Source organism: Chenopodium quinoa, unplaced genomic scaffold, assembly GCF_001683475.1.
Source record: "Chenopodium quinoa cultivar QQ74 unplaced genomic scaffold, ASM168347v1, whole genome shotgun sequence".
Taxonomy (NCBI): Eukaryota; Viridiplantae; Streptophyta; class Magnoliopsida; order Caryophyllales; family Amaranthaceae; genus Chenopodium; species Chenopodium quinoa.
Genome location: NW_018744367.1, coordinates 4,747,934 through 4,820,022, shown reverse-complemented (window position 1 = coordinate 4,820,022; position 72,089 = coordinate 4,747,934). Strand labels below are relative to the sequence as shown.

Below are 72,089 nucleotides of genomic sequence, written 5' to 3'. Positions count from 1 at the left end.
TCAGACTTATAGTCTTTGCATATCCCGTTTGTCTCTGTGATTCCTTGTTGCTTAGTTACCAATGGTTAGGCGGATTCCCGTTCTCCCTAGTGTCTTAGTTTATTGATTTATTCCATCTTATTAGTAGTATTTTAGAACACCATTTTCCATTGATTTCGAACTAGCTTAGGTTTAAGATTGATTTGCAATTACTCTCGTTCCTCGTGGACCGAACCTTTATTTGCCATTGTACTTGGTTATAGGGTGTTCGTATAAGTATTGTTTGATTGAGAGTTAGATTGTAGCGACCGATTTAACCCTCGTCAATACCCCCTCTCAAAACCCTCCTAACTTAACTTTCCATTTTTACCCTTAATGATTCCCACTCCTATTCAAAATGGTCATCTGACTTTCTTTAAAATTCTATGACTTAAAAATTCTTTTATAAATTAAATATGCACCAAAGTTTCTAAATAATAAAATAAAATATTTTCAAAACCAAATAAATAAATAGAAATGGCTTTTTAATTAAAATAAACTTTTTAAATTACTAAAATACCATAAATAATTCATTTCAAATTATTTAAATACGTCATATAACAATATTTTAAATTAATATACGTATAAATATACGGGGTATTACAATACAGTTTTAGGCGACATTTTATATCTTTGTAATTTCTTTAGGTCTGTTGCTTGGTCACATGTTAAATGTGACGGGAATTGTGTTGCTCATTCCCTAGCTAAGCTTATCCCTTTCGGAGTGGAACAAATACGAGAAAATCATTGTCCTCAAAATATTACTCCGTATGTACTCATGAATTGCGTCTCTTCTATTTAATGATATGCTTAGCTTGTTTATAAAAAAAATAAAATTTTTTTTTTATAAAAGTTACACATTTGGAAACTTAGGGCATAAATGTTCAACAATAGCTTTTGAGTAGCAAATCACTGGTTAATAAAAATTTTGAGTGTTTGGCAATATAGTGGTGGAAATAGTGTTTAATGGTGGAGGTAATTTATGTCAAAAGCTAAAATTATTAACTTTTTGAAAGTTAGAGGTAGATGTTGGTTTTTTTCCCCTATATACTTAAAAGTAACAGCTAGTCAACTGATGGTTTACCAAACCCTCATAATTAATTATTTATCTTCATAACTAACATTTTCTCCCACGGCTAACAACAATAACAACAACTAACAGCTACCTCTACAGTTACATTTTGCCGAAAGTGGCCTTAAACTTAAGACAAATCTAATAAGATCTCCCATAACTATGTTTTAAAGTATGGCATAACAATTAAAATATTACATATTATTCTATTAGAAATCTTTTAGGAAAATTTGCCAACTCCAACAATTTAAAGTTCGTATTTTGCAAATTGCAGTCATTTAAAGAAAAAATTGCAAATTGCCGCCCAAAAGTACTAATAAATTGTAAATTGCAACCTATTTTAATTTTTTTTTATCGATTTACGTGCCGAAAAATATTCCGTTAAGGTTTTAGGGGCCATTTTAGTCCTTATAGATCCAAATTGAGCTCAGAATTGGCAAAAAATTAATGTAAGAGTCTCGTTTTAACGACAAAAAATAGTTGCACAAAAATCGATACATTTTTTATACGCAAAACAACGCACTTACGTTATTTTTTTGTCAATTCCGAGCTCAATTTAGATCCTTAAGCAATAAAATGACCCATAAAACCTTACCATAACATTTTTCGGCACACAAATCGATAAAAAATTGAACTGGGTTGTAATTTACAATTTATTAGTACTTTTGGGCTGTAATTTGCAATTTTTTTTAAGTGGCTGCAATTTACAAAGTACAAATTTTAAATGATTGTTGTTTCGGGGTTTTCTGATGTCCTGCGGGAGAGTTACAATTCCGAGACTGGAACCGGACGCCTGTACCTGCAAAATAACGGAGACTCCTGGTGGTGGGAGCTCCGCCTCCAACGGTCAAGTTAGTACTTGATTAAGGAGTAATTAATGCGGAAATTAAAGTGATTGGTCTCTCTAGGTGAGAGTGTTTAATGTAGGTAATCTGCTTTGTTAGCGAGATCAGCCGGTTATTACTGTGTGTAATTAATGTGTTTTTTCGTTTTTTTCCTTAATGAGGATTAAGGGAGGTATTTATAACCTTGGGAAACGTGCCCATCCTAGGTTTAGGTTAACCTAGGGCCGATTGGGCTTCCCTCGGAAGTTGGGCCTGGGTGGCCGGTTTCTCCATTAGGCATGGAGTATGCCACATGTCATGACGTAATAGGTCCAAGGTGGACGAATAAGCGCGTGCCACGTGGCAAGCCCTGACAGTTCCAACTGGGGGACACTTGGCAGGACCTGATTGGCCCACGTGGCGCATTCCGATTGGTGGGAGCGAAATCCCCTAATCATTTGCCCCTCACAGGTGGCACGTGATTGGTCACGTGTTACTTGTGACAGGTGTCGCACTGTAACAGGCGGCGAAAGGCCGAGAGATTTTCCCGCCCAAATTTTGAATTATGAAAGTGACCCTTCGCCTTTTCACTTCGCCTATATAAGGGAGAGTTGTCTTGAGTCATTTTCACACTTGAGAACTTTTTGAGAACATTCGGACCCCTGAACTTGCTCTGACATTTCGGACCTTTTCTGCCTACCGCCTGTTCTGACAAGCCGACTGCACAGGATTTTCAGAACTTCATCAACCGTCACTCGTTCAGGTAACTGTCAGTTCTCTTACTCTTAATTTTCTGTTTATTTTTTGAAATGGCACCACGGAAGCACACGACACGACCTAGGTTAGTGATCAGCCGGTCATCGGGGACGGCTGAATCTAGGACTAGGAGTGCCGCCTGCCCTTTTCCGGACCCATCTTTGCCCTTTATACAAAGTCCGACTGTATCTGTGTCTATGCAAAGCAGGATGGCCAGAACGAAAAAGACTGCTAGGATCTCAAATTCAGACGGCTCCTCCCACAGGGTGCCGCTTAGTGAAACATCTGACCAGGCGCCAGATGTGGAAGTGAAACAAGGCGGCCTGAAAGCCGGCAATTCTGAGGGAGGAGTCATAGTGACCCCTTCCCATTTAACAGTTAACAAATCTGCTCCTTTTCAAAGAGAGGAGGCGGGCCCCTCTGGGAGAGGGGAGGAGTCGTCCTCTTCGGACTCGTTAGAGGACGATTCTGAGTCAAGCTCTTCTGGCCATGCTTCTTTGGACACAGAAGAGAAAAACAGCCGCCTGCAAGAGGCGAGACTTTCTCACGCAGTTGAGAAGGGGGACAATTGGGCGGAGCCATCCGCCTCTCACCGAGAGCTAAATACCCCCTATTACTGCACGGTACCTCGGGGCCGGATCACAGCCATGCAAGAGAAAGTGGAGAGCTTTATTGCAAACCACACCATGGGCCCCGACTTTCTAGTGTTTGTGCCGGATCCAGAAGACACAGTCGTCTGGCCGGTTGGTTCCAGTTATGATAGCGCCTTCTTTGGCTGCTACGAGGCGGCCATCAAGGCAGGGCTTCGCTTCCCATTACATCCGGCTGTTCAGCGGATCTTGGATGGGTATGAGTTGGGGTTATGGCAGTTAGCCCCAAACTCCTGGGTCAACGTACTCGGCTATGTGGCCGGGTGCGAACTGCACGGGGTGGAGCCGAGCTTCGAGGCTTTCGCCCATGTGAACTATCTCAGCCGGACCCCTAAGACAGGCGGTACCGGCTGGTATCAATTGATAAGCCACAGGGGCTACCTCATGATGAGAGGTAAAGCAAACAAGTGGAAGGACTGGCGGAGCACCTTCCTCATCATTGAGAGTTCAGACATTGAGCTGAACAAGCGTTTCAATAGGTGGAACAGGAATCCGCCCCTTCTTGCAGGCGGCCGTAGCATGTCGCCTGTTCCCCCCAAGGCTAGGAAAGAGATCCTTGATAAAGGACTCTTTAAAGTAGAGTCGAGGGTCGACTCTACTTCAGGGGTACGAGAGCAAGTACCCCTGCACTGCGTCCCGAGCTTCAAATGGCTCTACGACGAGTACTTTTTGGCCGCCTGTGGCCTCAGCAGTCGGTGCTCAAGAGGTAGTCGGCCTGTCGAATACTCTGTTGTTCCATACATTTCTTGTTATGACTTTTATTAACTTTGCCGTTTGTTTTTGCAGCTGACGCCATGAGCAAAATCACCGCCTCCAAGACTGCGGCGGCCATGTTGCGGGCCTCTATTGTTTCGGGGTTTTCTGATGTCCTGCGGGAGAGTTACAATTCCGAGACTAGAACCGGACGCCTGTACCTGCAAAATAACGGAGACTCCTGAGAGCTCCGCCTCCAACGGTCAAGTTAGTACCTGATTAAGGAGTAATTAATACGGAAATTAAAGTAACAAGACCTCTCTAGGTGAGAGTGTTTAATGTTGGTAATCTGCTTTGTTAGCGAGATTAGCCGGTTATTAGTTTCCGTAATGTTTCTGTTCTTCTCTGTTCTTCAGGTGAGATTAATTGCTTGATCAATTGCCTCTCAATTGCTTCTCCCTTTTAATGAGGATTAATTAAGTATTTATAGTCTTGAGAAGCGTGCCACTCTCTAGGTTTAGGGTAAACCTAGGGCTGACCGGGCCTCTAGACAGGATTGGGCCTTGTTGGCCGGTTTTCCCATTTGGCATGGGTGGACACGTGGCGTGCCTCGATTGGTCCGTAGAGGACGTACCTGTGATTGACACGTGGCAGGCTCCTATTGGCCTTCGTGAAGGACACGTGGCGGAACCTGGTTGGTCCACTTGTCAGACGGTGATTGGTGGATAAAAATCCCCTAATCATTTGCCCCTCACAGGTGGCACGTGACTGGTCACGTGTCGCCTGTGACAGGTGTCGCACGGTGACAGGCGACGGCCTGCTACAGGTGTCACCTTGCAAACGGCCGAGAGATTTTCCCGCCCAAATTTTGAATTTGGAAGCGACCCTTCGCCTTCTCACTTTGCCTATATAAGGAAGTGCTGACTTCGGTCATTTTCACATTTGAGAACTTTGCGAGAACATTCGGACCCTTGAACTTGCTCTGACATTTCGGACCTTTTCTGCCTACCGCCTGTTCTGACAAGCCGACTGCACCGGATTTCCAGAACTTCATCAACCGTCACTCGTTCAGGTAACTCTGTTCTCTTACTCTTAATTTTCTTTTTATTTTTTGAAATGGCACCACGGAAGCACACGACACGACCTAAGTTAGTGATCAGCCGGTCACCGGGGACGGCTGAATCTAGGACTAGGAGTGCCGCCTGCCCTTTTCTGGACCCATCTTTGCCCTTTATACAAAGTCCGACTGTATCTGTGTCTATGCAGAACGTGATGGCCAGAACAAAAAAGACTGCTATGATATCAAACTCAGACGGCTCCTCCCAAAGGGTGCTCATTAGTGAAACATCTGACCAGGCGCCAGATGTAGAATTGAAACGAGGCGGCTGCCAAGCCGACAGTTCTGAGAGAGGGGCCAAGGTGGTCCCTTCCCATCTTACCGTTGATATGTCTAATTTTCCTCCTGCTCCTTCTAAGGGAGAGGAGGCGGGCCCCTCTGGGAGAGGGGAGGAGTCGTCCTCTTCGGACTCGTCAGAGGACGAGTCCGAGTCCAGCTCTTCTGGCCACAGTTCTCCAGGCTCAGAAGAAAGACATAGCCGCCTACAAGAGGCGAGACTTTCTCATGCAGTTGAGAAGGGGGACAATTGGGCGGAGCCGTCCGCCTCTTACAGAGAGAAAAACGCCCCTTACTACTGCATGGTACCCCGGGGCCGGATCGCAACCATGCAAGACAAAGTGGAGAGCTTTATTGCTAACCACAGAATGGGCCCGGAATTTTTACTGTTCGTGCCGGATCCAGAAGACACTGTCGTCTGGCCGGCTGGTACCAGCTATGATGACGGCTGCTTTGGCTGCTATGTGGCGGCCATCAAAGCTGGACTGCGCTTCCCATTACATCCGGCTGTTCAGCGGATTTTAGATGGGTATGATTTGGGGTTATGGCAGTTAGCCCCCAACTCTTGGGTAAACGTACTCGGCTATGTGGCCGGGTGCGAAATGTACGGGGTGGAGCCAAGCTTTGAGGCTTTCGCCCACATGAACTATCTCAGCCGGACCCCTAAGTCGGGAGGTACCGGCTGGTATCAATTAACAAGCCATAGGGGTTACCTCATGACGAGAGGTAAGGCGAACAAATGGAAGGATTGGCGGAACACCTTCCTTATCATTGAGGGTTCAGACACGGAGCTGAACCAACGTTTTAACAAGTGGAATAGGGATCCGCCTCTTCTCGCAGGCGGCCGCAGCATGCCGCCTGTTCCCCCAAAGGCTAAAAGAGAGATCCTAGACAAAGGACTCTTCAAAGTAGAGACTAGGGTGAACTCTACTTCAGGGGTACGAGAGCAAGTACCCCTAAACTGCGTCCCGAGCTTCAAGTGGCTCTATGACGAGTACTTTTTGGCCGCCTGTGGCCTCAGCAGTCGGTGCTCTAGAGGTAGCCGGCCTGACAAATACTCTGTTTTTTTTTTTTTTTCACGCCTTGTTTACTTGGGATCTTTACTAACTTTGCTGTTTATTTTTTGCAGCTGACGCCATGAGTAAAATAACAGCATCCAAGACTGCGGCGGCCATGTTGCGGGCCTCTCTCATGCAACAGTCTTGTGCCGACTCCCCCAACAAGGGGGCACCCTTGGTAGGCTTCGAAAACTCTTCCTCTTTTGGGAGTTGTCTTATGCATATACTAACTCTTTTTGTTTTCAGTCTGGCACTCCAAGAGCTTCTTCCTCGCAACAGCCGGACCCCAAGGCCCGGAGGACGACTGTTGCAAGCTCTCCTGGGTCTTCCAGGAAAACAGTGGCGGCTGAGAAGCAGCCGGCCACTTCTTCTAAAACCCCGGCGGGGCCGCCTAGAAGTATGGACAATCACTTGTAAAAACTTTCACACTTGCTTCCTTCTTGACTAGGTCTAACTTGCTTTTTTTACGCTTGATGCAGCCGGTCCTCAGGGGCTTGACTTGGTTGAGGTAGCCAAGTCCATGATCAAAGCAGTTCCTCCATCTGAAAGGGAGGCGGTCAGGGGTGCCGGCACCCTTGACCTTGATGGGATTGCAGGGGTCCTTGCTGAGGTATACTTTTTGAGTATTTGAATTCCAGGACGCCTGTTATCTTTTTTGTTTGGAAACTGAGGCCTGTTTTTTTTTTATTGTACTTAGGCCCTGCTCCGAGTTAACAGCCTTCGCAAGCCGATTGATCGGAAAAACAAAGAGGTAAAGGCCGCAAAAGCTATGGCCGCCTCCAACTGTGATAAGGCAATGTTTCAAATTGCCCAAAATGAAGTACTGACCATTGATATTCTTTATTATCAGGCGCAGGCTACCGCCGCTGTTCGGGCTCAGTTAGAGGCGGCCCAGAAGAAGAATGACGAGCTGGAGGCGACCGTCACAAATCTTAAGGCCGAGCTGAAACCTCTTCGCCAAAAAATGCACTCTTACGAAGCCATGGAGAAATCTTTGGCCAACGTAAAAGAACGCCTGGTGAGCCAAGAGAAGAGTTTTACCCAAGAGCTCTCGGAAAAGGCCGAGCAAGAGAAGAAAGAGCTCGTCCGGGAGATGGTGGAAGACTCCGCTCAAATCCAGCGCATGACCTGGGGCCGCCTGTTCCCCAATGCCAACTTTGCCTCATGGGAAAGAACGTACCGCCAGTGTTCGGAAACATATAATCAAGAGATCCTGGCGGCTGCTGAAGAAGAGGCGTTGGGAGATACGTTGGAGGAGGAGGAAGAGCCGGTTGTGGCGCTTGTGCCACTTGGGGGTAAGGCATCAAAAGAGGGTGCAGCTGAAGCCGAGTCCAGCAAGAAGAGTGCTGACCAGGCGGCAGCTGCTAATACTGAACTGCCCCCTTCTTAAGCTTAAAGTATTTTTTTTTTCACGACCTGCGTGCCGTTTGCTTTGTATTTACCCGGCCAGGGGGCCGGGGCTTTGAATATTCTGCTGGTCTTTAATGACCGGCTTATTTTTAATCAAATTTTTGTTTTGATTCAAATTTGTCTAAGTATTCCATATCTAATATCCCATTGTTCACTAGACCGACTGTTGTACATGGCCGAACGTTGCAGACAGGTACAAATAGTAAGTACGCCGCCTATGCCCCTGGACGACTGGTTGTCTGTTTCCAGGATAGACGATCAGTCGGCCATTTATTCAATCGGTATTCGAACTATTTATTCAATCGGTCTGACCAAGTAAATAGTATTACCTAGTCGCCAAGGAATTAAGTAGGATAACAAGCGGCGGGTACCGGTTGTTTCCCTTTATTGCCAATGTTGGCTTTTAACTCGTAATTTGTTAACCTAGCAAGAGTAGTGGTTGAGAGCCCCTGTTTATTAAAAACAGGCGGACGACTCATACCTTTTAGGCTCCATACTAAGTTTGAGTGACTATTAAGTTAACATAGGAGTTACTTAGTCTTCGTCACAATCTAGATTGAGTAGTAGAGGTACCAGGCGGCGTAGGCCGGCTAGACCCCTTGATTCGCCAATGTTTGTTGGCTATTAACTCAATAGGTACCCCCTGCATTTATCCCAAGTAATACAGGCGGTCATCTGACGCAGATGTCAACTGCTACCACTGGTTTGGTTAGTGATAGAGTTATCCTTGTCTCAAAAACGGCTACGTGGTTGCCCTTGGGGACAGTCGTATAGGTGCCGTGTAATTAGTTTATAGAACAATGTTCCACCCAAAAGGGAGCTGCTCTCTGCGACGAATTTCATCCGGAGGGATGCCGTCGGACGCCTGCTATGATGTTGGGACAGGTCGTATTAGTTTTGTAGATTTGATCAGGTGGCTTGGCGCCTGGTCTGATCATTCGGCCGGTGGCCTTGGTAAGTTCTTGGTGAACGTAGGTGCTAAGTAAAAGAAGGGTAGTCGCCTGTTAGACACAAGGTCGGCCAGGCCCTAATCTTTTTAGCTAAGTATTGTGAGTAAAATACTCAATGGAGAGTAGCCGACTGTAAAGGTACAGACGGCATGCCCCTCTGAAGTTAGAGTGAAAAACTCAATGGAGAGTAGCCGACTGTAAAGGTACAGACGGCATGCCCCTCGTAATACAAATTTGAATAGTAAGTGCAAACTTTATTAAGTAGCTCTTTACTTTACATCATTCAGAAGAAATATTTTTTAAGGTTATCTACATTCCAAGTTCGAGGCAACGGTTGTCCGTCTGGTATTTCCAGACGGTAGGTACCGTCCCTGACTTCCTCATAGATTCGGTAGGGTCCTTCCCAGTTGGGAGTTAGTTTGCCAGACTCATTAGCCCTACCAACTGCTTCCATTTTTCTAAGTACAAAGTCCCCTACTTTGAGTGGACGCCTGTGTACTTTTTTGTTGTATGATCTAGTCATTCTCAGGCAATAGATTTCATGGCGCAAGACAACATTGCCCCTTTTTTCAGGAAGTGAGTCTAATGCCAGGCGCATGGCTTCCCAGTTTGCCTCTTCGTCATATAGAATTACTCGAAGAGTCGGCTCGTAGTGTTCTATTGGAAGAACAGCTTCCGCACCGTAAGTTAGGAGGAATGGAGTTTCTCCAGTCGCCCCTTTTTCAGTCGTCCTAATGGCCCAGAGAACATGTGGTAATTCATCCGCCCATAGGCCGCCTGCTCGTTCAATCTTTTTCTTGAGACCGTCTGAGATGATTTTATTAAAGGCTTCTACCTGGCCGTTTGCTTGTGGACGGCCGACAGATGCAAAGTAGTGTGCAATTCCTTGGTCTCCCAACCAGCTTTTGAGAACAGGCGTCTCAAATTGGGGACCATTATCAAAAACCATAGACATGGGAACCCCGAACCGAGTGATGACGTTTTTCCAAATGAATGAAATTACATCTTTCGTCTTGATTCCCTTTACAGCCTCCGCCTCTACCCATTTAGTGAAGTAGTCAACGGCAACAAGTATATACCTTCTGCCGCCTGTAGCAGGCGTATATGGACCCAGAATGTCCATGCCCCACTTAGCAAACGGTAGTGGGCTGTGAATGGTAGTGAGGTCAATAGCCGGACGGTGAATTAATTTGCCAAACCTTTGGCACTTGTCACATTTTTTCACCATCTCCATTGCATCTGCTTCCAAAGTAGGCCAAAAGTAGCCCTGCCGCCTTGCTCTTTGAGCAAGCATCCTACCACCTATATGAGAAGCACAGTAACCAGAGTGAAGATCATCTAGTATCTCTCGTCCCTTTTCTGGAGTAACACACTTTAAGAAGGGTTGAAGGTACCCCCTCTTGTGAAGTTCTCCCTGTATCATTTCAAAACAGGAGGCTCGTTTTTTCAGTGCTGCCACCTGTTGAGGATCATCCGGCAGTGTACCGTTTGTCAGATATGCCTTGATTGAATCCATCCAGGTTGAGCTTCTGTCTAGGATTCCAATAGGGTTTTCCTCGATGCTTCTCTTCTCCATTACTTCCCAAAAAACAGTTCGAGGAGTATCGGAGGAGGCGGATGATGCTAATTTTGACAGTGCATCTGCCTGGTTGTTTTCTGATCTCGGCACTTGGATCAGATGGAAATCCTCAAGGGAGCCGACTGCTTGTCGGACCGCCTGTAAATACTTGATCATGGCCGGATGGGTTGCTTCGTATTCGCCATTGTACTGACTCACTATCAATTGTGAATCTGAACAGGCGTCTATTTTTCTTGCCCCTGCCGCCTTGCACATGCGGATCCCGGCTAGTAAAGCTTCATATTCTGCCTCATTGTTTGAAGCCTGAAAACTGAAGCGTAGAGCATACTCGAACCTGTCGCCCTCTGGAGATTGACATACGACGCCTGCTCCACAACCATTTGAAGTAGAGCTTCCGTCCACATATACCTTCCAGACTTGGTCTGGAACTTAAGAGTCAGGAGGACGAGTCATCTCTACAATAAAGTCAGCAAAGGCTTGCCCCTTCACTGCTTTTCTAGGCTCGAAAGTAACTTCGAGGCTCTGTATTTCTATGGCCCATTTGATCATTCGTCCTGACGACTCCATGATGGTAAGGGGCCGCTTGATTGGTTGGTCGGTATACACGACGACTGCATGTGCCAAAAAGTAGGGCTTCAATTTTTTAACAGCCATGAAGAGTGCAAGACCAAATTTCTCCACTAGGGGATACCTCAACTCGGCATTTTTCAGTACGTGACTGACAAAGTAGACCGGGAGCTGACAGCCGTCCCTTTCAGCAAGGAGCACAGCGCTTAACGCATGATCAGAGACGGCCAGGTACATGTAGAGATCCTCTTTTGGCAAAGGGCTGACCAGCCTCGGCAAGGAATGCAAGTGAACTTTTAATTTCTGGAAGGCGGCCTCAGCATCCGGCCCCCATTCAAACCTTGCCTTTTTCTTAATTTCCTGGAAAAAGTATAGGCTTTTGTCGCCTGATCGGCTTAGGAATCTCCCCAAGGCCGCCAGACAACCTGTTAACTTCTGAACCTCTCGGATGGTACGAGGCGACTGCATGTCAATGACCGCCTGCACCTTCTCAGGGTTCGCCTCTATTCCTCTCTGATTGATAAGGAATCCGAGAAATTTCCCAGACTCAACTCCAAATACACATTTCTTGGGATTGAGCATGACATGGTGCCGCCTGAGTGTGGCGAAAGTTTCTCGGAGGTCCGTCAGATGATCTTTCTGAAGTTTAGTCTTGACAATCATATCATCAATATATGCCTCGACGTTTCTCCCAATCTGATCAAAGAACACTGTGTTTATCATTCGTTGGAAGGTAGCCGGGGCATTCTTAAGACCAAACGGCATGACCGTGTAACAGTATAACCCCTGATCAGTGACGAAGGCCGTCTTCTCCTGATCTTTCTTCCATAAGGGAATTTGATGGAAACCAGAATAGGCGTCCATAAAACTCATCAAGGCATGACCCGCTGTTGAGTCGACCAGGTTATCAATTTTAGGCAGAGGGTAACTGTCTTTGGGGCACGCCTTGTTTAAGTCTGTGTAGTCTACACACATTCGCCAGGTGCCATTCGGCTTTTTAACAAGCACCACATTTGCAACCCAGTCTGGGAAGTAACATTGCCGAATGAACCCTGCATCAAGTAATTTTTTAACTTCGGCGGCTGCCGCCTGACTTCTTTCTTCGCCATGGTTCCGCTTCTTTTGCCGTACCGGCTTCTTTTTTGGATCCACAACGAGTTTATGTACTGCCAGATCAGGGCTAATGGCTGGCATTTCATGGACTTCAAATGCAAAGATGTCCTTGTATTCTTTCAATAGGTTGTGAAAGTCGTCACCAAGGTTTCTCAGAGCAGTCGTCCCAACTTTGACTGTTCGGTCAGGACGTGAGTCGTCTAAGATCAGGTCCGCATGCTCACCAGCCGGCTGAGGGCGGAACTCATCCGGCCGCTCCTCTGCCAATGATTGCTATTTTCTTGCTTTTCTTGCGGACTCTGTCTGGGACGCCTTTCTCTTTTTGTCGCCTGTTTCTTGAACAGGCGCACTCTCCTTGACATTGTCAAGGTCTGTTTTTTCTCCACTTGACCCAGTGGTCATAACAGTGGGCTTGACATCCGAGAGATAGCACTCTCAGGCCATCCTCTGATCTCCCCTTAGGGAGCCGACTGTTCCATTATCCCTCTCAAACTTAAGCAGCATAAGAGACGGGATTATAACAGCCTTGGAACTATTCAGGGTTGGTCGACCCAGAATCATGTTGTAGGCCGAGAGTTCCTCTACTACTAGGAACCGGACTACCATGTGTCGTCCTTCCCCTTTTTCGCCCAGGCGAATGGGTAAATCTACTCGTCCCAGTGGGTGGACGACTCCTCCTCCAAACCCTATTAAAGGGTGGGAGGCCGGATGTATGCAGTCCGTCTGATATTTCAGTTTTGACAGACATTTGCTGCTGATGAGATCTGAGGAGCTCCCGGTATCTATGAGGATTCGGCCAACTCTTTGGTTGGCCACTTTACATTCAATAACGAGAGGGTCGTCATGCGGCTTCCTTACCCCTCCTAGATCCTCTTCAGTGATGACAATCTCAGGAAATGTATATTTGGACGGCCGTTCTTGGTGAACGGAATTTACATCTAACCGCCTTATATTATCTTTGTTGCCCCTAATAGTGGGGCCGCCTCCTGAGAAGCCGCCTGCAATGGTGTAGACGACTGCATCATCTGTATCGGAACTGTCGGCCTGTTGATTCTTTTTGGCCGACTGCTTTTTTGAGGAAGTGTTCCCCGTAGATTTCTTGACATAAGTGTCAAGATCACCTTGCTCAGCCAAGCGATCTAGGTACCGCATGAGACTGATGCAGTCATTGGTGTGATGACCAACGTCATCATGATAAGCACAGATTTTGTCTTGGTTCCGGTTGTTTGCAGAACCATTCATGGGGACCGGCTTCTCAATTGAGAACCGTCCCTTTATTTCTTTTAGGATAAATTGGTTATCCTTGTTAAACACATACTTTGGGGAGTATGGTTTGAATTCTTTTTTCTTTTTCTGGGCCGACTGTTTAGAGGAATCAACCGCCCAGACCTCTTTTCTTTTCTCATCTTTGTTAGACGACTGTTTCTGTCGTCTTTCTCTTTTGTCGAACCTTTTCCCATCCGACTGTTTTATCGTACACAGATCAGTCGCCTGTATATAGGCTTCTGCTTCAATCAAGGCCTCTTGAAGAGTCGCCACCCTTTTTCGAACTAAATCAAATTTGAAGGTAGACCCGTCTTTGAGACCTCTAAAAAAGTCAGTATAAGCTACCTCATCCGGTAACCCTTGAATCTGTATTCTCATCAGGTTGAACCGCCTGATGTAAGAACGAAGCCCCTCCTTCTCGCCCTGCTGAATTGTTCCCAAATCAAGGGTCGTTTTCTTCGCAGGGATGTTCATGGCGAAGTTGGAGGCAAATAAGTAAGCAAGCGTCCTGACGCTGTTTACACAACCAGTCGGCAGGTTGCCGAACCATTGTTGTGCGATTCCTTTGAGAGTCGCTGGGAAACACTTGCACCAAGTGGGATCATCCAACCCTTGAAGGTACATCAGGTTGGTGAATGCCATCAGATGGTCTTCTGGGTTAGTAGTGCCGTCATAGGCGCCTACTAGTACATTTTTCACTTTGGCCGGCTGAGCGGCTTCAGTAATTTTCTTGGAGAAGGCCGACGGCTGTTCACCAAGTCTAAGCAACCGTAGCTGCCAGTCCATAGGTTGGACGGTTTTTGCTGCAGGTCCACCAAACGGAGGTGGCTGCAAAAAATACTGTTGTTGCGGCACAAATGGTAAGTTTGGTACCGCCTGGTCGCTATGAAAGCCGGACTGACGGGAGGTGCCGCCTGACTGACTCTCATGATACGACTGAGTATGCCTCATCGAGGCATTTCGCAGACTGTCTTGAAAGTTTGAAGTAGAGGCCGACTCTGACAATCGGTCACTCTTCTTCTGCTCTAGCAGTAGCCGAGCGTCTGTGAATGTTTGCTTCGACCCGTCCGCCTGAATATGACGAACAGGTTTCCTATTTCCTGTAGGAAAACGGAATTTTGTGAAATCAAGGGCAGGTGGCTCCCGCTTCCTAGATTTAGGATGAGGAGTCGCCTCTCGCCCTTGAACTGGCTTCCTCTTCAGTGAAGTGGAGGGTTTCTTAGCCGAATGCTCCTTGACTGGAGCAGGCGGCTTCTTGTTGATCAACTCTTGAATCTCTCCCTTGAAGTCCCTCATGAAGGTCATGAGTTCGTTCCTTGTGATGGGAGCAGACCCATCAGTCGGCTGTTGCCGAACTGGCGGTGCGCCTGCTGGCTCACTTCCAGTTTGAAGAGGTTCCCGTTCCCTCCTTTCGGTATGACGGGTACGTCGGGCCCTTAGGGTCCCGTCTGAAGCTGTGTGAGCTTCAACTTCAAATTCACTCTCGGTATCATGGTCCGACTGAACTTGAGGGTCGTCTAGGGGACGCCTCTCTTCAGGAGTCGGTACAGACTTGGATGCCATCTCAGAAGTACTCTCCCCACAGACGGCGCCAAATGTTTTGGGGTTTTCTGATGTCCTGCGGGAGAGTTACAATTCCGAGACTGGAACCGGACGCCTGTACCTGCAAAATAACGGAGACTCCTGGTGGTGGGAGCTCCGCCTCCAACGGTCAAGTTAGTACTTGATTAAGGAGTAATTAATGCGGAAATTAAAGTGATTGGGTCTCTCTAGGTGAGAGTGTTTAATGTAGGTAATCTGCTTTGTTAGCGAGATCAGCCGGTTATTACTGTGTGTAATTAATGTGCCCATCCTAGGTTTAGGTTAACCTAGGGCCGATTGGGCTTCCCTCGGAAGTTGGGTCTGGGTGGCCGGTTTCTCCATTAGGCATGGAGTATGCCACATGTCATGACATAATAGGTCCAAGGTGGACGAATAAGCGCGTGCCACGTGGCAAGCCCTGACAGTTCCAACTGGGGGACACTTGGCAGGACCTGATTGGCCCACGTGGCGCATTCCGATTGGTGGGAGCAAAATCCCCTAATCAATTGCAATCGACAAATTTTCCAATCTTTTAAGATTAAATAGGACTAAAAAAAATAGCAAGCGTAATTATAATAATAGTAAAAAAAAATTAAAAAGATAAATTATGGAGGATCAACAGTGACACACACATTTTTTTTTTTTTAATTGATAAAAAAGCACTAACTCTTCACTAATGGCAAAATCACATAAATAGAATATTAAGGTAACAAAAATAGAAGGGGTCTAAAGGTGGCTACCAAAATTAGGGTTTATATATGTGCACACAAAAAGGGTGTTCACCGCAAATGTTGGTTGTTTTATAATCCAAAGATCGAACATGAATAAATCTAATCAAAGCCTGCCATTTTATAAATATCTGCCATACATCTATCTTAACATACATACATATACCATGCATCATCACTCATCCATTAGCACGTGAATTACTTAACTCATGACGGGACTATGAAATTTATCCTTAAAAGTATACTTACAGTTACACCCCCATTTTTGTGTCAGTTTCTTTCTTTTCACATTTACCAAATCTACCGTCTCATCTTAATACGGAAAACTAAAGGTTTACATGTTATGAACTGCCCAGCCTAGAGTATAAATAAAAGTACAATCATTTCTCAAGTGATTGCAATAGGATAAGTGTATTATACACTTGATTATACCTGTAATTGGACTTGACAAAAATTGACTCAATATAGTAAAAAATTGACCTGTACCGACAATGGCCTTAATAACTCAATTTGTAACCGAACAATGAGTGAAGCAAGTGACATGTGATTCGGCCCAGACCAACTTGATATTAACCGACAACCGATTTAACTCGATACTTTATGACCCAAACTCGAACCCGCACTCAACTTGGTATTAACCAACATTTAACTTAACTTGGCCTAACAATGATCCAAACTCAAATTGACACTTGCTCAATAAAGACCCGAAACCGTTAATAATTCGACACAACTTATTACTGGCCAAACTCATAGTGACTCGTAACTTAATCTTAATTGAATTCTCTGTTTATTTGCTTTTTCTTTGATGGTGGATTATTGTATGTTAAGTTGACTTTGACAGGGGATTGTCTGTTAACTTGACTAGCCATTGACCAAACCTAAAAATAACATGAAATCAGATGTCAACTTAACCTATTTTTTACCCAACCCAAACAAAATTTAAACAAAATTAGTCTTGAGTTTGATTTGATTACCATGATAGAGTTGTAGAATTTAACAGCATATTGATACATTTGAGTTACTTGTTGTCGCGTGAGGTTTGGTTTTTTTTTTTTTTTTTTTTTTTTTTTTTTTTTTTTACCAATTGTCGCTTGGGGTTTGCTTTTTCTTACCAAATTGTCACTAGGGGGTCTTTTTTTATTTTCCAATCTGGTCAATTAGCCCTTTTTGTATGCAATTATATAGGTTCAATAGCATACTCATAATGGTTAATCAGATTTTTTAAAACCTAATTACAAAAGTTCAACTTGACAGAGCAAAATTGATTCGCTTGTAGTTGACCCAAAACCAAGAATGAAATAACTAAAAGATTATCCAACCCGAACTCAAAAATGCCAACCATAAACCCACCCTAAACATGACTTGATAAAACTTGAACCTGAAAGTGAACCTGACTTGAATTTAACTCGAATTGAACCCGATTTACAGCTAAAAAGGGTAAACGACTTGACATAATTCAAATCGAACTAAATCTAACCTGAACTCGAACCTGATCTATTTGACTCGAAACCTGATTTGACTCGTTCTGACTTCAAGATCTGAATTAAAACCTCTACTCATGGCTGTGTATGATATAACGTAAACTGCTATTTTGTCCATTTGTTCATTACACAATAGTAACAAACATTTGGGGAACAAAAATTACATTGACTGTATTTCATCATATTTAACAGGTTGTATAGTAAATATACATCCAAACAAAATGTTAAATAATTTCTATATACAATCTCTCCCTTTTTTTTCTATTTTTTTTTATTATTTTTTTTATCGAGTTCTTAGTTTTCACATTGTTCTTGTTTTAGCTTATTATAGTCATCAAGATTCATTTTTGGCTCATTAGTATGTAACAAAAACTCGCCTTAACAGAGAAAGGGGAGACTACAAGTAAATTTCGATCCCCTAAAATAAGCTTGGTAGAAATCAGCTTCATAAAAGGTAAGGAGATAGTCGATATCAAAAATTTATAAGAAAAGTTTAAAACACATAAATGTATTTTAATATTTGTGTACCAAGAGAACTTTTTAAGTGCTCCGTTATAAAAAAAATTAAATGGAGTAACAGAAACTGTAATCGACAATTCTCTATGTATAAACACAAGTTACCATTGATAATACTACAAAATAATTAAGTAAAGAAAAAAAAAAAACCTATCTATAACCTAATTTAGTCCTTCATACAGCTGGTATTGAACTCCGAACTATATTCATTTATAGATAATTTACCCAAAGTGTAACATATATATCGTTGCACACTCACCCCATCCATTCCAAAACTACTTCACTCAAATCAAATTACATGCAATTAGATCCATTACTAAAAATAAACCTACATAGCTTACTAAATTTTAGACCACATCATTTGTATGCTTAAACAGTTAAACATATATAGTAATGACCAAAATTTACACCATCATTTGAACAAGTCAACCTAATTAAGTAATTTTACAATCAATGCTATATACTACATTAGATTTAAGTTCCAAATAAAAATATAAAAAAAATATAATAAAATAAAAAAAAATAAAAAATAAAAAATAAAAAAAAACCAAGGGAGTAGCAACGACCAGCAGTAGTAAGAATAACAAATTGACAAATTGACAAATTGACAAAATGGTGTGTTTCTCTCTCTATCTCTAAAAGTCTCTAATTCTGCTAAGTGCTAGCTGCTCTCTTTCAACGCTCCACACCGTACAATTGACGGCACAGATCAGTCTGCAGCCAAATCCAATCCAACGGCTACGACAGTGACCGCGTTTTTTACAGAGTGAGGGCAAATCCAATTCCCCATATTTTATTTTTTTTATTAAAATTTAAAAAAAAAAAAAAACAAACAGAAAACAAAACTCATCTCTATCTATCTAAATAAACCCATCTTCCCTTACCACCCCAGCAGCCTCCCTTTCTTCAAAACCCTTTTTTTTTCTTTTTCTCTCTCCTCCTCCTCTTCCTTATTTCATAATTTGAGAAAAATCATATCATATAACAAAAGCAAGATAGATTGGAAGTAAGAGGATGCAGCAATCCAGTGTTAACAACAACAGTGGCGGTGCCGGTGGAGGTAATGGTGGTAATTCATCATCTGATCAAAACAGCAACAGCGGAACGAACCCGCAGTCAGGAACAGGAGCAGGAGCAGGAGCAGGAGCTGTGGCTACACCCCCACCAGCAGGTGCTGTATGGATGCAATACCCGGCTGCGGCTATGGTAATGCAACATCAGATGATGGCGGCTCCGCAGCATTACCCACCGCCGCCACACTATATGGCGGCGTATCATCCGCATCATGCTGCTTATATGCAGCCGCCACCACCGCCGCATCACCATCACCACCACCAAAGAAATAACCACCATCATAATAACAATAATAATCATAATAACAGTAACAGTAATAGTCATAGTAATACTGGAAATAATAATAGTGGTAGTAATAATAATGGGATTAATAATAATAATGATGGGTCAAGTGGTGAGAATAAGACTATCTGGGTTGGTGATTTGCACCATTGGATGGATGAGATTTATTTGAGCAGCTGTTTTGCTTCTGCTGGCGAGGTCTTCTTCTTTCTTCTTTGTTTTTATTATTTTTATTTTTTATTTTATTTTAATTTGTAGATTTCTTTATTTTTTGATGCTTTTTATTGTATTTTGTGACGTTAAATGTTGATTGAGATGTGTTTCTATAATGGATTTATATTTTTTTTTTTTGTTGTTTAAAGAATTTATTGTATTGGGTTTTTATGCTATATTTTGTTAAGTAATAAATTTTTTGTGGGTTTTAATTTTTGTTCATGTTTGTTGAATTGATTTAGATCTTGGGTTTTTCTAGTAATATTTAGTTTGCGTTTAGTAAGTCGGATATTTGTGGCAAATTAGGATGCATATTGAATATTGTATTGTATGTAAAAGGAAAGCAATTACCTTGGAAGAATTGCTTACCATTTTAAGTAATATATAGCTAGCTTCTTGGGATGTATTATTAATGAATCAGTATCATTCTAATTGAATTAAGGAATTTGTTTGTTTTGTGAATGAGATATGATACTGTGAAAGAATAGTTATTGCTTTCGAAAGTAATGGTTCGATTTTAGGCACTATAAACTTGAGGAACTAGGTAGGTTGTGTGACCTATAGCTTGATTTTGGTATGCTATCTGTGTGGTAATTGCGTTAGGGCTTTCATATAATCGTATGAAGCAGTTGTTGCGGAATAGTGCTAAAAAATTATTAATTTCAGATTAATCAGATATATATGTTTTATCGTTTCTATTAGGCTTACTATTGAATCAGCTGGCTCTTATTGTTCATATTGTTCTGTTCTAAGTATCATGTGTTGGCTCTTATATTTGAAATATATTCGTATGTTTTTTTGAACAGAATCATGAGTTTGAGATGTATTTTGATGTGATTTGATGATTGATTAGCTGCTGTTCAAGGACTCAAAGTCCATGAATATTCTCATGTTTAGGTGATTTAGGTTGTAAAAATTTGTTATCCTATATTGGCAAATTGAAGACTTGTACTAAATTTGGTTTGATTGCTGATGCAGATAGCATCTGTTAAGGTTATCCGCAACAAGCAGACTGGTGCATCAGAAGGATACGGTTTTGTTGAATTCTTTACTCATGCTATTGCCGATAAGGTTCTGCAGAGTTACCCAGGCCTCATGATGCCTAACGCAGAGCAGCCTTTCCGCCTGAACTGGGCAACTTTTAGCATGGGTGATAAGCGTACAGACAATGGATCTGACCTTTCTATCTTTGTGGGAGACTTAGCTGCAGATGTGACTGATACTATGTTGCATGAATTATTTGCAACTAAATACCCCTCTGTTAAGGCTGCAAAAGTTGTCATCGATGCCAATACTGGTCGGTCTAAAGGCTATGGTTTTGTGAGATTTGGGGATGATAGCGAAAGGACTCAAGCTATGACTGACATGAATGGTGTCTATTGTTCAACCAGGCCAATGCGGATTGGCCCTGCAACTCCTCGAAAATCTCTTGGATATCAACAAGGTAATTGCATTGGCTTTTGGTTGAGTGTCATGGAATTACAACATATATGCCCAAATACTAGTCTTAAAGTGAATGTCTTTTCTCCGTTATTTCTAGCAATCATTGCATAGGTACAGACCCACAAAATTAGAGAGCAATTCAAGCAAGTTTTGCTTTAAATTTGGCAGCTCCATCCATAAACAACTAAAAATCAAACCTTAACTAAAGTCATGCTTCTCTTCCAAGTAGAAACAATATCAATCTTTGATCTTATTCTTTTTATGAGTTAACCTCTCATGGTTGACCTTTGTTTGCATACTTCTTTCACATTATCTACATCTCTATAGATCTTCAGTCATCCCAATATATGAAATTATCCAATAGTCTGTTTTGGATTAACACTAAGCTGAGGTAGCACTTGTTTACTGTGCTTTAATTTTCTATCTTCTGTAGTCTATTATTGGATATTTATACTTATTTGAAGCTCCGGAATTTCCCTTCTTTGCTAACCTTTTTAATGATAGGGTAAAACATGCCTTTTGTGCATAAATCGTTGAATAAGTGGCTTCAGATCGTTGCTGCTAGTTTATAAGTTTGTTAGGAAGAGATATTCTCGTGAAAGACCAATTTGCAACTACATGCTAATAACCAAATATTAAGCTCATCAGAGATACTGTCTTTGCAGACAAAAACACCAAATTTGAATAAGGTTCCATTTTTTCAATCCTTTGATGTTATGTATGTGTATATGATATGTGGGCAGCATGAAGCTGTCATTCTCAAGTGTATATTGCATATCATGATTCATTGACCATGATTGGTTATGAAGAAAGGAAAAACAAAAATCAGGAGGGGGCTTGATGATAAAGATTTGGCTATTCTCGAAAATCTATTTCCTCAAAAGATAGATGCTTGACATTAATGAACTCTTATGTCTGTGTTTACAAATAATCTTTTGCTGCTAGGTGGATACGGATCAAATAACAATGCTGGACAAGGCTCTCAATCTGAAGGAGATTCGTCAAACACAACTGTAATAGACTTTCCAGAGTAATTTATTGTGTGGATACAGTTAGGAGATGAATTTGTTTTGTTTTGTCTTTCACTTAAGAATCTATCTTTTTATAACTGTAGATTTTTGTTGGAGGGCTTGATCCTAGTGTCACAGATGAGGATCTTAGGCAACCTTTCTCCCAATATGGGGAGATAGTTTCTGTTAAAATTCCAGTAGGGAAAGGATGTGGATTCGTGCAATTTGCTAACAGGTGAGGCTTATACCATGCTCTGAAAAAAATTTTGTGATCTGAACTGTCAGTAGATTGCTTACATTATAACGGTCGATTGTATCACCTGCAGAGGTCATGCTGAAGAGGCTTTGAATAAGCTGAACGGGTCAGTGATAGGAAAGCAAACTGTCCGTCTTTCATGGGGCCGCAACCCTGCAAACAAACAGGTACATTTTCTCTCATGCCCCTGTTTGTTTCTTGTTTATATTTCAGGTTTTTGTAATTCTATACTCTGCCTTCAACTGTAATCATTCCTTAATTACACTTCACTTATGGATGGCAGTCAAGAGGTGATTATGGAAATCAGTGGAACGGAGGCTACTACGGAGGACACATATATGATGGTGGTTACGGATACGTGCCACACCCTCATGACCCAAGCATGTATGCTGCAGCAGCTGCAGCTTACGGAGCCTACCCTGTGTACGGCAATCAGCAACAAGTAAGCTGATGACAAAAACACGAAAAGAAGAAGTAGCGCGCATGAGGAAAAGCCTCAAGATTATCGATAAGCGATACGTATCGCACTACCTAGGCATATTGTTTCATTCTTTGTAGTGTGAGCCTGTTGTGTAGAAATATTAATGAACCCCTCCCCCTCCTAATGTGGAGTGGAACTGAATTTTGATAACTCCCAAGGTAGTTTTTCTTACTAAGTTGCTTTTTCCTATTATATTAGACATTCATTGAGGACAAGTTGAGAATGATATGGGGAACTTGCTCCTTAGAATATATGATGCTTGCATATCTTTATATGTTTGCTGGCTACTATACTGCTGGTCTGCTGCGATCGATTTCATATTTTAGACATTTATTCAGCAGGAAAATTGCTGTTGCAATTTTGCAATAATGTTAGTGTTTACATTCTTTGGTGATGATGCATAGATTTCAGCTGTATTTTTGTTGGGAAAAAATGATCAAATTTTTGTGGTGATGATTATGATTTATGAACGATGAAATATTGTAGTGTCAAGAATATTTGTTCTATGGCCTAAATATGTTTGTAGTACAAATAGGAATCTTTGATAAATTTCCACGCCTAAAAGGGAAATGGTGACATCATATAGTATATTTTGTATAGAAAGAATCTATTTCAACAAGATATCTGACTCTTTCCTATAATAACAACCTACTACTATTTAGGGAAATTTCTTACTTTTTGTTTTGATTAGGAAATATGTAACTATATATGTATTGTGAATGTTGTTTAGATTCGATTGATGATGAAAGAAAATTCATCACCTCTGACCCCTAAATTGATCTTTTTGAATCAGCACTATTTTAGCAACTTTGTACTGGAATATAGCAGCTAGGGAACTATTTGTGGAATTTAAGTACGCGTAGTTGTATAGATCAACGCAAATTCTTGCAAAAGACCGTCTAACAGTTATTATACTGTTAAAAATATTGAACTACCCAATCATGGATTGTGGCTCCTCCTTTTGATCTTCTCTACCATTCTAGCATATTTCATCACTTTCTCTATCATTAGTTCAAGATGATCCTTCTTTTCAATAAGTACAAATATTTTTTCCGAACTTTTATAGATAGTGATTTTATCCTATTCTTAATCTCTATCTTAATTTTATACCAAAACGATTTATTGAAAACATTGTATAGGACTACCCATTTTCGACCCTACGGTTTAAAGGTCAACAAAATGACTCCATTTTGATGGTCAATCTATGAACTCATAAAGAGAAATGGTCCTATCAATCAAATCTGCATAGTGGGATTACATTACATACTTTTTTTTTTTTTTTTGGTAAATTAAAATTTTATTACCAAAAGAAAGCAAGATCAAATACAACTTACAGCAAGCTGAGTTGTATCCCCCAACTACACAAGCCTAACAAGGCAACCCAACACCTAGAGTTTTCTAGGAAGGGTTCATCAAAATATTAAGAACAACACTACTAGACTCAGGGAACTAGACCACCTACTAGGAAGGGTGCCTGAATCCAGGACCAGACAAGCAAACCAAAATCAAAGCTAGCAAATACAAGATCAAAACCTGCCTATTAAAACTAAACTCAGGACTAGAAAGCCTCCTACAAAGAAGAGAACTCACCAAGCCTAGGAACAGGACAAAATAGGATCAAATAAGCAAAAGTTTCCTATCTCTTTCAGTGCATCTACAAGTTACATTAAAAATTACATCTCTGTAAACTTGAGTAGAAGACTTGCAGCTGCCTGTAAAAATCAGATACCATGAATGGCTTCTGCAAAACACATAGCATAGAGCCTGCTTCTAGCTGTACCTTTCCTGCAAATTTTACTAGCCAATTGCTTTTCAACTTGAACGCCTTGCACAGGTCTCATATAGCCAAGTAACTCCAGCATTTGCTTCCAAACATTCTTAGAAAAACAACAATAAAAAAAATAGATGAGCAACACTATACTCTCATTTACAGCATTACATAAGAAACAGATCAGATCACAAGGTATATGCCAAGTGATTAATCTGTCATTGTTACAAGCCTATCCCAACAAGCAAGCCAAGTAATGAATAAGCTCTTAGGTGAGGCCTTATTATTGCAAATAATTCTTTTCCAATATGTCTTAGGAGCATGAGGAATCAGGAGCTTATATAACTTTCTGATGTGCATTTTTCCTCTTTCAACAATATTATCCCAGCCACCAACAGTCTCAACAAGATTTCTGCATTTCAGAATCCTCTTAAGTACCCAGGAGCACTTGTTAGGAATAGCAAAACTCTAGAAATCCTTCTTGTTGAAATAATATATGTGCACCCATTTCACGTAAAGACTGTCAGCTTTATAAGACAGCTCCCAAAGGATCTTAGTGATAGCAGCATTGTTCCAGTCATCTAGGGAAGTAATATTCAGCCACCACAAGATTTTGGGAGACAAAGAAACTTCTAGGCAACTAAAGATTTTCTGGAAGGATTACCCTTCCCTGTCCAAAGAAAGCATCTAAGTTTAGCTTCCATTTCCTGAAGGATTTTCTTAGGCAAGATGAAAATCTGAGCCTAATATTTTTGAATGCCAAACAAAACACTCTTAATTAACTGTAAACTACCAGGATAAGATAGATTCCTAGCCTCCCAAGAGTCAATTCTAGAAGTAATCCTTTCAACTAAAGGCCTGCACTGGATGACACTATGCTTCTTTGAAGGGAGAGGAACACCCAAATACTTGAAAGGAATATTACCGGCAACCATACCTAAGATATTCAACGAGACAACTTAAAAATCAACATCAACACCTCCAAAATAACCATCACTCTTATGAAAATTTGCTGAGAGACCAGAAGCTTGAGAAAATTTCTGAAAAGCACTAACTAGAAGTTGGACAGAAATAGCATTAGCTCTGACAAATAAAAGAAGATCATCTGCAAACATTAGATGAGTGAGACTGAGTTTCTTACATGCAGGATGAAAGTTGAACTCAAGATTAGCTACCATTTCTTGCAGACACCTGGATAAACACTCCATACAAATAGCAAAAAGGAAAGGTGACATGGGATCACCTTGCCTTAAGCCTTTTCTGAGCTTGGGAAAGGGGAGCAGGAAAACCACTATTAAGAATGGAGTAAGAGACATTGCTAATACACCACATAATCCACCTAATCACTTTATTAGGAAAGCCAAGTTCTCCGAGAACAGTTTCAAGGAAACTCCATTCAACTGAATCATATGCTTTCTTGAGATAAACAAATTATAGGCCTCCGTAGAGAACCTGAGCATCCTTTTCTCAATCATCTTTCCACAAATAGGAAAATAGTTTTTATATAAAAATAAAGCTTTTGACTTTCACACACAAATACGAAACTCTATCCTATATGCCCTCTTAATGTCTACCCACCGTTTTATTTTTCCCAATTTTAATTTTTTTTTAAGACCCGGTAAACTGATACCACTTTGTAGCACCCCCAAATCTCCCTCTACAAAAATACTAGTATAATACGTATAATTATATCGTAGAGATAGACTTAGACGTATTACCGCCGGGTGATTACGCAAGGCTACTCAAAATACTTAACTCAACAACAAAACTTGCAGAAAACTCAACTTTCTTTTATTAAAACTTATAAAAATAGTAACATTGTTATGAGTACTCGAAACAAAGACAAGACCAACATTCCTAAACTAGATGAAGCAAATCTCGAGACTCCCATATGCTCATTCATGACTCCACCTGAAAATAGTCAACACTATTTACCATTACGGTAAACAGGGCGAATCAAAACAAATAGGAAATACGGATTAGCAAAATATGCTAAGTACGAAAAAGTGCAAGATAAGTAAATTCAATTTATTTGCAAACATGCTTTTAAAAACCAATTCCAACGTTATTCCAATAATTCCAAAACTCATAGTTTCAAAACCAATTCTCAAGATTCTTAAAACCATTCCAATAACTCAATAATTCAATAAAAACAATTTATAAAACCAATTCCTCTTTTGAAAACCAATTCCTCACCCAAGTGTGCACACCCCCCAAGCTAGTCTCCTACTATTTCAAGGCTATTCTTGAGGAAAGACTCGATCATACAAAGTCCAAAGTCTTATCTACCAAATTCGCATAGTGGGATTACTATCAACATGCTTGTAAAGCTTTAATAATAAAAATTCAATAAATCCTTTTCTAATTTCAAAATTCCAACATAATTCAAAATTCCTTTTATTTGCTTTCAAAATCAAACCTTTTTTTTTTCAAAACTGTTTTAGAACAATCCAACATACTTTTAAAAACCAAACTCCTTTAAACATAATAATTTCAAACCATTCAAAAGATGATATAAAATCAATCCTCCAATTTACTTATCAAAACCATTTTTTTTTCAAAAACATGCTTTATTTCATAAATCATAATTCAATTCAATTTAACTCAATCATCATAAAAATCATGTAAAACATGCTTATTCAATCCAATCAATTTCAAAGGTATCTAGCCACCTAAACGTACCTTGATTCCGAATATCAATCAACACTTCACACTTTCAAAGTTCAATCACGAATACACCTTCCAATTAACATACCCATAAGGTTATCACAACATCTTTATAAACCCAAATCTAATGTGCATGGACTATAAAACTCTTTTAAAAATAATACTTTAGTATAAAATTATAACTTTGAAATAGGTATTTATATTTTATAAAACTAACCATGAAGAAAATAAAGGAATAGGATTAAAGGGAATTGAATTTGCGTTGGAAAGAATAGGCAGAACTTGTAGAGGTCATAACTCCTTTGATATTGAGAGGAACAATTTTCCGTGAGATAGCAAAACCCCAAAACTGACCAGAAGTGCCCGAAAATTGGCTCCAAAGATATACGGGCAGATTTTCTTTTAGAAAAGAGGAGAGGAAAAGTAGGAAAAAATTAAGGGAAAAGAAGAGTAAAAGAGAAGTGAATTGAGTTTTTGGTGTGAAGAATATGAGAGGTATAAGAGGGTATTTATAGGCTAGCTCATGCAAGAATTATGGTAGGAGAATGTAGGAAGAATTATGGTAAAAAGAATTAAGGAATTACTTGGAGAAGAGAATGAAAGAAATATGGAAAGTTTTGATATTAAGGTGATTAAGAATAATAGAATTAAGGAAAGTGTGTTGTCATGAAAAATAATATGGAAAAAGAGATTACTTGGGGAATAATCAAGGAAAATGTAAGGTGGGAAAATAAGATGATCAAATATTTAGGAGATGGAGAAAAAAAATTAAGAAAAATAAGAGATTTTAAGGAGATAATTAAAAATAAAATTTTCCAAAATAAATCACCCAAAATTTAAGCATGAGGGCCGAATATATTGAGCTTCCACAACTCAAATTTTCGGATCCTATTAGTATATTTTAGGGAGTTATTTTGCTGGATTTAAGGAATTAAAAATAATCGTGTAAATAATATTTATTGTATAAAATAATAAATAAAAAGATATCAATTATTCACTAAATAAATTAACCTAGAAAATCAGATTTTTTAACACTAGGAAAATCCGAAAATCTTAGTCAATAATTAGGAATTTTCGAACCTTATTAACTAAATAACAAAATATAGTTTTTGCTTTAATTAAAATATCTGGAATATATAAATAATCTGATTTTAAAAATAAAATAAATAGATAATAAATCTTTCCAAAATCCAAAATAATTATTGAGTTATAAAATGTATTTGGCGCCAAAATTCAAATATCATTTTGGCTCTAAAATTCAAATAGTAAAATAAATTACTAAGATACCCTTTTTAGAAAGTATTATTTAATTATTTAGAAAATACGTTTCAAAAATACGGGATATTACAATGTTGAATTAAAATAAAATAGTTTTAACTTTGAAAAGATTACTCCGTCCGTATATTATCACTTATGGGGAAGAGAGAGAATATGATAAATATTAAAATAAGATATAAAGGGACCACTATTGGGGGGAATAGTATAATATTGTTTAAAATTTCCAAAAAAAAAAAAATAAGGAAATTGAGCAAGTAGTAAAATACGATCGCAAAAGGAAAGTAGAGCAAATAATAAAATACGGAGAAAGTTTTGATTATTGAAAAGTTGGTTTTAATTCTCATTATTTGATTAAACGTTGAATTATCAAGCTTTACAAGTATGTAATGTAGACTTTTCTCTCGTCTATGGCGATTTTCTGAGCTGGTTTTTGCACTCGATTAAGGTCGATCATGGTTAGGAAGAAGAAGCAATCCACTCCACTCCCTCAAACCTCAAACTTATTATCTTTGACTACAGCTAATTTGGGTTTAATCCAGTTAAATAATTCTGGTTTTTCTAGCAATTCTACAACCATTCATGAAGGTTTGAGTGAACTTGATGAGTTAGTTACTCCTCTTACTAATCTTGTTCATCCTTCAGCTGGAATGATTACTAGAGCTGATTTGAGAACAATTATCAAGTGGATTTAGCTGAAAAGCAGAAGAAATCCAATGAAACATTACCTAGGGTTACTGTTTCATTGCCTCAAAATCGATCTACTGGTGGCGGTGCTAGATTTGGTGTTGTTCGAGTTCGTTCTGCTACTCGAGATGATGGTGATATCAATCCAGAGATCAATTTTGGCTCTGTTCATGGTAACCCCAATACAACAGTAATACGAGCTCCTGAGATTACTATTCCATTGAATCCTAAGCTGGATACTGGTTCTGATGATGTTTTGGGGATCTCTAGTGCTAATAAACCTCATGGACAGCCAGAGCAGGGGGTTGAAGCTCCTACTGGTGGGAAGAATGGATAGTTTGATCTGTTTAGGGGTAAGCTCACAGCTAAGGGCACAACTCTCTCTTTTGTTGCTCCTGTCCTTAAGAATGGCAAACCAATTACTCAATTACAAGCTTCAGAAATTCATGCAAGTAATGAAAAGTGGTCCAATGCTATTGTTCTATATGTTGTTGGATTTTATCCTACCATTACTGTAATTCATAGATTCATTTCTCAACAATGGAGCAATTTGATAACCCTGAAGTGTTTTGGCATGATGATGGCTATTTTGTGATTAACCTGTGCTACAGTGAAGATAAAAATGTTGTTATATGCTCTGGTCCTCACATGATTAATGGTAAACCAGCCATAGTTAAACCTTGGACTGATAAATTCAACTTTCATGATGAAATTTTATGAACAGTTCCACTTTGGGTGAGAATTCCTAATCTTCCTCTAAACTGCTGGTGGCCAGAAACTCTTAGTAGAATTGGAAGTATTCTGGGGGTTCCTCTATATGCAGATTAATGCACAGATAACTCCGGATTTCTTTTGCTAGGTTATTGGTTGAAGTTGACATTACCAAGCCACTTCTTAATTCTGTTCTGGTGGAAAGTCCAGCTTGTGATTTAGTTGAGCTCAAAGTTCAATTTGAATGGTCCCACCTTTTTGCAAAAAGTGTGATAAAGTGGGGCATAACTGTGATGCTGCTCCTAGAACTAAGTCTAAGCAAGTGCCTGATCAAGCTCAATGTAAGACTACTCATCCTACTCCAATGAAGAAAGTTTGGGTTCTAAAACAGTCTAGCATTCTTGTCTCAGTTGATCAGGGTCCTAGTCCTAGTCCTGGGCCTGTTCTTATTGCTACTCCTGCTCCTGCTAAAACTGTTGCCACACTCTGAAGATTATTGGAGGGTGGAAGGGAGGAAAACTAGACCTCACCAGAATATTCATAGTCAACATTCTATTACTAATGCTAATACTTACAGTGTTTTGTTGCAGGATGAGCTTGATGCCATAGATCCTATAGGGGGTGATGGTAATCCCCCTCTAAGGTCATGATTGTTGCTTCTTTGAACATTAGGGGCTTAAATGACTCCAGTAAGGTCCTTGATGTGAAGAGGTTACTTACTGTTATGTATAAGTCAAATTGTATAAGTCTTCTGCTATGCAAAAGAAGTTTGGCAAAACTTGGTCTTGGGTTTGCAATTACTCTCATTATCCTAAGGGAAGAATCAGGGTGGGTTGGAAGCCTGATCTTAATGTCATAACTTGCACAGATCAGTTTATTCATGTCATTCTCACAACTAGAGATTTGACTCACAGTATTTCATGTACTTTTGCCTATGGGCTCCATTCTATATAGGATAGGCTCTCTTTATGGACTGGTATTAAGAATCTTGGTAACATTGCTCTTCCTTGGCTATGTTTGGGTGATTTAAATACTGTCCTTTCTACTAATGATAGAATTAATGGTAATCTTGTAACTGAGTATGATGATAGAGATTTCAAAGATTGTATTGAGGCCATGGAGCTTACTGAGTTGAAAAGTACTGGTGCTTTCTACTCTTGGTCCAATAAGAGCCTTGGTTCTAGTAGAGTTGCTTCTAGAATTGATAGGGCCGTTGTTAATCAGAGCTGGTTTGCTTTATATACTCAGGTAGAATCTATCTACTTGACTCCTTCTCATTCTGATCACTCCCCTATCTTGGTTGAGTTTCAAGTTGATAACCCTGGACATGGTAGGCCTTTTAGATTCCTCAATTATCTTGCTGAGCATGCTGATTTTGTTAAATTGTTGAGGAACATTGGTCTCAAACCTCTTCTAGGTGCCCTATGGTGGGAATTTGAAATAAACTGAAAGCAGTTAAGTATGGCTTAAAAGCTTTGAATACTAAGCAGTTTTCAAATGTTGCTGATAGAGTTGCTCAAGCTCAGGCTCACTTATTAAGCATTCAAACCCAACTTGCTAATGATATGAGTAATGCTGTTCTGCACAGTCAAGAAGATGATGTTGTGCAACAAGTTAAGTACTGGCTAGGAATTCAAGAAAGCATCTACAAGCAGAAGTCTAGAGTGGATTGGATTAATCTTGGTGATACTAACTCTCACCATTTCTTCTCAGTTTTGAAACAAAGACAGCATAGAAACAAGATTAATTTTATTTTTACAAATGATGGTGTTCTACTTAAAGATCCTAAGATGATTTTTGCTGAGATAGTTAGGTTCTATAAGGATCTTTTAGGTTCCAGAGCTATCATTCTCCCTGCTGTTGATATTGGTCCTATGAGAAGGGGCAAACTATTGGATGTAGAGGCCATTGGTATTTTGTCTGTTGAGGTTTCTTATGCTGAGATTGATGCTGCTCTTCGTAGTATTGGTAATGAGAAAGCCCCTGGAATTGATGGATTTAATGTCGTGTTTTTCAAGAAAGCTTGGCCTATTATTAAGCAAGATGTTTATGATTCTATGCTTTATTTCTTTCACTCTGGTAAAATGGCTAAGTAGTGGAATTGTGCTACTATAACTATTAGATTGGCTAGAGTGGTTGGTTCTGTCATAAATGATGCTTATTGTTTGGGGGTTTTCTGTGTCCTTCGGGAGAGTTACAATTTCCTAGCAGACTTCCTTCTTACGCCTGTACCTGCACCTAGCCGACTTCCTTCTTGCGCCTGTACCTGCACATGTAACGGAGACTCCGGATGGGGGGTGGGAGTTCCGCCTCCGAAGATTAAGTTAGTATCTTTTCGAAGTGGAATAAGAACAGCAAAAGCTTCTCGGTTCGAGAGCGTTTCCGTAGGTTTGGACTTTGTTTGTTTTTTTTTTGTGGTTGCAATTAATGTATGTGTCCCATAAATGAGGTCTACCCTTACTATTTATAGTAAGGGAGAACTGTACCTCAATTAGGGTATAAGGGACACGTGTCTGCAAAGGAAATGGGCCTTTGCAGACCGCTGAAGGATTGACACGTGTCAAGCCTTTATTGGGCCACGTGTCTTAGGGTATTTTCACCCTAAACATCTGCCCCTCACAGATGAGATGTGGCAAACTCACGTGTCATCTGTGACAGACGTAGGGTGCATGGGGTAAGTGACGGTTCGTCTGCTTCCCCCCTTGAATTTCAAATTTTCGTGCAGAAGGTGACTGTTCGCCTTCTGCCTCTTTCTATAAGTAGGGTGGCTACCTCTTTCCTCCGCACTTTTTATTTTCAAAAATTTCCTGAGAAGCTCTGATACCGGCTGCTTCTTTCAAGACTTTCGAGCATCCGGTTTTCGCAAGAACTTGACATCTGCCTTCCGGCTGAGTGCGGATTTAGTAAGGTACCGTCTGCTTTCTCCCTCTGCCCCTAGATTAAGGACCTCACTCGGCATTTTGCCGCCTGGGTATATTTTGTCCGAAATTTCTGAATTACCCCTACCTCATCCGGGATTTTCCGTGTGAGGTTTTTGAAATATTTCCCTAGTTGTAATATGCCCTCATCCGTCATTTTTCCGCATGGGGATGGCTTGGGGCAAGTCCAAAAATCCCCCTCATCCGGCGTTTTGCCGTCTGGGATGTTTAATATACACCCATCCGGCATTGTGCCGCATGGGACCCCTTTGAGCCAACTTTGTGTTTATGCAGACTAGTCATAAGTAACCCCATCCGGCCTTTAGCCATATGGGGGTGGTTTGATCAACCTTTGCTTTCAAACATCATTCAAATTGCCCCCATCCGGCATTTAACCGTGTGGGGGTAGTTTGAGCAGCCTTTGCTTTTTCTCAAACATCTTTCAGATTGCCCCCATCCGGCATTTAACCGTATGGGGGTAGTTTGAGCAGCCTTTGCTTTTTCTCAAACATCTTTCAAATTGCCCCCATCCGGCATTTAACCGTATGGGGGTAGTTTGAGCAGCCTTTGCTTTTTCTCAAACATCTTTCAAATTGCCCCCATCCGGCATTTAACCGTATGGGGGTAGTTTGAGCAGCCTTTGCTTTTTCTCAAACATCGTTTTAATTGCCCCCATCCGGCGTCTAACCGTATGGGGGTTGTTTGAGCAGCCTTAAGCTTTTTCTCAAACATACAAATAGCCCCCATCCGGCTTTTAACCGTATGGGGGTCGTTTGAGCAACCTTGGCTCAAACTGTTTCAAATTGCCCCCATCCGGCTTTTAACCGTATGGGGGTCGTTTGAGCAGCCTTGGCTTTTTCTCAAACGTTGTTTAAATTGCCCCCATCCGGCGTCTAACCGTATGGGGGTTGTTTGAGCAGCCTTAAGCTTTTTCTCAAACATACAAATAGCCCCCATCCGGCTTTTAACCGTATGGGGGTCGTTTGAGCAGCCTTGGCTCAAAACTGTTTCAAATTGCCCCCATCCGGCTTTTAACCGTATGGGGGTTGTTTGAGAAGCCTCGGCTTTTTATCAAACATACAAATAGCCCCCATCCGGCTTTTACCCGTATGGGGGTCGTTTGAGATTCCTTGGCTCAAACTTTGTTTCAAATTGCCCCCATCCGGCTTTTAACCGTATGGGGGTCGTTTGAGCAGCCTTGGCTTTTTTCTCAAACGTTGTTTAAATTGCAACCCATCCGGCGTCTAACCGTATGGGGGTTGTCTGAGCAGCCTTTAGCCTTTTCTCAAACATAAAAATAGCCCCCATCCGGCTTTTAACCGTATGGGGGTCGCCTGAGCAACTTCCAGCCCATCTCTGCTATCCCTCATCCGGGACTCCACCGCTTGGGGGGCTTTTAAATGAGCTTCCAATTAAACATGTCTGATCTATTTTTCTTTATTTCAGCTTCAAACACATTCGGAGATTTCCGCCTGTGTAAGTTTCAAGCCACCATCTCAGCAAATTCCAACCTCCAAAGGTACCGTCTGCACCCTTTTTCAATTCTTTTTGTTAATTTTCCGGTTGCATAGATAGGATATGGACCCTTCAATTATACACTCGGCACAGTTTACGACTGCTGTCAGGCGGTCACCAGGCACGGCTGAGTCTAGGACTGGGACTGCCGTCTGGGGGTATTTGGGCGAACCTTCACCTACCTCGAATCCGACCGTCTCTGTTCATGTGCAGGACAGAATGGCTCGGATAAGATGGACGGCAGTTGACCCGGATTACAAATCCGACGACGCAGCCGAAGATCCGGCTGATCCCAGAAACGAGGACCAGACGGCAGGACCGTCTGGTGAAATTCCTTTGGAAGAAACCTTGGGGACTCGTCAAGATTCCCCGAGTGGTCCGAGCACACCGGGTGATAGCATATTAGAAGACTCTGATTCTAATGCCGAAGGATCCGGCGATGAATCTGCTGGAGAAGGGTCTGGGTCCGAATCTGAAGCCCCAGCACAGGAGGCTGAGCCTATTGTTGAGGAGGCCTACAAATGGCCGGCTAAGGGGGATCCGACTGACATGACCATGTCAGCAAGAGACGTGGTCACCCTTACTGCAACCCTTCCTGCCTTTCTTTTTAAAAGGAAACCAGTTGGGAAGGACTGGGAAATAAGAGTCCCGCCTGTTAATGCAACCGTCGTATGGGAGGATGACTTGGACCATGCCGATGATTTTTTCGGCTGTTATGAGGCGGCATTCAAAGCAGGCCTCCGGTTCCCCCTTCACCCCTGCATCAAGGACATATTGCTGGGGTATGACTTGGGCGTATGGCAATTGACTCCTAACTCTTGGATTAATATTTTGGGGTACATTGCCGCGTGTGAGCTGCAGGAGGTAAACCCCAGTTGGGAGGCCTTTTCACACATGCATTACCTCAGCCGGGCTCCGGGTGGGTGGAATGCCTGGTACACCCTTACCACCAACCAAGAATACATGATGACTTTGGAGAAGCCATCAAAGTGGACCAACTGGAAGAGCAAATTTTATGTCGTCTCTTCGCCTTCCACTTCCCTAAATCACCGGCTGCGGCGGTATAATAAGCACCCGGCATTACTGGGCAAAAAATGCGCGCTCCCGAAAGTGTCGTCTGAGGCCTGGGACCAAATAATGGAGACGGGTCTCTTCCTCAAAACGACCCATCAGATGGAGGACGGAAGTGAAATCATCGTCCCAAAGTTCTGGGTACCCCTCCCGGAATGGTTAAGGGACGAGTCATTCTTGTCCCTTTGCAATCTAAGTTCAATGTTTAAAAAGAGTAGGTTCATTAACCCATCCGGTATTCTGACACCTGATTATGCATACACGCTCTAACTCGAATTTCCCTTTTTTTTTGCAGGTACAGCTAAAAGAATGGTGCCTCCTGAAAAGACACATGCCTTCTCAGCTATTGAGCTGAGAAAGAAGCAAATCGAAGAGAAGAAGGCGGCACTGGCCGCCAAGAATGGAGTAAAACCTCTTCCATTTCTTACCGGATGACATATGATCTGCCTTTGTTTCTAACTGTTTGCTTTGTTTTGACTATTTTCAGGGTGGAACCCAAGGCATGCCAAAATCACTAGCAAGCATGCACAAAAGACCGGCTGGTGTGATACCTCAGCCGGCTTCAAAAGCTCCAAGACTGCCGGGTCCACCTTTGGCAGCTAGTCCTGCAAAGAGGACGTCTGACCCTGCCAGGCCAACCACTGCAGGAAAAAGCCTGCAGCTAACGCTGAGTGCTTCGGCGGGCCAGACCCGGATGGGATCTGGCTCAGATGCGGCTGGGGGGGATGGCACCCCACAGCCTGTACAAGGTAAAACCTCTGCCTTTGACCCCCCCTGGCCGCTTGGGCATATGAGAGTCAAAACTCAAGCAAGCCAGTCTGGGGGCTCCTCTGGCAGCCGCATGAATATAGGCGGCGCCTATGCCCAGTATCTGACAGATAACCCTTCCTTTGCAGATGACTCTACCAGCCGGCCCGACTACAACCAATACGCCAAGAGAATGGTCAAGACTCTGACCCGTTCTGAAAAGGAGGCGGTGCCGGCTGTACACCAGGTTAACCTGGATCGCATCAACTCTCTTCTTGCTGAGGTAAATAACCCGAATGCCCTATGCTTGTCTCAAGCTCTGCTTTTGCCGGATGAGTAGTAATTATCATCATTAGTTCTAACTCCTTTTCCGGTTGGTACCATAGGTGATGCTGAGAGTGGACGGGCTCCGAGTCCCCTTGCGTAAAAAGCAAGAGGAGGTAAGAGACGCTCAGAAGCGTGCCCTTGACCTAATTGACGTTAGTCAATTTCACACTATTAAATATGATTTGGCAACTAAAGAGAGAGAGTTGCAACAGGAGGAATTACTGAAAGAGGCTGTGCTGGCTGGGGATGAGGCCAAAAAGAAAGTTGATGAACTTGAGCTTAAGGTTAAGGACCTCCAGGCTGATCTCAGAGCTCTGGAAGGAGCTGACAAGGAAAATGCCAACCTCCGCCAGAAGAACAGCGAGCTGACTGTCCAACTCACTAATATTCAGGCGGCCCACAAAAAGGAGCTGAACGAGGAACTCAGCCGCCTGATTACAGAGAATGAAGCCGACTGCGAGGAGCGCATGAAGCTGGCTTGGGGCCTCATCCATCCGGACTCTGACTTTGACTATTTCCACCTCCGTTACTTGTATGCTTCTGAAGTTTATGAAGCTCGAGTACTCGGCACTCCTGCCCCTCCTCCTTTCGACGAGTGGGCTGAGAAGGAGTTAGGGTCAGAGCCGGATGGGGTGCCAATGGGAAACCAGCCGGAGCAGCTGCAGGAGCAGACGGCTGAGACCCAGGTTGGGCAAGCTCAAGGGTTGGAGCAGCCTCAGCAACAAGAGCAACAGCAAGATTGATATTTTCTTCTTTTTTTTTTACCGGCCTGCGTGCCGTGTATTTTCGATGTATCTTTCCCGGACAGGGGTCCGGCTAACATTTTAATTAATCTATTAACCGACACAGTCGGGTTTTCTATCTATTATTTACAATTTTTTTTTTTTTTTTTTTTTTTTTTATATGCATTTTTTTTTTTATATACGCATTTTTACAAGTATTTCAGACGGATGAAGAAGAGATACCACAATATGCCCCTGAAATGGCTACCTGTTTACCCCAGCAGTAGACAGGAAGTCATTTCATGGAAGCCGGATGGGGGGTCAGTGACTGACCTAACCTTGCCCCGTCTGGTACAATTATATATAGGATGGGATGTAAAACCGTTTAGGTGATTACGGTGGCCCATTAGGAATTTCATTTTTCCGGATGGACCTCTTTTGGGTCCTTGCCGGATGAATCCCAGATGCAAAGGATCATTTCTAACGGCTGCAAATCGTTTTAGACAAACGCCGTTTGAGTTGTGGGATCGCTAGAACAATGTTCCACCCAGAAGGGAGCTGTTCTCTTCAGTGATTCACCCGGATGGGTGTCACCGGATGACTGCTCTTTTTGGAGCAGTGGTTTTAACAAGTGTTCTTCCGTCTGTGTTCTTGCACTAGACAGGTGCAAATACAATTGTATGAATGGAAATTATATGCTTTCACATTTCAATCCTTAGAAGTAGTACTTTTTCAAGTTATCTACATTCCAGGTACGAGGCAGCCGCATTCCGTCTGGGGTTTCCAGACGGTATGTGTCGTTTCTAACTTCTTCAAAAATCCGGTAGGGTCCCTCCCAGTTTGGGGTCAGTTTCCCTTGTTCGTATGCCCTACCAGTTGCTTCAAGCTTTCGTAATACAAAATCTCCAACTTTGAGGGGGCGTTTACGCACCCTTTTGTTGTAGGCCCTCGTCATTCGCAGACGGTAGATTTCATGACGCAAGGCGGCGTTGCCCCTTCTTTCTGGAAGAGTATCCAGAGACAGGCGCATGGCTTCCCAATTTGCCTCTTCATCATACAACATGATTCGAAGTGTTGGCTCATATAATTCAATGGGAAGCACTGCCTCTGTGCCATATGCCATAAGGAATGGAGTTTCACCGGTTGACCCCTTCTCAGTAGTTCTGATGGACCAAAGAACGTGAGTTAACTCTTCTGCCCAAAGCCCGCCTGCCTTCTCGATCTTTTTCTTTATGCCGCTTGAGATGAGCTTGTTGAAAGCTTCAACTTGACCGTTTGCTTGCGGACGGCCAACGGATGCAAAGTAGTGGGAAATCCCTTGATCTTGCAACCAAGTCTTCAGGACAGGCGTTTCGAACTGGGGGCCATTGTCAAAGACCATTGACATTGGTACACCGAACCGGGTGATGACATTCCTCCAAATGAAGGAGATGACATCCTTAGTTTTGATGCCCTTTACCGCCTCGGCCTCAACCCACTTGGTGAAGTAATCAACAGCCACCAAAATGTATCTTCTGCCGCCTGGGGCAGGAGTGTATGGCCCCAAAATATCCATGCCCCATTTTGCAAAGGGAATTGGGCTGTGAATAGCTGTCATATCAGTTGCCGGCTGCCTTATCAGCCGGCCGAACCTCTGGCACTTGTCGCATCTTTTCACCAGATCTAATGCATCCGCCTCAAGTGTAGGCCAAAAGTATCCTTGGCGCCGGGTTCTTTTGGCGAGGGTCCTCCCGCCAATGTGAGATCCACAGAAGCCGGCGTGAAGATCTTCCAGTATTTCCTTGCCCCGGGTTCTTTCTCTTGACCGCCTGTGTCAAGCGTTGGTTTGATGTCCGAGAGGTAACACTCTCTCGCCATCTTTTGGTTCCCACTCAAGGAACCGACTGTGCCGTCATCCCTTTCAAACTTTATCAACATTAGAGATGGGATGATGACTGCCTTTGAGAGGTTAAGGGTTGGACGGCCAATAATCAGATTGTAGGCAGTCAGCTCTTCTACTACAAGGAACTTGACAACCATATGCCGGCCCTTACCCTTCTCTCCGAACCGGATGGGTAGATCAATCATGCCCACCGGATGTACTACTCCTCCCCCAAAACCTACAAGAGGGTATGAGGCCGGAAGCATGCTACTGGGCTTATACTTGAGTTTCTCCAAGCACCGGTAGCTGATGAGGTCGGATGAGCTCCCGGTATCAATCAAGATCCGGCCAACTCTTTGATTGGCGATTTTGCACTCGATGACTATGGGGTCATCATGAGGCCGCCTGACCTCGCCTCTATCTCTCTCGGAGATGTTAACTTCCGGAAATGAATATTCAGACGACTGGCCCTCATCCACCGAGTTGACCAGTTTCCGAATGTTATCTTTTGTACCCCGGATGGTAGGCCCACCTCCCGCAAAGCCACCGGCTATGGTCAGAATGGTTTCCTCATCCGTATCCGATTGAGTAGCCGGATTCTTTGGGGGTGGTCCTCTTGCTTGTTTAGGTGTACCCCTTGACTTGGAAAGATAAGATTTGAGACCCCCCTCATCAGCGAGCCGGTCGAAGAGCCGCCTGAGGCTAAAACAACCCTCAGTGTCGTGGCCAATTTCCTCGTGAAAAAGACAATATTTGCTCTTATCCCGGGCGCTTAGAGGACTCTTCATAGGAGACGGTTTTTCAAGATTCAACCGGTCCTTTACTTCGTTGAGAATGGAGGCACAGTCCTTGTTGAACTCGTACTTTGGCACATACGGATCCGACCTCTTCCTTTTCTGGAAAGGTTGTCCGGATGAGTCTGCCGCCCATACCCCCTTTCTCTTGTCTTCCTTTTTGGCCGACTGAGTAGGCCGATTCTCTTTTTTATCGGATCTTTTGTAATCCGTTGGAAGTTTAACAGCACACAATTCCACTGCCTGAATGTAGGCCTCCGCCTTCATGAGTGCCTCGTGAAGAGTGGAGACCCTCTTCCTAACCAAGTCAAACTTAAAAGTTGATCCATCTTTTAAGCCTTTGAAGAAATCAGTATAGGCAACGTCATCAGACAATCCATTGATTTGGATCCTCATCAGGTTAAACCGCCTGACATATGACCGGAGCCCCTCTTTGTCTCCCTGTTGTATTGCCCCTAGATCAAGGCTTGTTTTCTTGGCAGGGATGTTCATAGAAAAGTTGGACGTAAACCAGTAGGCCAAGGTCCTGAAATTATTGATGCATCCGGCTGGGAGGTTACCAAACCAACGTTGAGCAATCCCTTTCAACGTTGCCGGGAAGCACCGGCACCATGCGGCATCATCCAAACCCTGCAAATACATCAGGTTGGTGTATGCCATAAGGTGATCTTCCGGGTTGGTGGTACCGTCGTAGGCACCTACCAACACGTTTTTGATTTTAGACGGCTGGGTCATCTCGGTAATTTCTCTGGAGAACGCCGTTGGCTGTTCCCCAAGGTTGAGCAGCCGGAGCTGCCAGTCCATAGGCTGGACGGGCGACTGATGCTGCCCCCCGAAAATACCTGCCTGTGCATAGGGGGATCCAAAGGGTGTATACGGTGTTCCATGCACTGCCGGTTGGATCATATGGGGGCCGGATCGAGCGGAAACCTCGCTCGTCCGGCTGTCATTGTTTGTTCTCGAGTGCCTTCCTGAGGTGGCATTAAAGCTGTCTCGAAAGGTCGATGTTGATGCCGACTCGGATCGCTGAGTCTTTTTATCTTGGATGAGGGTCCGGGCATCAGAATAGACTTTCTTGGTTCCATCCGGCTGAATGTGCCGGACGGGCTTTCTGACTCCATCTATAGGAGTGTGCATCTTTGAAAAATCAAAGAGCCTAGCTGGCATGTCTGACTTCGGATGTGGGGTAGATGCTCTACCCTTGACTGTTTTGGCCGTCTTTTTACCGTGACGCCTTTCTTCCGCCTGACCCTTACGGGGGCCGGCTGTGGAGTCCAGAAGGCCTTTGATCTCTCCTTTGAAGCTCATCATCATATTCATGAGCTCATCTCTGGAGACTGGGGAGTCTCCAGCGGTAGAGGTTAACCCAAGCGGCCCCCTAGTTGGCTTGCTAGGAGCCGCCTGGTTCCCTTCCCGTTCTCTCTTATCTTTGGAACGGGTGTTCTTGGTCCTCAAAGAGCCATCTGCAGCAGTGTAGGCTTCCAAGTCATAGTTATCGGCTGTATCTTGGTCCGAATGGACCTCAACCTCCCCAGTAGGCATATTGCCTTTACCAGGTAGTATAGGCTCAGATGTCATCTAGAAAGTACTCTCCCCACAGACGGCGCCAGATGTTTGGGGGTTTTCTGTGTCCTTCGGGAGAGTTACAATTTCCTAGCAGACTTCCTTCTTACGCCTGTACCTGCACCTAGCCGACTTCCTTCTTGCGCCTGTACCTGCACATGTAACGGAGACTCCGGATGGGGGGTGGGAGTTCCGCCTCCGAAGATTAAGTTAGTATCTTTTCGAAGTGGATTAAGAACAACAAAAGCTTCTCGGTTCGAGAGCGTTTCCGTAGGTTTGGACTTTGTTTGTTTTTTTTTTTGTGGTTGCAATTAATGTATGTGTCCCATAAATGAGGTCTACCCTTACTATTTATAGTAAGGGAGAACTGTACCTCAATTAGGGTATAAGGGACACGTGTCTGCAAAGGAAATGGGCCTTTGCAGACCGCTGAAGGATTGACACGTGTCAAGCCTTTATTGGGCCACGTGTCTTAGGGTATTTTCACCCTAAACACTTATTAAGCAAGCTTTATCCCAGGTAAACACATTGGTGACAACATTCTCTTGGCTACTAAATTGATTAAAGGTTACACTCATAAATTCATCACCCCTAGATTGGGGAAGTTCTTATTGGATAAAAAAATTTAAAAAAAAAAAAAAAAAAACGTGTAAATTGTTGGGGTGGCTGTTTTTTTTTTTTCTATTCTTTTTTTTTTTATCCAATAAATAATTGACACGTGCAATGTGGGGCCCACTAACGGTTTTTTGGATGGAAAACGTTAATGGGTAGTGCTATCCAAACTTTTTCAAACTTGCGGGTAGTTGTAAACAAATAAAAAAAAATGGGTAATTGTTCACAAATGATTCTATCTTACGGGTAGTTCTAGACAAAATTCCCATAGAATTATGTAGTTTTAAAATAAAGGTATTTTAGTCATTTTATTAGAGTTGCTTAAATTAGTCGATTCAACTCCTGCCCTTCAATTTCTCGAAAAAAAAAACACTCCTACGCTTCAACTCCATTGAGGTGTACTCTGTAATCTGTATTCCTCCATTAAAGCATCTTCTAACCTTCTCTCTCCTCCATTGAAACAGGTGATGTTAAGACTTTAAAAATTATCACTGAATATTGATTTTGAAAAAAAAAAAACAAATTATCATCGAATATCAATTTCACGGTCTAGGGTTTAATTTCATACTATCGTTGATGTAGTTATCAATTTAGGGTTGCTTAAACAAGCGCTTTTATTGCTAGAATGTGCTTTATGCAATTTAAATAGATTTTCTAAGCGAAAATAATTTTATGCGTTTTTTAGCTAAATTTAATAATTGAGTCAATTTGGTTGTTAATGTGTTCAAGGCTTATGCTTATAATCTTTAATGTTTGAGTAAAAAAAATAAAATAAAAATAATCTTTAATGTTTGGGTTTACAGTATTGAATGATAGTTTAGTCACATACCAGATATTTTTTCTTCTAGTGAAGGATGGCAATTGATTTACTCAAAAAAAAAAAAAAAAAAAAAAAAAATTGATAATTGATCGCTTCTAAACATGAAAAATAGTCGAATTCAATTGCATTTTAAAAATTTATTACTAGTAATTTTGAATTTCGGATTGTGTTATTGGATTCAAATATTGAACATGATGAATATGTTCCTAATTGTGCTGATATGTAATCTTATACAAAATTGTTAATTCTTCTATTCCTTTATTTTTATCGATAGATTTACAATGTCAGAGAGCATGGATGAGATCAAAATTATTGGAAATAATCATCCTGAAGATGTCAAATGGCTTTGTTCACTATCTTAGTCGAAACTTGTAAGCTTGACCTTATTCTATGATCAATAGGCTCATCCGCTTATAGTATGTCACGAATTCATGTTTAATTAGGCCAAGTAATATAAATTTTTATCTTGAATAGTTTGTAACAAGCTAACAAGAGCTTTAATGGCAAGGCTGGCGACAACTGTCTTTCTTTGATTTTGTTGATTGGATCAAGCATGATTCTACAAACTAAGAACATTTGTTACCGCTCATCAGCATAACTGTTGCGGTTCATTACTTAGTCAGAAAACTAATATTTGGTTGATGTTTAGATAGTGTTATAGTGGACATACAAATTTAATTGATGATAATTAGCAAATTCATGTTTCAAAAGTTAAACAGATTAAACCAAATTTTCTATATTTTTTTACGTCGTATGCTGCAGTTTATTTTCTCTCTGTGTAATCTAAAAGCATTGAGATACCAATGTCATAATTTTCTACACTAGCGCTTATTCCATACTCTAAAAGTATAATATTCAATGTGGTGCCACTGGGGTGGAGGGGCTATTGCTGTAGACATTTAGTTCTGCATATTTATTATAGATTTGCAACAATCCGTTGGGTTCAACAATGTAAAGACTGATCTGACTAATATTGTTAGGCTATTGTTTATAATCTAGTTGTGGCTAGAAGCTGGATGATAGCTTATGTGAATCGTTTACCTCCTTATGTTTATATATATATATGAAGCCCATTGATAAAACGCGAGTTAATTAATTTGTTGATGCATAATTTATTGCAAAACTTTATTACTGACTTGATGGTAATACAACGTTGACAGGACATGCTTATCAGCCTAAAGAAGCTTGCCCTTCAACGAGCTCAAGCCGTAGGGCATGAAAGTCTAGCCCAGAAATTTGATCTGAAAATGCTCCGAGCGCTTGGCAAGTTCCTACGTTATTTTTTTTTTTTTTACCTTTTTTAATAAAAAAAATAAAAATAGAATGGCATAAGTGTTTGATGTTATTTTATGATGAGTGTTCTTTTTTTCTTTTTTTTTTTTTTTTTTTTTTTTTTGTCTTTTCCCTCCATTTTATATCTCCTAGAAATCTCATATTCTGTAAAATGTTCACCCATCTGAAACTTTGACTTTGTGCCCATTATTTCTGTTATACTGCCTATCCTGAGTTTTAAATAAGGTATTTGGTCAAATTAAATGAGGTATTTAAAACGTGAGTTTTAAATGTGTAATTATAAAAATTGGCACATTTGAGTTTTAAATGTGGTTATGCACCTTTTGGGTGACAGCTAGGAGTAAGAACTCTGAATGATTTATATGCATTGTTGTGCCTTTTGTCTGCTATGCTTGTTTGAAAGTTAAATGTGCCAAGTTTTATAATTACACAGCTTTCAATGGATGTATTGAACAAAGAAAACTGGAGTCTGCAGATTGGCACAACTGATTTATCTCCTTATCTGCATGCTTCTGCAGGATTTATATTGATGCAACACATCAGAGGAGAAGTAAATGAATTGCAATTGACAGGATTAACTGGGTTGGCAGATCTGGTAAATGGATGTAATCTATTGAAATTGAATAGAGTAAAGACGGGAGAGCAAGCAAACACAGGAGAACAATCAGACACTGGAAGTCAAGCAAATGCAAAGACTGGAGGTCAAGCAAAGGCAAGGTATGTTTACCCACTCTTGGGTGTAGGAGGTTGAAGAGCTTACCACTATTCAACCCCTTGTCCTCAATTTTTTCTATCACAATAATAATGAAATAGTAATGGAGGGTGAGGAATCATAATATTGCCCTTGGAACTGTAATACTAATATTGGCCAGTTTGTCAACTAGATGTTATTAACCTTCACGGGTAGAAACTAGTGCTTGCCTCCTTATGATAGATCCCAACTTACATTATAAAAAAATAGAGCATACATATGCTTTTTGATTAGAGGATTTTGCTCCCACCAATCGGAATGCGCCACGTGGACCAATCAGGTCCTGCCAAGTGTCCCCCAGTTGGAACAGTCAGGGCTTCCCACGTGGCACGCGCTTATTCGTCCACCTTGGACCTGTTATGTCAAGACATGTGGCATACTCCATGCCTAATGGAGAAACCGGCCACCCAGGCCCAACTTCCGAGGGAAGCCCAATCGGCCCTAGGTTTACCTAAACCTAGGATGGGCACGTTTTCCAAGGTTATAAATACCTCCCTTAATCCTCATTAAGGGAGAGAACAGAAACATTACGGAAAAAACACATTAATTACATATAGTAATAACCGGCTGATCTCGCTAACAAAGCAGATTACCTACATTAAACACTCTCCCCTAGAGAGACCAAATCACTTTAATTTCCCCATTAATTACTCCTTAATCAGGTACTAACTTGACCGTTGGAGGCGGAGCTCACAGGAGTCTCCGTTATTTTGCAGGTACAGGCGTCCGGTTCCAGTCTCGGAATTGTAACTCTCCCGCAGGACATCAGAAAACCCCGAAACATTTGGCGCCGTCTGTGGGGAGAGTACTTCTGAGATGGCATCCAAGTCTGTACCGACTCCTGAAGAGAGGCGTCCCCTAGACGACCCTCAAGTTCAGTCGGACCATGATACCGAAAGTGAATTTGAAGTTGAAGCTCATACAGCTTCAGACGGGACCCTAAGGGCCCGACGTACCCGTCATACTGAAAGGAGGGAACGGGAACATCTTCAAACAGGAAGCGAGCCAGCAGGCGCACCGCCTGTTCGGCAACAGCCGACTGATGGGTCTGCTCCCATCACAAGGAACGAACTCATGACCTTCATGAGGGACTTCAAGGGAGAGATTCAAGAGTTGATCAACAAGAAGCCGCCTGCTCCAGTCAAGGAGCAGTCGGCCAAGAAACCCTCCACTTCACTGAAGAGGAAGCCAGTTCAAGGGCGAGAGGCGACTCCTCATCCTAAATCTAGGAAGCGGGAGCCACCTGCCCTTGATTTCACAAAATTCCGTTATCCTACAGGAAATAGGAAACCTGTTCGTCATATTCAGGCGGACGGGTCGAAGCAAACATTCACAGATGCTCGGCTACTGCTAGAGCAGAAGAAGAGTGACCGATTGTCAGAGTCGGCCTCTACTTCAAACTTTCAAGACAGTTTGCGAAATGCCTCGATGAGGCATACTCAGTCGTACCATGAGAGTCAGTCAGGCGGCACCTCCCGTCAGTCCGGCTTTCATAGTGACCAGGCGGTACCAAACTTACCATTTGTGCCGCAACAACAGTATTTTTTGCAGCCACCTCCGTTTGGTGGACCTGCAGCAAAAAACGTCCAACCTATGGACTGGCAGCTACGGTTGCTTAGACTTGGTGAACAGCCGTCAGCCTTCTCCAAGGAAATTACTGAAGCCGCTCAGCCGGCCAAAGTGAAAAATGTACTAGTAGGCGCCTATGACGGCACTACTAACCCAGAAGACCATCTGATGGCATTCACCAACCTGATGTACCTTCAAGGGTTGGATGATCCCACTTGGTGCAAGTGTTTCCCAGCGACTCTCAAAGGAATCGCACAGCAATGGTTCGGCAACCTGCCGACTGGTTGTGTAAATAGCTTCAGGACGCTTGCTTACTTATTCACCTCCAACTTCGCCATGAACATCCCTGCGAAGAAAACGACCCTTGATTTGGGAACAATTCAGCAGGGTGAGAAGGAGGGGCTTCGTTCTTACATCAGGCGGTTTAACCTGATGAGAATACAGATTCAAGGGTTACCGGATGAGGTAGCCTATACTGACTTTTTCAGAGGTCTCAAAGACGGGTCTACCTTCAAATTTGATTTGGTTTGAAAAAGGGTGGCGACTCTTCAAGAGGCCTTGATTGAAGCAGAATCCTATATACAGGCGACTGATCTTTGTACAATAAAACAGTCGGACGGGAAAAGGTTCGACAAAAGAGAAGGACGACAGAAACAGTCGTCTAACAAAGATGAGAAAAGAAAAGAGGTCTGGGCGGCTGATTCCTCTAAACAGCCGGCCCAGAAAAAGAAAAAAGAATTCAAACCATACTCCCCAAAGTATGCGTTTAACAAGGATAACCAGTTTATCCTAAAAGAAATCAAGGGACGGATCTCAATTGAGAAGCCGGTCCCCATGAAGGGTTCTGCAAACAACCGGAACCAAGATAAATTCTGTGCTTATCATGATGATGTTGGTCATCACACCAATGACTGCATCAGTCTCATGCGGTACCTAGACCGCCTGGCTGAGCAAGGTGATCTTGACACTTATGTCAAGAAATCTACGGGGAACACTTCCTCAAAAAAGCAGTCGGCCAAAAAGAATCAGCAGGCCGACAGCTCTGATACAGATGATGCAGTCGTCTATACCATTGCAGGTGGCTTCTCAGGAGGCGGCCCCACTATTAGGGGCAACAAAGACAATATCAGGCGGTTAGATGTAAATTCCGTTCACCAAGAACGGCCGTCCAAATATTCATTTCCTGAGATTGCCATCACTGAAGAAGATCTTGGAGGGGTAAGGGGGCCGCATGACGACCCTCTCGTTATTGAATGTAAAGTGGCCAACCAGAGAGTTGGCCGAATCCTCATAGATACCGGAAGCTCCTCAGATCTCATCAGTAGCAAATGTCTGTCGAAACTAAAATATCAGACTGATTGCATACATCCGGCCTCCCACCCTTTAGTAGGGTTTGGAGGAGGAGTCGTCCACCCACTGGGACGAGTAGATTTACCCATCCGCCTGGGCGAAAAAGGGGAAGGACGACACATGGTAGTCCGGTTCCTGGTAGTAGAGGAACTCTCGGCCTACAACATGATTCTGGGTCGACCTACCCTGAATAATTCCAAGGCTGTTATAATCCCATCTCTTATGTTGCTCAAGTTTGAGAGGGATAATGGAACAGTCGGCTCCCTAAGGGGAGATCAGAGGATAGCCTGAGAGTGCTATCTCTTGGATGTCAAGCCCACTGTTATGGCTACTGGGTCAAGCGGTGAAAAAACAGACCTTGACACTGTCAAGGAGAGTGCGCCTGTTCAAGAAGCAGGCGGCAAAAAGAGAAAGGTGTCCCAGACAGGGGCCGCAAGAAAAGAAAGAAAATAGCAATCATTGGCAGAGGAGCGGCCGGATGAGTTCCGCCCTCAGCCGGCTGGTGAGCATGCGGACCTGATCTTAGACGACTCACGTCCTGACCGAACAGTCAAAGTTGGGACGACTGCTCTGAGAAACCTTGGTGACAACTTTCACAAACTATTGAAAGAATACAAGGACATCTTTGCATTCGAAGTCCATGAAATGCCAGGCATTAGTCCTGATCTGGCGTTACATAAACTGGCCGTGGATCCGAAAAAGAAGCCAGTACGACAAAAGAAGCGGAACCATGGCGAAGAAAGAAGTCAGGCGGCAGTCGCCGAAGTTAAAAAATTACTTGATGCAGGGTTCATTCGGCAATGTTACTTCCCAGACTGGGTTGCAAATGTGGTGCTTGTTAAAAAGCCGAATGGCACCTGGCGAATGTGTGTAGACTACACAGACTTAAACAAGGCGTGCCCCAAAGACAGTTACCCTCTGCCTAAAATTGATAACCTGGTCAACTCAACAGCCGGCCATGCCTTGATGAGTTTTATGGACGCCTATTCTGGTTTCCATCAAATTCCTTTATGGAAGAAAGATCAGGAGAAGACGGCCTTCGTCACTGATCAGGGGTTATACTGTTACACGGTCATGCCGTTTGGTCTTAAGAATGCCTCGGCTACCTTCCAACGAATGATAAACACTGTGTTCTTTGATCAGATTGGGAGAAACGTCGAGGCATACATTGATGATATGATTGTCAAGACTAAACTTCAGAAAGATCATCTGTCGGACCTCCGAGAAACTTTCGCCACACTCAGGCGGCACCATGTCATGCTCAATCCCAAGAAATGTGTATTTGGAGTTGAGTCTGGGAAATTTCTCGGATTCCTTATCAATCAGAGAGGAATAGAGGCGAACCCTGAGAAGGTGCAGGCGGTCATTGACATGCAGTCGCCTCGTACCATCCGAGAGGTTCAGAAGTTAACAGGTTGTCTGGCGGCCTTGGGAAGATTTCTAAGCCGATCAGGCGACAAATGTCTGTACTTTTTCCAGGCAATTAAGAAAAAGGCAAGGTTTGAATGGGGGCCGGATGCTGAGGCCGCCTTCCAGAAATTAAAAGTTCACTTGCATTCCTTGCCGAGGCTGGTCAGCCCTTTGCCCAAAGAGGTTCTCTACATGTACCTGGCCGTCTCTGATCATGCGTTAAGCGCTGTTCTCCTTGCTGAAAGGGATGGCTGTCAGCTCCCGGTCTACTTTGTCAGTCACGTACTGAAAAATGCCGAGTTGAGGTATCCCCTAGTGGAGAAATTTGGTCTTGCACTCTTCATGGCTGTTAAAAAATTGAAGCCCTACTTTTTGGCACATGCAGTCGTCGTGTATACAGACCAACCTATCAAGCGGCCACTTACCATCATGGAGTCGTCAGGCCGAATGATCAAATGGGCCATAGAAATACAGAGCCTCGAAGTTACATTCGAGCCTAGAAAAGTAGTGAAGGGGCAAGCCTTTGCTGATTTTATTGTAGAGATGACTCGTCCTCCTGACTCTCAAGTTCCAGACCAAGTATGGAAGGTATATGTGGACGGAAGCTCTACTTCAAATGGTTGTGGAGCAGGCGTCATATGTCAGTCGCCAGAGGGCGACAGGTACGAGTATGCTCTACGCTTCATTTTTCAGGCTTCAAACAATGAGGCAGAATATGAAGCTTTACTAGCCGGGATCCGCATGTGCAAGGCGGCAGGGGCAAGAAAAATAGACGCCTGTTCCGATTCACAATTGATAGTGAGTCAGTACAATGGCAAATACGAAGCAACCCATCCGGCCATGATCAAGTATTTACAGGCGGTCCGACAAGCAGTCGGCTCCCTTGAGGATTTCCATCTGATCCAAGTGCCGAGATCAGAAAACAACCAGGCGGATGCACTGTCAAAATTAGCATCATCCGCCTCCTCTGATACTCCTCGAACTGTTTTTTGGGAAGTAATGGAGAAGAGAAGCATCGAGGAAAACCCTATTGGAATCCTAGACAGAAGCTCAACCTGGATGGATTCAATCAGGGCATATCTGACAAACGGTACACTGCCGGGTGATACTCAACAGGCGGCAGCACTGAAAAAACGAGCCACTTGTTTTGAAATGATAAAGGGAGAACTTCACAAAAAGGGGTACTTTCAACCCTTCTTAAAGTGTGTTACTCCAGAAAAGGGACGAGAGATACTAGACGATCTTCACTCTTGTTACTGTGCTTCTCATATAGGCGGTAGGACGCTTGCTCAAAGGGCAAGGCGGCAGGGCTACTTTTGGCCTACTCTGGAAGCAGATGCAATGGAGATGGTGAAAAAATGTGACAAGTGCCAAAGGTTTGGCAAACTAATTCACCGTCCGGCTACTGACCTCACTACCATTCACAGCCCACTACCGTTTGCTAAGTGGGGCATGGACATTCTGGGTCCATATACGCCTGCTACAGGCGGAAGGAGGTACATACTTGTTGCCGTCGACTACTTCACTAAATGGGTAGAGGCGGAGGCTGTAAAGGGAATCAAGACGAAAGATGTAATTTCATTCATTTGGAAAAATGTCATCACTCGGTTCGGGGTTCCCATGTCTATGGTTTTTGATAATTGTCCCCAATTTGAGACGCCTGTTCTCAAAAGCTGGTTGGGTGACCAAGGAATTGCAAACTACTTTGCATCTGTCGGCCGTCCACAAGAAAACGGCTAGGTAGAAGCCTTTAATAAAATCATCTCAGACGGTCTCAAGAAAAAGATTGAACGAGCAGGCGGCCTATGGGCGGATGAACTACCACATGTTCTCTAAGCCATTAGGACGACTGAAAAAGGGGCGACTGGAGAAACTCCATTCCTCCTAACTTACGGTGCGGAAGCTGTTCTTCCAATAGAACACTACGAGCCGACTCTTCGAGTAATGCTATATGACGAAGAGGCAAACTGGGAAGCCATGCGCCTGGCATTAGACTCACTTCCTGAAAAGAGGGGCAATGCTGTCTTGCGTCATGAGATCTATCGCCTGAGAATGACTAGATCATACAACAAAAAAGTACATTGGCGTCCACTCAAAGTAGGGGACTTTGTATTTAGAAAAATGGAAGCAGTTGGTAGGGCTAATGAGTCTGGCAAACTAACTCCCAACTGGGAAGGACCCTACCGAATCTATGAGGAAGTCAGGGACGGTACCTACCGTCTGGAAACACCAGACGGACAGCCGTTGCCTCGAACTTGGAATGTAGATAATCTTAAGAAATATTTCTTTTGAATGATGTAAATAGTCAAGAGCTACTTAATAAAAGTGCACTTACTATTCAAATTTGTACTAAGAGGGGCACGCTTACTAACAAATAGTCGGCTACTCTCCGTGTTTAATTTTACTTACGAGGGGCATGCCGTCTGTACCTTTACAGTCGGCTACTCTCCATTGAGTTTTTCACTCTATCTTCAGAGGGGCATACCGTCTGTACCTTTACAGTCGGCTACTCTCCATTGAGTTTTTCACTCTATCTTCAGAGGGGCATGCCGTCTGTTACTTTACAGTCGGCTACTCTCCATTGAGTATTTTACTCACAATAGGGGCATGTCGTCTGGGCATATAGTCGGCTACTCTCCATAAGAAGATGGCCGACTTGTTCCAAACACATAGCCACCCCCCTAATACTTAGCTAAAAAGATTAGGGCCTGACCGACCCTGTGCCTAACAGGCGGCTACCCTCCTTTTACTTAGCACTTACGTTCACCAAGAACTTACCAAGGCCACAGGCCGAATGATCAGACCAGGCGCCAAGCCAACTGATCAAATCTACAAAACTAATACGACCTGTCCCAACATCATAGCAGGCGTCCGACGGCATCCCTCCGGATGAAATTCGTCGCAGAGAGCAGCTCCCTTTTGGGTGGAACATTGTTCTATAAACTAATTACACGGCACCTATACGACTGTCCCTAAGGGCAACCACGTAGGCGTTTTTGAGACAAGGATAACTCTATCACTAACCAAACCAGTGGTAGCAGTTGACATCTGAGTCAGATGACCGCCTGTATTACTTGGGATAAATGCAGGGGGTACCTATTGAGTTAATAGCCAACAAACATTGGCGAATCAAGGGGTCTAGCCGGCCTACGCCGCCTGGTACCTCTACTTCTCAAGCAAAAGTGACGGCGACTGAGTAACTCCAACGTTAACTCATAGTCACTCCCTCAAATTTGGTATGGAACCTAAAAGGTTTGAGTAGACCACCTGTTTTTTGGCTAACAGGGGCACTCAAACCCCTATTCCTACTAGGTAACCTATTGAGTTAATAGCCAACAAACATTGGCAAATCAAGGGGATCAGCTGGCCTCCGCCGCCTGGTACCTCTACTACTCAATCTAGATTGTGACGAAGACTAAGTAACTCCTATGTTAACTTAATAGTCACTCAAACTTAGTATGGAGCCTAAAAGGTATGAGTCGTCCGCCTGTTTTTAACAAACAGGGGCTCTCAACCACTACTCCTGCTAGGTTAACAAATTATGAGTTAAAAGCCAACAAACATTGGCAATAAAGGGAAACAACCGGTACCCGCCGCTTGTTATCTCTACTACTCAGTTCCTTGGCGACTAGGTAATGCTCTATTTACTTGGTCAGACCACTTTCCTACTTGGTTAAATTTACAAATGACAGGACCGCCTGCCTAAAAAGGATCCAGACAAAATAGTTCGAATACTGATTGGATAAATGGCCGACTGATCGTCTATCCTGGAAACAGACAACCAGTCGTCCAGGGGCATAGGCGGCGTACTAACTATGAGTACCTGTCTGCAACGTTCGGCCATGTAAAACAGTCGGTCTAGTGAACAATTGGATATTAGATATGGAATACTTAGACAAATTTGAGGCAAAACAAAAATTCATTAAAAATAAGCCGGTCATTAAAGACCAGCAAAATATTCAAAGCCCCGGCCAATACAAAGCAAACGGCACGCAGGCCGTGGAAAGAATACATAAAGCTTAAGAAGGGGGCAGTTCAGTATTAGCAGCTGCCGCCTGGTCAGCACTCTTCTTGCTGGACTCGGCTTCAGCTGCATCCTTTTTTGATGCCTTACCCCCAAGCAGCACAAGCGCCACTACCGGCTCCTCCTCCTCCAACGCTTCCCCCAACACCTCTTCTTCAGCAGCCGCCAGGATCTCTTGATTATATGTATCCGAACACTGGCGGTACGTTCTTTCCCAAGAGGCAAAGTCGGCACTGGGGAAGAGGCGGCCCCAGGTCATGCGCTGGATTTGAGCGGAGTCTTCCATCATCTCCCGGACCAGCTCTTTCTTCTCTTGCTCGGCCTTTACCGAGAGCTCTTGGGTAAGACTCTTCTCCTGGGTCACCAGGCGTTCCTTTACGCTGGCCAAGGATTTCTCCATGGCTTCGTAAGAGTACATTTTCAGGCGAAGAGGTTTCAGCTCGGCCTTGAGATTTGTGATGGTCGCCTCCAGCTCGTCATTCTTCTTCTGGGCCGCCTCTAACTGAGCCCGAACAGCGGCGGTAGCCTGCGCCTGATAATAAAGAATATCAATGGTCAGAACTTCATTTTGGGCAATTTGAAACATTGCCTTATCACAGTCAGAGGCGGCCATAGCTTTTGCAGCCTTTACCTCTTTGTTCTTCCGATCAAGCGGCTTGCGAAAGCCGTTCACTCGGAGCAGGGCCTAAGTACAAAGAAACAGGCGTCAGTTTCCAAACAAAAAATAAAACAGGCGTCCAGAAATTCAAATACTCAAAAATATGCTAAGTATACCTCAGCAAGGACCCCTGCAATCCCGTCAAGGTCAAGGGTGCCGACACCCCTGACCGCCTCCCTTTCAGCTGGAGGAACTGCCCTGATCATAGACTTGGCCATCTCTACCAAGTCAGGCTCCTGGGGCCGGCTGCATCAAGCTTAAACAAACGGATTAGACTTAGTAAAAAAGGGAGCAAGTCTAAAAATTACAACGACAACTTCATACCTCTAGGCGGCCCAGTTGGAGTTTTAGAAGAAGTGGCCGGCTGTTTCTCAGCCGCCACCTGTTTCCTGGCAGAACCAGGAGAGCTCCCAATAGTCGTCTTCCGGGCCTTGGGGTCCGGCTGTTGGGAAGATGAAGCTCTTGGAGCACCCGTCTAAAACAGAAGAAAAAAGTCAGTATATGCATAAACACTCCAAAAAGAGGGAGAAAGGTTCGGAGCTCACCAAGGGTGCCCCCTTTTTGGGGGAGTCGGTTGAAGCTTGTTGCATAATAGAGGCCCGCAACATGGTCGCCGCAGTCTTGGAGGCGGTGATTTTGCTCATGGCGTCAGCTGCAAAAACAAACAGCAAAGTTAATAAAAGATAAACAATAAATGTATGGAACGACAGAGTATTCGACAGGCCGACTACCTCTTGAGCACCGACTGTTGAGGCCGCAGGTGGCCAAAAAGTACTCGTCATAGAGCCACTTGAAGCTCGGGACGCAGTGCAGGGGTACTTGCTCTCGTACCCCTGAAGTAGAGTCGACCCTCGACTCTACTTTAAAGAGTCCTTTATCAAGGATCTCTTTCTTAGACTTGGGGGGAACAGGCGGCATGCTGCGGTCGCCTGCAAGAAGGGGCGGATTCCTGTTCCACCTATTGAAGCGCTTGTTCAGCTCAATGTCTGAACTCTCAATGATGAGGAAGGTGCTCCGCCAGTCCTTCCACTTGTTTGCTTTACCTCTTGTCATGAGGTAGCCCCTGTGGCTTGTCAATTGATACCAGCCGGTACCGCCTGTCTTAGGGGTCCGGCTGAGATAGTTCATATGGGCGAAAGCCTCGAAGCTCGGCTCCACCCCGTGCAGTTCGCACCCGGCCACATAGCCGAGTACGTTGACCCAGGAGTTTGGGGCTAACTGCCATAACCCCAACTCATACCCATCCAAAATCCGCTGAACAGCCGGATGTAATGGGAAGCGAAGCCCTGCCTTGATGGCCGCCTCGTAGCAGCCAAAGCAGGCGCTATCATAACTGGAACCAGCCGGCCAGACGACTGTGTCTTCTGGATCCGGCACAAACACTAGAAAATCGGGGCCCATGGTGTGGTTTGCAATAAAGCTCTCCACTTTCTCTTGCATGGCTGTGATTCGGCCCCGAGGTACCGTGCAGTAGTAGGGGGTATTTAGCTCTCGGTAAGAGGTGGATGGTTCCGCCCAATTGTCCCCCTTCTCAACTGCGTGAGAAAGTCTCGCCTCCTGCAGGCGGCTGTTTTTCTCTTCTGTACCCAAAGAAGCATGGCCAGAAGAGCTTGACTCGGAATCGTCCTCCGACGAGTCCGAAGAGGACGACTCCTCCTCTCTCCCGGAGGGGCCCGCCTCCTCCCTTTGAAAAGGAGCAGATTTGTTAACTGTTAAATGGGAAGGGGTCACTATGACTCCCCCCACAGAATTGCCGGCATCCAGGCCGCCTTGTTTCACTTCATGTTTCACTAAGCGGCACCCTGTGGGAGGAGCCGTCTGAATTTGAGATCCTAGCTGTCTTTTTCGTTCTGGCCATCCTGCTCTGCATAGACACAGATACAGTCGGACTTTGTATAAAGGGCAAAGATGGGTCCGGAAAAGGGCAGGCGGCACTCCTAGCCCTAGATTCAGCCGTCCCCGGTGACCGGCTGATCACTAACCTAGGTCGTGTCGTGTGCTTCCGTGGTGCCATTTCAGAAAATAAAAAGAAAATTAAGAGTAAGAGAACTGAGTTACCTGAACGAGTGACGGTTGATGAAGTTCTGAAAATCCTGTGCAGTCGGCTTGTCAGAACAGGCGGTAGGCTGAAAAGGTCCAAAATGTCAGAGCAAGTTCAGGGGTCCGAATGTTCTCAAAAAGTTCTCAAAGTGTGAAAATGACTCAAGACAACTCTCCCTTATATAGGCGAAGTGAGAAGGCGAACGGTCACTTTCAGAATTCAAAATTTGGGCGGGAAAATCTCTCGTCCTTTCGCCGACTGACACCTGTAGCAGGCCGTCGCCTGTTACAGTGCGACACCTGTCACAGGTAACACGTGACCAATCACGTGCCACCTGTGAGGGGCAAATGATTAGGGGATTTTGCTCCCACCAATCGGAATGCGCCACGTGGACCAATCAGGTCCTGCCAAGTGTCCCCCAGTTGGAACAGTCAGGGCTTCCCTCGTGGCACGCGCTTATTCGTCCACCTTGGACCTGTTATGTCAAGACATGTGGCATACTCCATGCCTAATGGAGAAACCGGCCACCCAGGCCCAACTTTCGAGGGAAGCCCAATCGGCCCTAGGTTTACCTAAACCTAGGATGGGCACGTTTTCCAAGGTTATAAATACCTCCCTTAATCCTCATTAAGGGAGAGAACAGAAACATTACGGAAAAAACACATTAATTACACACAGTAATAACCGGCTGATCTCGCTAACAAAGCAGATTACCTACATTAAACACTCTCCCCTAGAGAGACCAAATCACTTTAATTTCCGCATTAATTACTCCTTAATCAGGTACTAACTTGACCGTTGGAGGCGGAGCTCACAGGAGTCCGTTATTTTGCAGGTACAGGCGTCCGGTTCCAGTCTCGGAATTGTAACTCTCCCGCAGGACATCAGAAAACCCCGAAACACTTTTAATTTTATACAATATGGAGAAAGGTTGTATGTTTATATATCAAATCCCAATCCACTTTCCCCAAAAGCCAGGATAAGGAATTTTAAAAAGAAAATTAGCTGATTGTCTCCAATGTGCTGATGAAATCCACTTATTACTAAACATTGAACAGAGCAATTTGGTTGGTCAAAATTACTATTCTTACAAACCGTTTAATAGCTGAGCAAAAAGCTCTTTACCAAACCGGGCCTTTTGAGTTGTGAATACTTCTCTGCATGTCTGAAACTATGAAGTGAAGCTAATTGGCCGTTTGATCCAGAGGCTAATAAATTATTGGAGGCTTCAAAACTTCTGTCACATCTTTGACTATCACCAAAGGTTTTAAAGTCACTGCATCTTCTCTTTGTCTGCCCCAATAATTGCTTACCTTACCTGCTAGTGATTATTGAAATCTTAGCTGACATTTTGCCCTGTATGATTTTCTTGTCTGTGCTAAAAAAAAAAAGGAAGAAAACGAATGTCTAGGTTATGGCTGCATTGAGTTCCAGTGTTAATTTCTTAAGGAAATATGAATATCATGTTGAAGAATCCATTAAAGAACATTAAAACCAAAAGATACCCAATATTTTAGCTGCACCTGTCTTTTATGCTGGAAATTGATAAAATCATAGAATTCTCATTAGTTCTTCTTTCTAGAGAATGGAGAATGCATTTTGATTTTTTCTTTCTATTGTTGTTGTAAATATCTAATAAACAAGGTAACTAAGACTGCAAAGAAAAAATGAATTCCAGGGTAGCCGTGTGGACATAAAGTAACATCTCAGAGTGAAGTCTTACGCCATTCAATTTTTGGCATGTGTAACCTCTTGGTGTTGGTGTATGGTTTTCAACAGTGTTGTCTGCTTTTCTCTATTTAGTGATACAAGTTATTACTATTGTCCTTATTGTTCTATCATTTGCATAACTGGCTTTTTTTTGCAGGTAAGGTGGGACCTAAGTTAAAAAGAATGAAAACTGATATGAGAACTCTGTAGACCAAGACTAACACAAAGATAGAAGAGGTTTTTGGTAAATCTCTATTGTTGGATGATTTGATCTGTGAACTTGTACATTAAGCTTTGCTACTTGCTATAATTATTTCTTCACATTATTTCATGCTCAAGTAGTTGCTAACATAGATGTATTTGTAATTGTTAAGACTTAGGGTACCTTTTACTTCTTGCAACCTACATTTTCCCGGTGTGCCTTATGTGAAAGGTAGGCTCTGGTTGTGGGAAGCATAGCTGCAGTCTTTTGTTAGAATGTGTTTATCGGTAATATTTCCATGTGGTTTGGAGACCAATAATGCCTTGCTATGTGAAATGTGGTTAGCTCCGGTTGTTGAAGGATCATTGTATCGATCATTTTAGAATGTTTTTGTTGGTAATTTTTCCTTGGGGCCTGTTCACATCCTTGTGAAGTTTTTAGTGTTAGGATACTTTATTATTTATCTTGGATGTGGATTATGATGTTACATGTTTCTCCCTCGTGGTTAATGGCTCAATGTCATGTCAGTCCTTTGTCTCTGGCAAAATTAGAATGGAATGGATAGCAAAATTTACAAAAAGATTCACTTTTCATTCTATACAAGGGATCATTTTTTTTATTCTGCTATCATTGTTGTTATGCTTACCTTGCCAATTATGATGTCAGTGGTATAATAATGGGAGCCTGATGAAGTATTTAAGAAATGTTCATTGTTGGTGTTTAGTTTCTATATTCTAGGTCCAAATCATAATAAGGCCTTGAAGTTGCAGTAGTAGTAGCCGTTGGGGTAGTGGGGAACTGCATTTCATTAATTAATACACTTGAGGTGGTAAATCTACATTGAGGAAAAAATTGAAGGATTCTAGAAGGGTGATCAAGGTCATGATTGTCCTGTTTTCTTTTCAGTCACAAGGTTGTTATTGGTGAGGGATAATCATCTTGAGATAGAGGTGCATATTCATGTTAATAGGATATCTTCTTTTAACTTGTTAGCTCATAAAAAAACGTGAAACGCTAAACATCGCCCGCAATTTACCATATAAAGCCCACAAATATGATATGGTTTGACCATTATGCCCTTTTTCTAAAATTGAAATAATCTCGGTGTAAAAAATGTGGAGCCGTACTGGCTCGCCGGGGGAGACCGGAGGGCAGGCCGGAGATGCGGGGGACGCCGGAGGTACGTCATCGTCGACGGAAAACGAGGTAAGTCACCGTTAAAATTCACGGTTTACCGTCGGAGTGGCTCCGGCGCCTAGGGTGGACGCCCAAACCGTAGCCTGGACGTCCAAGCCAGACGCCAGAACCACCAGAGTGGCGTCCAGCCTAGACGCCCAGACCACCAGACTGGCGTCCTGGGCAGACGCCACTCCACTGGGTGAGGCGGCCCTGCCAGGCGCCAGTCCAGTGGCTGTGGCAGCCCTGGCAGACGCCACCTTTAATAATTAATTTTTTTTTTCTTTTTTGATTTTGTTGTTGTTTTTTATTTAATTTTTTTGTAAAAAAAAAAATCGAAAATGATTTTTTAAAAAAATTCGAAATGGGTTTTTTTTAAATTAAATTCGAAATAGGTTTTTTTAAAATTAAATTTGAAAATTCGAAATGGTATATTTTTAAATTTAGTTTGAAAATTCGAATTGGGTTTTTTATAAAAATTAAGTTTGATTATATATAATTATGTTTTTTTTTTTGTGTTAATTCTGTGTAAATATAGAAATTAAATGTATTATCCGTTAAATGTATTTATTGTAATATATAATTGATGCAGGAATATGGTGGAGACGGAAATGATTACAGTGGGATATTTGGACATGATGGTCCATTCGAAGAAGCTCAACAGGCGATTGATTGGGCAAAACAGGTTGCAATTGCAGCTGGATTTTGCTTGGTAGTAGTAACTCATAAATCTCAACGGGATGGTAGAATGGATCGCATTTTGAGATGTGACCGTTATCGCAAAAGAGAAGAAAGAGATTTTCGTACAGCCACTCGGTTTGATACAAAGCGGAAAGGTTGTGGGTGTGAGTTTAGAGTAAAGGTTCGACAACTACGGAGTCGTGACGGTTGGGAAGTGATTGGTTACTCTAAATGGGGGTATCACAACCATGAGATGATAGTATATGAAGAGGGTCATCGACAACTGAGCGGCTTAAGTCCTGTTGCGAAACTAGTTGTGAAAGAAATGAGTGATGCTCAAGTGAAGCCTGCTAAAATATTAGCATCTGTGTTAGAGAAATTTCCAGAAGACCATCCAAACCGAAGACACATCTACAACGTCAGACAGCAACTTAGGTTTGAACGGTCAGAGGGAAGGAACCCTATACAGCAGCTGCTACACCAGGCACAATCACGTGGTTACCTGTTCTGGTTTGATTCTGATGAAGATACAGCGGAGGTGACTCATCTTTTCCTTGTGCATCCTGATTGTGCTGATATGATCAAGTCTTGGCCATTTGTGATTTTGATCGACTCAACGTACAAGACAAACAAGTACAAGTTCCCACTGGTTGAGATGGTTGGGATTTTATATTGTATTGCTTACTGCATTCTATATGTTGCATGGGTCGCGGATCCACGAACGGTTATATCAAAATTTAAAAACAGCACTGATAATATGTTTAAGTTGGAAGCTAAAAGAACAATCTAAAATGTTACAATTTTACAACATAATGTCCAACATAATGCTCTATAAATAAAATACAATAACCATCAGTAATCCCTCCTCGATGACGACTCCCACTGCGCAAGGGTGTGTTCTAGACTATCAACAACAGCTCTCCCTGTTGCACTCATGCTGTCCTTCTCAAGAGAGAGTTTCTGTACGTCCTGCATTACCTTTCCCATCCACTGCATACAACAAAAAACAGAAGATGAAATACAATAACAACATATAAAACTTAATTAAAAGACAACGATAAATATAATAAAAGACATACCGCTTCCGTGGCAGTAGGCGGTGGCACATAATCATCATCGTTGTGGTCGAGATCTGCGATCAACCTCGGGTGCGAATACCGGTTGAACCATTCCATGTAGTAATGGTCACACATGGGAGTAACCCCAGAGGGCGGCCGCTGCAACTCCGCAGTCCATAAGCGGGCCACCATCGAAAACTGGTCCCACGTCCCGGTCATGATATCCGGCCATTGCACGACGTAGTCCCTCGACGATGCAGGTCGGACCGCCTTCATCGGGCATGCCGGGGGAGGAGGGACAACTTGGACAAATCCAAGCTGGCGAAGACAACGCTGGGGCATGTACGCCTCGACGATCTCACGATACTGAATGAGTCCCGTGTACAGGGTCCTGGGTACCCTAACACTAGGGTTCGGGCCGAAAGGCATCCAGTTCACCTGTACAATAATAACATATAAAATTTAATAACATGAATATAATATGTGCAAATAATAAAATGTAAACTCTATAAATAAACGTTACCTCTAAGGGGGACAGCCTGTCCAGCAATAACCGTATCGATCGGAGGCGGTCAACGGACTTCTTCTCCGAGCGCGGATTCCACGCACAAGCACGCGGCATCCCCTCATCAATAGGAACTGGGTCACGATGTGGTCGCAATGCAGGAAAGTACTCGTATATCCAGGTCTGCAATAGAGTCAGACACCCAGTGATACCTGCCGCGTCAGCCCGACTTGCAAATCCTAGTTGGCGATACAAATACGCCAACGTAGCCGATCCCCAGGAAAACTGGCCTACACTTTCCGGGTCACACGCCTCTACTATGTCGCGTGGCCTGAGCTTGTTTCCGCCGCTCTTATCCGGAAACAAGGTACATCCGAGGAGTAGAAAAACATAAGCACTCAGCTGTGCGTCGGGCGTCCTACGTGCACTGGGGTACAAACACCGCTGCAACACGGATGCGATCTTCACACCTCCGTGTTCCCAAACACCTAGCGCCTCGGTGTACAGTGCAGCCCTGTCCACCGCCAACAACTCCGCCAGCGAATCAGCCTGATCCGCATCAGCCACAGCACAAAGTCGTTTACCCTCAACACGAATCCCCAGAATGGCCTCGACGTCATGTAACATGATCGTCATCTCACCGAACGGAAGGTGGAAAGAGTTTGTATCCGGCTGCCATCGCTCAATGAAAGCCGTGATCAGCGTACTGTCAATCTTATCGTGCATGGTGGCAGGAACGTGATTCACCCCAGTGCCCTCCAGTTGCTCGAACATCTCGCTCTCCGCCGGCCAGGCCTCAGCCCATGTACACAAAAAGCTACAAGTCTTTTCCCGGGTATGACATTTCAACAACCCCGTAACTGAAGGCCTCTCCTGGTCCTCCCAAATACGAGCAGCTATGTGTCCTAAAAAGCTAGGAATCACACTCCCGTCAACAGGCCCACCGGGCACCTCACTCCTAACAACCCAAGAATCATTACCGGCCCTCGACCGTTTCCTGCTTGCCCCAGATACAGTGGACGCAGATGATGTGCCAGATCTACTAACAAACCTACCACCCCTACCCTTACGCACCTCCACCATATGCGTCTCGTACATGTCATCAACCCTCTGACTGAATGGACCGTAATCATCATACGGTCCACTGCCATCGTCCACATCCTCATCCTCATCTGCGCCCTCCTCCTGCTCCTCCTCCTGGTCACCCTCCTCAGCATCATCATCGTCATCGTCATCCTCATCCCGACGGTGGATCCGTTCTCTACGAGCTGAGGCCAAAATACCACGGGATCTGACATGTCTATGCCCCGACCTCTCCACTGAATAACTTCTACTAAGAAGCTCTATATTCTTCCCCGCACCATGACGACCCAGTGAATTCTACACAAAATTTTAAAATATATAAACATACAAAAATTTATACGATAAATAATCATCATCGCAAATCAAATAAACTAAAAACATACAAATAATTGTAAACAAAATATAAACGTAGAAAAAATACAACGAAATTGAAAAAATTTATAAAAATAAACAACAAAATATAAAAACAATTCAAAAATATATTACACAAAAAAAAAAAATTAAAAACAATTTTTTAAAAAAATATAAAAAAAGGGGGGGGGGGCGCCCTGGCTGGACGCCCAGCCAGCGGTGGTGGCGCCAGCTGCAGACGCCGCCACCAGTTGGCTGGCGCCTGGGCTGGACGCCACACCACGGCTGCGGCGCCTTGAATAAACGCCACGACCGTGGCTGTGGCGTCCAGCCCAGGCGCCAGCCAACTGGTGGCGGCGTCTGCAGCTGGTGCCACCACCGCTGGCTGGGCGTCCAGCCAGGGCGCCCCACCGCCGTCACAGCGGTTTTTCTTTTTCTTTTTTTTTTTTTTAACAAAATGTACCTTTCCTCCTTGGGACATCCTTCCCTCCGCCGCCGCCGCCGCCAATTCCTTGCCTTGCCGCCTCGACATTGCCGTTATTTGAATTTTTTTTTTAGAGAGGTTGAAAGAAGATGAGCAATGAGAGTGTGAGTGATGAGAGTGTGAGTGATGAGAGTGTGAGTGTTTTTTTTTTAAGGTCAAGGGCAATTTTGGCAAACCAAGTGAATTTTGTGGGCTTTATGTAGTAATTTGTGGGCGATGTTTAACAAATCCCAAAAAAACCTCTTATTTTAGTAGGAAAGACAAGGTTGTCGGTTGAATCTGATTATAGTTTGTGGACCTGTTGCCTAAAATGTTTGTGTTCGTGTGTGTGTGTGCAAACACTTTTTGGGAATATATTGTATGAAATGTTTAGAGCATTGTAGCATGGAATTTTGATTTTTCTAATATAAGTAAATGGAGCATAAGATTCTTGTTGAAAAGCTTGTTGGTGTTCTATAAAGATTAAAGTATTTAGTAATTGTTAGAAATTGATGTATTTGCATTAATTTCACCTTTTGTTTGTTCCTATAGATAGGTTATTTAGAATGTTTGCTACTATATATTAAGTTAAGCAAAAATATATGGTAACATGACTTCTTTTTAGAGCATTTTTAGTGCATGATTTATGTTCTACATTTTCTACGTAATTTACACTTGAACTTTTCGTTCTGTAGGTGGACACAAAAGCTGCACACGTGCAACCTATCTATTGCGGGTCTGCGGTAGGAGGTTGTATCAGATCAAGGACTTTGTAGGTTAAGTTGCAACTCATGCACTGTACAATCTGTTGTACCTAGCAAAGTCCAACCGGTTTTAAAATTTGCTCATTTGACTTAAATGAGCAAAATTTGTACTAAGAGTTAGTGATATAAAAATATAGCTTTGCTTATTTCCAATTAAATGAGTAAAAATAACTTTCTTTTGTTAAGTGAAAAACTTTATGTTGAAATTTGAAATTATTATTGTTGTTGTTGAAATGATATAGAAGCTTAATTTTGTTTTTTTATGGTCCATAAGTTGAAATAGAGAAAAACAAAAGGAAGAGTTTGGACAAATTTGCTCCTAATATCAAAAGCAAACTTCAATTCAGGAACGATAACACAAGTTTCATTGCCACCAACAGATAAACCTTCAACTAAATAACCTTTAATTTCAAACCCTTTTATGTGAACTTCAGCCCTAGCTTTTCTGTACTCTTCTTCTTCAATTGCACGCCCAATTGCAGAGGATAGACCAGTACCACCACTAGAACCAGACCCTTTAACTGCTTCAACCCGACCCAAACCCAAACTCAGTTTTGGTTTGTTCCACGCGAGTCCAACTCTGAATTAGATATTTCTAGGTCGGTTTCGGATCTGGTCGAGTGTGCTTTTGACACCTCTAGTTACAACTAACAAATATCGTACATGGGTATGCCAAGAAAATCATAATTAAGCAACTACTTATGAAGTAGACGAGTTTGTTCTCATATCAAATCCTGTTGAGATAGTTTCATGGAAATAAAATCATCCTCTAAAGGCTCCAATAACACAGTCTTTCCATAGCATGAAATTGTTGGGAAAATTGTAAATACTTTTGGAAGATATCTTGAGACAAGTTACTAATCTATGAGTGATAAGAAGGTCAAGATGAGATATGTTCTTTTTATGCTTTGTACCTATGACAGTCTTTGCTATGAAGTTAAATATGTGATTATTGTAATTATAGAGTTTCTTTATGGAAAAAGTAAGACTTTTAACAAGTAATTTACAAGTATGCAAAATGAATTTTCAAATACATTTTCAAAATAAAGTTTTGTATTCCTTGTTTTTAAATAATGGGTTAGATTGAAAACTTTCATGAATCTTTTAATATATTTGATTAAATATTTTGATTTCACTTCATACCTTATAGTGTTTCAACGATTTCTCCTAATGAAAGTATTTTAAATTTTACGAATGACTCAAAAAAATATTATACGAGTTTTTTTTTTTTTTTTTTTTTGGTAAATAGAGATTATATTATCATGGAAAAGGAAGTTACAACTTACAAAGCTAAGCTACAACAAGCACCCAAGACTCTACAAGACCAAACAACAAGCCAAACCACTCCAAACAATTCCAGATCCAGTTTAGCCACCTTCTAGGAAGGGTTCTAAACGAACCAGGAACACCTACTGGACTCAAGCAACAGACACCTTCTAGGAAGGGTTAAAAGAAGCCAGGACCAGACAAAAAGAACCTTGAGCGAGTAAAAAAAGGGCCTATCATTGCTACAACACCTACAAGCAATTTAAAAAGATTACAACTCTAAAAACAGCAGCAAGCTTGCATCGCCTATAAACACCAAAGTAACCTTTTAAAAACCAAGAATAACAAACAAACCAGCAGAACAGCAGCAACAGAAACCAGCAAAAGCAACAGCCAGTAGCAAACCAAGCAAGGAACCAGCAGCGCTAGCAGCAGCCAACCAGTATTGTTCTTCAGAGAAGCCTAGAACAGCCTACAGAATAAGCAACAGTAACCCCAGCAGAACAGCAGCAGCAGCAGCCACTAGCAAAATCAACAAGGATACAACAGCGCTAGCAGCAGCCAGCAGACAACAGACAGCAGGCAGGGAATAACATCAGGTAGCAACCAGTAGGTAGCATGCAGCCAGTAGACTGTAGCAGCTGTAGCAGCCGGCAGAAGTAGCCAGCACTAGCAGCTAGCAGCTACCAGAGTGTAGCAGCATTAGCAATCAGCAAGCAGCAGGTAGGCAGTAAGCAGGGGACAAGCAAAGAAGCACAAGGCAACAACAAGCAAACCACCAGAGAATAGAACATCCACCAGCAGATCTAGCAATGCTTCAGCAGCAGCACCACAAAGTAACATGCCGACACCAAAATTAGCCTTTTGAAGTCAAGACAAGGTATTGTCTATCATGATCCAAACATCGACAAGCTACCTTGAATATAGTTTCCTTAAAAGTAGAATCCACATCAAGGCAACTACCTTCAAACATTGCCTTGTTTCTCTAAGTCCACACACAATATACAATTTCAGTAAGAAACATAATGTGTAACCTACCACCAGGTGAAGCCTTCCTATAATGTTGTATTGCCCAATCAATTTCATGATGGAAGCCTTGGACTGCTTTTTTACAACCAAGCAAGTCGAGAACTTTCTCCCAAAGCCTCTTATAATATTGTCACTGAAAGAAGAGGTGTTACACATTTTCGTGTTCCTGTAAACAAAGCAAACACAAAGGATCACAGTTCACATGCCAAGTAATCAACCTATCCTTTGTTAGAAGCCTGTTCCAACAAGCTAACCAGAGGATAAAAATGCCTTTAGGTGAAGCCTTGTTATTACAGATAATTCTCTTCCAAGGAACTTTAGGGGCATGAGGTCTCAGATGATCATAGACCTTCCTTATCTGCATTTTATCTTCCTGTAGCACATGACCCCACCCTCTAATATCATCAATTATCACCCTGCTTTTCAAATTTTTCTTCAAAACCCAAGTACACTTCTTAGGAATAGGACCAGCCCACATATCCTTGATCCTGAAGTAATAGATATGAATCCACTTCACCCACAAGGATCAGCTTTATGATTTATATCCTACAAGATTTTACAAATAGCAGCCGTATTCCACTCAACTAAAGAAGTCACATTCCATCCACCACAGACCTTGGGAAGGCAAATGTTAGCCTAGGTGTTACGGTCCGAGAGTTTTGACACTGGATCGTGCGGCGCGCACTTGTCTATTGGCGACAAGGACACAAGCCTAAAGCGAAGGGAGTTCGTGGCACACAGCAGCACGGACCAAAGGTATCTCAACGAAGCACTCGTCAACAACGAGTGCTGAATCGGGGCTTTCGAAGCGGGCACAAGCGGGACCGACGATAACGAAGGCGTCTTTTGAGGTTCTCTTGGTTTGGTGGGGAGGCTTTAAAACATGGCAAGCACAATATCTATAAAGGCTTAAATCAACACACAAGTCTTAAAGCAAAGGCAACCCGAATAGGAGTTTTCATTTATTCAACCATTCGCCCCATAAAGAGCTTTATATTGATTACATGGAGAAATACTAGTGAACGCTGAAACTACAGTAACACAATAATTTCCCCTAGAGCCTAGAAAGCAAAAAGAAAGACTTAGAAGAGATTACATAAGTAAAATACAAGGAAAAAGGAAGGGGGATACATAGAGAAAGAGGCGGATTCTAACATCCCCCCCCCACTTAAGCTGTCGACGACCTCGTCGACTTACAAAACAAAACATATATGTAAAGAAAAAGAAATAACAGTTTCACTCTTATGTTGCTGGTGTGGCTCTCGCCCTGGTTCTGATGTTGGCGCGGTTGCTGGTGTTGTTGCTGTCTTCTGGATCTGGATGATAAGGTTTGAGACGACTAATGTGGAAGATAGGGTGTATCTTCATCCACGTAGGCGGCTCAACCTTGTACGCACTCTTCCCAATCCGTTTAGTGATGCGGATGGGGCCTTCATATTTTCTGATCAGCCTGCAATCTCTTCCTCTAAGGAACTTGAGCTGTTCCGGGAGGACCTTCACCATCACCATATCCCCTACATCAAACTCCACCGGCCTTCTATTCAAGTCGGCCCACTTCTTCATTCTCTTCGATGCCCGCTCCAAGTATGCGCGAGCAACTTCCATGTTTTGCTGCCATTCTCGCTTGAACTCTCGTGCTTCGCGGCTCCTCCAATCCTCAGATGTTGCTATGGTGTGGGGTAGGAGAGGTTGTTGGCCCATCACCAATTCAAACGGACTTCTGTTGGATGCGGTACTCTTCTGGGAATTGAAGCAAAGTTGGGAGACATCAAGGAGCTTCACCCAATCCTTCTGGTTGGCGCTAACGAAGTGTCTCAAGTATTCCTCTAAGAGACCGTTGAATCTCTCTGTTTGGCCATCAGATTGAGGGTGGTGGCTTAAAGACATGTTTAAGTCTGATCCCAGCAGCTGGAACAACTCTGTCCAAAATATGCTCGTGAATCTTGTATCTCGGTCGCTGAATGCTCTGGGGCAACCCCCAATACTTCACCACATGTTTAAAGAACAATGTTGTCGTCTCCTCCGCACCACAAGCCTTCTGCATGGGGACAAAGGTGGCATATTTGGAGAATCAGTCAATCACCACCATCACTGCGGAGTAGTGGTCCACTTTGGGGAGACCACTGATGAAGTCCATTGATATGCTTTCCCACGGACGTGTCGGCACGGGAAGAGGATCTAGGAGGCCTCTAGGTTTCTGACGGTCTACCTTGTCTTGTTAACAAACCAAGCAGGTCCGGGTGTAACTCATGACATCTTCTTTCATTCTCGGCCAATAATACCTCAAGGATAGTAAGCTTAAAGTCCTCTTCCACCCTGGGTGTCCGGTCCATAGAGTATCATGACATTCCCTCAAGAGCATCTTCCGCAGGCCTCCCGCCTTTGGGATGAATAGTTTGTTACCCTTTGTGAAAATGAGCCCGTCTTCTATCCAGAAGCGTCTTGTCTTTCCTTCTTCTATCAGCCCTTTAATAGTGTTTGTCATGGGGTCTTCTGAGAGGTGTTGTTTGACTTGCTCTTTGACTGAGGTGGTGACATTGATTGCTGACATGGGAGACAGTCTTTGTAGGGGGGCCAGATCGACACGACGGCTCAAGGCATCAGCTACTTTGTTGCTGGCTCCAGTCTTGTACGTGAACTCCACATCAAAATCCGCTAGGACCTCCTGCCAATGGGCTTGCTTCCCCGTTAACTTTGGTTGGGTGAGGAAGTAGCTGGCCGCAGTGTTGTCGGTACGAAAAATAAACTTTGCTCCCAACAAGTAGTGTCTCCACCCCTTCAAACAGTGCACAATGGCTAACAACTCTTTTTCTTGGGCAGCATACCTTCTCTCGGCTCCACTCAACTTCTGGCTCTCATAAGCAACTGGGTGGCCCTCTTGGAGTAAGACACCGCCCAATGCATAGTCGGATGCATTCGTTTCAACTTCAAACGTCTTCTTAATGTTAGGGAGGGCTAAAACCGGTTCCTTCATTACTGCTTCTTTGAGCTTGAGGAAAGCCCCTTGTTGTTTTTCCAACCAATTCCATTTGTTGTCTTTCTTCAACAAGTCCGTGAGGGGATGTTATCTCTGAATATCCCTGAATGAAGCGGTGATAGTAGTTAGCCAACCCCAAAAACGACCTTAATTCTGAGACGTTCTTCGGAGCTTGCCAATCACTAATAGCTTGGATTTTCTTAGGATCCATCCTTAGACGGCCTCCTCCCACAAAATGTCCAAGGAAGCTTACTTCTTCCTTCGCAAAAGCACATTTTTCCCACTTCACAAACAGGTGATGTTGTCTTAACTTCTCAAACACCTTCCTCAGGTGTTCTAAGTGATCTTCTAGGGTGTTGCTGAAGATTACGATGTCGTTTAAGTAAACAACCACAAACTTGTCAAGGTAGTCGTGGAAGACTTGATTCATCAAGGTACAGAATATTGCGGGCGCATTTGTTAGCCCAAACGGCATGACCAACCACTCGAACGCGCCGTATTTGGTGACGCAAGCTGTCTTTGGTTCATCCCCCTGAGCAATTCGGACTTGATGGTAGCCGGACCTTAGATCAAGCTTCGTGAAGTACACATCATCTCCTAGCTGATCGAACAAGTCTGCTACCAACGGTATCGGATAGTGATTCCTCACTGTCAGCTTGTTTAAGGCTCTATAGTCGATACACAGTCTCAAACTCCCATCTTGCTTCTTCTGGAAAAGGACTGGTGCTCCATAGGGAGCTCTGGAAGGTCGGATGAACCCAGCTTCTAACAACCCGTCCAACTGTTTACGTAACTCTGCAAGTTCCGGAGGGGCCATCCAGTAGGGGCTTCGCGCAGGTGGTCTAGCACCTGCCACCAATTCAATGTTGTGATCTATGGCCCTTCGAGGAGGAAGAGATTTTTGGAGCTCCTTCGGAATTATGTCTGCATATTCCCCGAGCAACTCTCCTATAACTTCCGGAATATTGCCTTCTACCTCCTCGTCCTTCATCGAGAGAGTGGCGAGGAACGTGGGCTCGTTCCTCCTCATCCCCTTCTTGAGTTGCATCGCCGAGAGAAGGGGGCCTTTCAATTTTTTTCCCTTTTCAGCTTGGGCGTGTGTCCGTAGGAGGCACGGTTGGTGGCTTGTCACAAGTAAGGACCCTAGGTGGGGCATCGGGACAGCCTTGCTGGTGTGTAGGAAATCCATCCCAAGGACCAGCTCAAAATCATCCATTATTGCCACTTTGAAGTCTAGGCTCCCACTCCATTCCTCAATCTTGGTGCTCACATTCTTTGCCACGCCGCAAGTTGGTTGTGCTTCAGAGTTCACAACCTTCATGCGACCACCACTATGCACGGCTCTCAGCCCTAACCTGTTTGCCTCACGCTTCATGATGAAGTTATGAGTGGCCCCTGTGATTAGGGGATTTTGCTCCCACCAATCGGAATGCGCCACGTGGGCCAATCAGGTAATCCATCCCAAGGACCAGCTCAAAATCATCCATTATTGCCACTCTGAAGTCTAGGCTCCCACTCCATTCCTCAATCTTGGTGCTCACATTCTTTGCCACGCCGCAAGTTGGTTGTGCTTCAGAGTTCACAGCCTTCATGCGACCACCACTATGCACGGCTCTCAGCCCTAACCTGTTTGCCTCACGCTTCATGATGAAGTTATGAGTGGCCCCTGTGATTAGGGGATTTTGCTCCCACCAATCGGAATGCGCCACGTGGGCCAATCAGGTCCTGCCAAGTGTCCCCCAGTTGGAACTGTCAGGGCTTGCCACGTGGCACGCGCTTATTCGTCCACCTTGGACCTATTACGTCATGACATGTGGCATACTCCATGCCTAATGGAGAAACCGGCCACCCAGGCCCAACTTCCGAGGGAAGCCCAATCGGCCCTAGGTTAACCTAAACCTAGGATGGGCACGTTTCCCAAGGTTATAAATACCTCCCTTAATCCTCATTAAGGGGGATTACGAAACACATTACGAAGAGGAACGGAAAAAACACATTAATTACACACAGTAATAACCGGCTGATCTCGCTAACAAAGCAGATTACCTACATTAATCACTCTCACCTAGAGAGACCCAATCACTTTAATTTCCGCATCAATTACTCCTTAATCAAGTAATAACTTGACCGTTGGAGGCGGAGCTCCCAGGAGTCTCCGTTATTTTGCAGGTACAGGCGTCCGGTTCCAGTCTAGGAATTGTAACTCTCCCGCAGGACATCAGAAAACCCCGAAACATTTGGCGCCGTCTGTGGGGAGAGTACTTCTGAGATGGCATCCAAGTCTGTACCGACTCCTGAAGAGAGGCGTCCCCTAGACGACCCTCAAGTTCAGTCGGACCATGATACCGAGAGTGAATTTGAAGTTGAAGCTCACACAGCTTCAGACGGGACCCTAAGGGCCCGACGTACCCGTCATACCGAAAGGAGGGAACGGGAACCTCTTCCAACTGGAAGTGAGCCAGCAGGCGCACCGCCTGTTCGGCAACAGCCGACTGATGGGTCTGTTCCCATCACAAGGGACGAACTCATGACCTTCATGAGGAACTTCAAGGGAGAGATTCAAGAGTTGATCAACAAGAAGCCGCCTGCTCCAGTCAAGGAGCAGTCGGCTAAGAAACCATCCACTTCACTGAAAAGGAAGCCAGTTCAAGGGCGAGAGGCGACTCCTCATCCTAAATCTAGGAAGCGAGAGCCGCCTGCCCTTGATTTCACAAAATTCCGTTTTCCTACAGGAAATAAGAAACCTGTTCGTCATATTCAGGCGGACGGGTCGAAGCAAACATTCACAGACGCTCGGCTACTGCTAGAGCAGAAGAAGAGTGACCGATTGACAGAGTCGGCCTCTACTTCAAACTTTCAAGATAGTCTACGAAATGCCTCGATAAGGCATACTCAGTCGTATCATGAGAGTCAGTCAGGCGGCACCTCCCGTCAGTCCGGCTTTCATAGCGACCAGGCGGTACCAAACTTACCATTTGTGCCGCAACAACAGTATTTTATGCAGCCACCTCCGTTTGGTGGACCTGCAGCAAAAAACGTCCAACCTATGGACTGGCAGCTACGGCTGCTTAGACTTGGTGAACAGCCGTCGGCCTTCTCCAAGGAAATTACTGAAGCCGCTCAGCCGGCCAAAGTAAAAAATGTACTAGTAGGCGCCTATGACGGCACTACTAATCCAGAAGACCATCTGATGGCATTCACCAACCTGATGTACCTTCAAGGGTTGGATGATCCCACTTGGTGCAAGTGTTTCCCA

General features: G+C 43.3%; 2 protein-coding genes across 2 annotated transcripts; both read left to right on the top strand.

Annotated features, from left to right (window-relative positions):
* Positions 1-18,292: 18,292 nt before the first annotated feature.
* LOC110696591 (polyadenylate-binding protein RBP47-like) lies at positions 18,293-22,811 on the top strand. The gene is made up of 6 exons (XM_021873929.1): positions 18,293-19,209; positions 20,203-20,668; positions 21,613-21,680; positions 21,782-21,912; positions 22,004-22,100; positions 22,217-22,811. The coding sequence occupies exons 1-6, from the start codon at positions 18,670-18,672 to the stop codon at positions 22,382-22,384; spliced, it is 1,470 nt and encodes a 489-aa protein (XP_021729621.1). The 5' UTR covers positions 18,293-18,669; the 3' UTR covers positions 22,385-22,811.
* An 18,717-nt stretch (positions 22,812-41,528) lies between these two features.
* Positions 41,529-58,562, top strand: LOC110696590. Its single transcript, XM_021873928.1, has 5 exons — positions 41,529-42,116; positions 42,747-42,843; positions 43,633-43,735; positions 44,284-44,482; positions 57,436-58,562. The coding sequence occupies exons 3-5, from the start codon at positions 43,636-43,638 to the stop codon at positions 57,437-57,439; spliced, it is 303 nt and encodes a 100-aa protein (XP_021729620.1). The 5' UTR covers positions 41,529-42,116; positions 42,747-42,843; positions 43,633-43,635; the 3' UTR covers positions 57,440-58,562.
* The last annotated feature ends 13,527 nt before the right edge of the window (positions 58,563-72,089 follow it).

Bases quoted from the DNA above. Each gene is read 5' to 3' on its own strand.
- LOC110696591 (XM_021873929.1), top strand. From the start codon at position 18,670: ATGCAGCAATCCAGTGTTAACAACAACAGTGGCGGTGCCGGTGGAGGT. The intron at 20,669-21,612 runs GTAATTGCATTG...TTTTGCTGCTAG, and splicing joins ATCTCTTGGATATCAACAAG to GTGGATACGGATCAAATAAC. The intron at 22,101-22,216 runs GTACATTTTCTC...TATGGATGGCAG, and splicing joins GCAACCCTGCAAACAAACAG to TCAAGAGGTGATTATGGAAA.
- LOC110696590 (XM_021873928.1), top strand. From the start codon at position 43,636: ATGCTTATCAGCCTAAAGAAGCTTGCCCTTCAACGAGCTCAAGCCGTA. The intron at 43,736-44,283 runs GCAAGTTCCTAC...ATGCTTCTGCAG, and splicing joins GAAAATGCTCCGAGCGCTTG to GATTTATATTGATGCAACAC.